Consider the following 72,089-nt stretch of genomic DNA (forward strand, 5'->3'; position numbering starts at 1 on the left):
TCACCAACTTTCCGGCCAGTGTACCCACTCGCCCAGAATGCTTCACAAGAATTCTGTCACATGACGTAATCAGCTCAAGAATTTTTTCGTACTGTTTCCTACCACACAGTATATCAGAGGCGACCGAAATCATGGCCATAAATGAATAATTCGAAGCGGCTACAACAAATACAGCAGTTATTGCCGGATAACTGTGTATGGAACGAGAATAGATGTATGGAACGGCGCAGCCAGAAATCAGCTGTGCCATACTAGCAAAGGCCACTACGATGGAGTCCCATCTCGATCTCTTCAGTGATGCGGCCGTCACGTCAACCGTGAATGGCATCAGACCAACTAATTTGCATATCACGTGGAACGGTCTGCTGACCAAAAGCAGTTGCTTAGTAACTGATGGAACTAGAGTGTTGGACTCATCTGCTGTGGCCATCTGTAAAAGGAAACACACAGCTCAGTACAGATCAAGCATGTAGATAAATAAAACTCTCTCGCCCCGTCTATAGCTAACATATATATGAAACCTCACCCACCATCGTATGTAGTTATAATTCTCGTTCCACCATCCACTTCAATTCTAAATTTTCATTATGAGTAAATATTTTTCTTAGATGAGCTATGTCCTAGTATAGTACGTATAAAATATGAAACATATCTGTAAAGCTTTCCTTCAGCTCAATGGTTTGAATCGCTTTGTGATGAACTGTACTCGTTTGTTTAAGAACAGGTTTAAGCTCGGATCCGAAAAAAGCACATGAATAGGTAGGTGGTGTATTGGAACTTCCACTTTTTCTGTACATTTGTTTTCCATTCATTCGCCGAAGTATTTTACGGCAAGGGTTAAAATCCGGTATGCCTGCTGCAATCAATCCTGTGGACCTAGCAAGAATAGCTGCAGAACATTAATTTCCTTTATGTTTGTAAAAACTACAACTGATGTTTCATCTATCTAATACTGTCTCTTTTTTCTCGCCCATGATAGAGAGAGGTTGTGGATTTCTGTTCAGTTCACTAACAATGTGAAATACATTAATTGTTATAGCACGAAGTCAACTTCTTTACTAGTCCCTTATCTAATTTGATCTACCCATCTGCATTACCGGTATATCTAAGCAAGAAATTTATCTAGAGCTAGCTGGACGCCGTAACATTGCCTTAACAGAAGAACAGGAGGTAAATAACTTCAAGAGTTGAAGAACTACGATCTCGTAATCCAGTATTATTGACAAGGGGATACGTCGGCCCCTCATAAAACGACCATCGTAGACTAAGTGGAGAGAAAACTTCATTCACCATTTATTGCACACAAAGTTTTATTAATGTAAACAATTAATAAAAGAAACAATTATAGTGAAAATAATTTGCCGAACGAATGGTTACCAGATATATAAACAAACACAAGTTTGCCCTAGAGACAATAATTCTGATACAGATTAAGTCGGTAAAAGCAACAAATTAGGATTAAATAACAACCCTCTCAACAGCTTGGCGTTACGGTGATTATTGTTCCACGAATAACAGTAGAATGATTGGGATCAATAGTTACAGGTCAAACGGCAGAAGCCAAATTACTTAACGCAAATTTTATAGGTTTATACTAATGCGATTACAGTAAAATGCATTCGATGCTAAGTATATAGAGGACTAGAATGAAGACAAACTGAACAGTGACAAAATTGACTGACAGTCAATAAATGATACGCTTCGCAAATGCATTCATAACTCAATAAATAGAATAAGCAACTTTAAATATAGATGTCCTTAATGTGAAATACAATTTAGCTAACGCCTGAAAAAATTCAGGCAGTATTTACATATATAGACATTATTTTTAAATTTGTGAACCTTGGACCAATAAATGACACTTATAAATATATCTGAAATCCAGATGCAAGCCAGGTATAGATACGAACGCCGAACATAGCAGGCAGTATGGACAACGGCCAGTTGTCCCGCTCGTTCACCAACTGTCGGCCCTATCAATAGTCCAAGGTACACAAGTCTCGGGCCCACTTCGTCTCACATACAGTGGGGTCCAAAAAAATGTATCCACCGTTTAAAAGTCCATAACTGGCAAACTTATTGACGGAGGTGTCTCATCTTTGGTAGTGTAATAGGTTGTAGTTACGGCAATCGCCACGCAAGCGTTGTGCTGCGTAGTTTTGTTTTGTCAGATGACAGTCGCCAGGTAGTCAGTATTTTGTTCTTAGCTGCACCTAGTTACTCGAGTAAACATGGCTGACGCAAGGTAGATTCGATGAAAGGAAGTCAGTTTTGAAGTGATATTTTAACTACGAAAACATTAATAAGGTTCAACGGCAATGGCGTAATGAGTATCAAACAGAGCCACTGACACGTTTAACGATTCGTCGCATTCGAGACAAATTTGAAGCCTAAGGCTGAGTTAAAGACGTACACAAACAACGATCTGGACGACCTGTAATAGTAGCAACTCCAGCTAACTCCCGTAGTGTGTTACAACAATTCACTCGCTCACCATAGAAGTCTGTGAGATAGTGTCCCCGTGAAACTGGAGTGAGTCGCTCAAATGTTCGGCTGGTTTTGAAGACAGCAAAGTGGAAGTGCTACATTCTACGATTGCTACACGCAATGAACGAGGACTACCAAGATCGTAGAATGGAGTACTACGAGTGGTTTACTAACATGGTGCGCAACGATGAAGAGTTTTCAGAGGCGATTGTGTGGTCTGATGAGGCACAGTTCGAACTCAATGATGCAGTAAATTGCCACAATTGCATCTACTGGGCCTCCGAATATCCGAACGTCCTTGTAGACAAAGCCGTGAATTTGCCAGGAGCAAATGTGTGGTATGGGTTGTCTTACCGGGGCTTGCTTGGGCCATTCTTCTTTGACGGCACAGTTACTGGTGAGGTGTACCTTCAGAAGCTTCAGACATCCGTTTTACCTGCCATCCGAAACTTGTATGGAGACGGAAGAGTTTACTTTCAAAGCGATGGTGCCCCAGCCCACCACCAAAATCGTGTTAGGGCGTATCTTGACGAAAATCTACCAGGCAGATGGATAGACCGTAAAGGTGTTGTAGAGTATCCACCACGTTCCCCGGACCTTACTCCTCTGGACATTTACCTGTGGGGAACACTAAAGGACGTCGTTTATCGACAAAGGCCACGCACACTGAATGAACTTCGAGAATCTATCGTACATTCATGTGCAAATATCCAAGTGAACACATTGCAGTCAGTAGTTCGTGCTGCAGTTCGGTGGTATCGCTTGTGTATCGATGTTAACGGTGACCACTTCGAACACCTACAGTGATATCTTTAAGTAGGACTTTAAGCTACACTTTCACCAAAAATAAGAAAACTCCGTCAATTAGTTTGCAAGTTATGGACTTTAAAACAGTGGATACATTTTTTAGGACTCTTATATATAATCCGTCAAAAAGAATCAACTTTAGAACTTGCAACATGGTATACATGGAGCATAAACAGAACATTGGATCTACTAAATAAGAATGGCACGCAAGGCCCGCGGCGTGGCCAAAACCACAGCACAGGCTCAGAGAAAATGCAAATCGTAAGAAATTATGGTCCAATAAGTCGCGCGTCCCAATACGATAACGAATACGCTACAACTTAAACTGCTTAAATAAATAATCCTACCCTTATGGACTCAAAGCAGTGCACTTAGAAAATTATTAGATAAAAGAATACCTAACTAGAACAAAAACACGTTAAAGAAAGTGTCACTGCCTCCAAGCAGTAACAATTTCACACTCAAACCCTAGGTATATAAAACAAGCAATTCAAATCCCACTACCTAAGATTACCTCAAGGAAAGGCATAATATGATAAATTAATCTTACAATAATTACACGTCCTTGATGGGTCCAAACGTTCAAGACTCCGCAGAAAGATCTTGCAAAATGACCATACACTGGTGCAAAGAGTTGTTCGATTACACGCAGTGCTTTCTGAAACAGACGGAACGCCAAGATTAAAAAATAATACACGGTAATCCCCAAGGTTTAAATGGTAAACTATAATATCGGTGCAATCAGACCCCAACATTTCTACAGTCAGAATGACACAACAAGTTTCATAGCGGCGAACCACAGGATAAATAGTACACAGAGTTCCTTGATTGAGAATCTGTCTCGGGTTCATCACACCTGCAACACGGAAGGCAGAAAATATATCTTCAACAAATGACGTAAATACAGTGGTATCACCTTATTGCGTCGGTAGAGTTCCGTGTCCAACAGCATCAGAAAGGTAGGTCACAAGCCATAACCCCCAACAACATGTATCGGCTAACGAACACCAAACTTCCTACGCAGTTGTATAACCATGTTTATGGCTGGACTGGGGGCAAATTTTGAGTCTGGTTTAAAGAGGATTATTGTTCTTTCTACTTTGAGACAACCAAAACGCGGCGATACAAGCAGCGCCGACCCGAATGGACTTTTTCATTGTGACAGTATTCGCCGCCAAGGTTACCCCTCGTATCCACTACCAACCACACTCTGTTACTAACTGTCTCTCACTCCGCACGTTCGTTCGGTCCATCATCTCTCCCCGTGCGCGCCACCGCACGACAGTATGAAGAACGCCGAAAGGGTACGGTCCCTATAGGAGAATCTATAGGACGAAAGCCGGCACTGCTCAATTATATGTTACAGATTTTTATTACACAATACGAATGATAAGCTGAAGTGAGCGTCGCTGTGTGTAAAATAGCTGAGACACACGCTTCCGAATAAACTCACTATCATTGCACCTCTTGCCAGAAAATTCACACGGTAATTATTATTATTGAAATTATTAATTAATCAGTCGATCTGGCGCCGTTCCCAGGACGGTGTGAGATAGACTAGACAGATGCAATAATTAAATGATGTAAAACATGTTGTGTAAGGTTCTATTGTACTGTTTTCTATTTGCTTTGTCATATGATTAGACATTGGCGAAAGAAAACCTAGGGCAAACATCACATGTTTAGCATAAATTACTGATGATTAATTGGAGGAATTGTAACAACAACTTCTAAGAAGATTGTGTTTAAGGTAGAAAAGAACTCCTACTTACAGGTCACATGATTGCCCTCGGTAATGCCTTGAATGAACGTTATGTCAATACATTACCCAATCAAGTCATAAATTTGAACCATTTCTTAAACAATAGAGATTCGCGCTGACATTGATGAATTTACACATCCACGTATTTAAAGTAAAAAGATATCTGTGTAAGAAGAAAAATGGTATGTTAGTTAACCATGGAACGACTACATTCTTTGTTTGTAACTTATTGTTAAATTTCTTTCCCAGGCAACAATGCAAGGACACGATCTGGTGGAGGCAGGAAGGAGAATTTAAGTAGCTGGCACAAAACAAAAACAGGCCACACCACAATATAGCTAATTATGTGTATATAGACATGTGTATCACTGTGACACTAGGAATGAGAGTATGTATATGAAAAGGTTACAGTACATACGACAGAATGTTGTTAAATGAAGTTTAGGGCTCATACTACCAATGCTAAAAGGGGTAACATATATTAAAAAGCACAAGTTACTTATGTGAGGGTAAAATATGAGTATTCATGATGCATTTACACGGGATCACAACTTACCTGAACGTCCTTCTACAATATTTTCTCGGCACAGCCTCCGTAGTGACATATTTAAGTATATATATCAGCAAAAGTATATATATCACAAAGATACAAATAAGTGTGCATAAAGATTCGATGGTGTGTAGTCGGTGGATTTCAGCAACAGATTAAAAAAATGTCTCTTTCCATTCCCTGTCACCATTCCGTATAGACTACTAGACGCATTCCTCGTAGACTTGAGAGGGGCGGGGCTAACCGTAGCTATCTTTGCTTCTGTTGTTTAATGTGTAATAAAGATTTCTTGTCTCTCGTTAGCAGTCTCGATTAAGAGGCGCGTGGTGCAAATGATGTGTGAGGATATTGGTTACGCATATCATCTAACTCTACATACAGTATGTGTAGTGTCCTGTCAACCCAAAAATTCAAATTACAATTTTAATTGTTATTCTGTGTACGGTATTACTACTCCATGAACTCAAAGATCAAAAGAGTTACCTGCTCGTGAAAAATCTGTAAGAAACTAGCAGCCTTTGAATGGTCAGAGAAAATTCAAGAATTTTGTATTTAAAATAACATAAGATGTTGTTATATGCTTCGTAATGGCGAAAATGTAGTCCTAAAGGACATACCGTGGTATTGAAATGTTGTTTTGTGCACAATTTGTAAATGTTTAAGGAGCCTAGATGTGAATATGTATAAATTCTACTATACATGTACCCGACGTGTTAACAACACGTAGGTTAAATCAAATGATGTCGAACCTCAATGTTTATTTTGTAGATGTTGAGTGAAACCATAAGTGTATTGACAAAGAAGACGTAAGGAGGAATTATCCAGTTATCAAGCGCTTGGTGTGTGCTGCAGAAAGGTTACATTTACTTGATTTTCAGTGAGTGACAGTGAGGGTACTTACAATGAGCCAAGAGTTTTCGGTTCGTCTGTAGTGACGAGGGGCGCTAGACTTTGCTTCAAGGGACGATATAAGGTGAAAACGTTTATGGACTTAACTGACATTTGGTGAGTTCTCGACGTGATGCTGAATGTATGGGATCGCCTTCGATACTGAAATATGTGACGCACAACTGGTTCCAGTACCAAAGATGGCAGGCTTTCCGTTGCAGCATCGGTAAATCACAGTGAAGCGCTTGTCTTTACTTATTATCCTAGGGAGCAGATCTACAGACGACATGAAATTCGACGTTACCTAAAAATTGTGAAAACTTGGGAGGTTCGCGCGCAACGAACATTGCTTAAAGTGTGTGAGCGTAGTCCTGCAAGAGGAGTGTGGCGGCTACTCCGCAATAATGGAACAGTGGACTCTAAATCTGAACGTGTCCTTTGCAGCGGCATGGACTTGGAAAATTTTACTTTCAGAGTTAATATTAAAACATGGGGTGAACATTAAAATAAATGTATTTTAAAACCCCGGTCTGGCCAAAGGTATAATGTAACTGAAAATAAATTTAAAATGTTATTATCGTACGTAGAAACGGCACCGCTATTGTATGGGATATAGCGGTGCCTGTATTATTCTGATTATGATGCGAAGTTCCTTTGAACATGCATGCATGTCCGAAAGAAGAGACATTGTGCCAAGCAAAACCGTTAAGAAACATGTCAAACGAATTCGCAATTACGAATAAGGACTACAGTCAGCTGTAGAATGGAATGACGACAGTGAAAATTTGTGCCGGAGCGGGGTTCGAACCCGGAGCGGTCGCCTTACCATTTTCTTTAACTTCATTTTGTTCGGTATTGTTCGTTGCGTTTGATCTGGGCGGACGTCACAAGACAAGTTGATCGTTGATCCTTTTACTCAGTCTTTTATTACAGAGAGCGAGCAGCCCTCTGACCGAACACGCTGAGCTACTTCGCCAGCTATCATTTGGCAATCTGTACACGACTCACAGCCGGCGACTTCCAAGTACAACGTCTGACCTGCACGGAAATACTCGTATACATGATGGACGTACGGGTTCAGGTCGTAGACGCATGGTTGACGTCATATGGACGTCATATGGAAGTTGGGTCTGCCCGTGAGTCATGCTCGAATAGCCAAATGGCGTTGTCGTCATTCCATTTTACAGCTGATGGCAGTCATTATTGGCAATTGCGTTTTCATTTGATGATTCACACCTTTAGCTCTTTTTCCCCTTGTGTAACAAGTGAGAGACCAAGGTTCAAGTCCTGGCGGTGGAACAAATTTAGCCGACCGTGGTGGTCTCACGGTTCTAGGCGCGCAGTCCGGAACCATGCGACTGCTATGGTCGCAGGTTCGAATCCTGCCTCGGGCATGGATGTGTGTGATGTCCTTAGGTTAGTTAGGTTTAAGTAGTTCTAAGTTCTAGGGGACTAATGACCACAGCAGTTGAGTCCCGTAGTGCTCAGAGCCATTTGAACCATTTGAACAAATTTTAATTTTCGTTTCTTCAGCTCCTGTCATTATTGATGATAAAGTTGAGACTGATATGTCTCAAGGAATATGTGATTACATCAGATCAGTACAACCCATTACGATGCCTCGATTACGAGTGTTCATCAGGGACAACAATGATGATTGAGAATTGATGACGAATGTTCCTTGTGGAATGACAACTTGGTTGTATCCTTTGGTTGTTACATCAATATTAAGAATGTTAAGTCTCAGAATGATCAAATGAATATGTTAGGCAAAATGTACTATCCTAAGAAAACGAGAGGTGACATTACTTGATTTTGGTGATTGTGAGTCAGAGCGATAGACCATTTAACTTGGAACTTCCTGTAGACCTCACCTCTAAACTGATACAGTGATGTTTCCAATAGGAATAGTAGTTACTTTAACTTGGGAACTTCACGTATCAATGAGTCAGAACGCAAAACTTTTTCTTATAATCATATACCTAATCCCGACGAGTAAATAGCAAGTCAGAACATTTTCTTCCGATGAGCGCAAAGTTCGTTGTGGACTTTCAGACTGGAAGTTACGTTAGTCTGTTCTCCGTAACATTCTGACCGCCCGCAAAAATAGTTTTCAGTCTCCTGTAGACGGTGAAGGCAGGTGGAAAGCAGACACAGAAAAAAGTAAGAATCTTTCATTAATGAAATAGCGAAATAACGACCATCTGTTTATTACCTGCCGCCCCACATATGGTGCATCGGTGAGGAAAAAATCAGCTGTGAAAGTGATCGGTACAAAACAGGGAATTCGGTAGGCACTAACAGGATACCAAAGTGAAATACGCCAAACTAGTGGGAGTACGGCATTAAGATTTGCTCTTGAGTGCCTATATAATCAGCGCTTCCTCGAGTTCTCTTGGCCGTTCGCCGCTTTACCTCCGAGGATGTCTCCCGCAGAGGGAGACGAAACGTTAGGAGAGAGTTTTATACTTCGACCACGGCCTATCAGCCCGGATGTTTTAAGTGAAGGCAATACCGGCCGTAAAAGCTTACATTGTATAAATTGTGAATGTTAGCCATAGTTGCCTTGAACGTGACGGAAGGAGATAAGAAGACGACACTACATCGCGGCTAGCAACGGCGTTGAGGTTGGAAGAAGACGGTGTATCACTGCAAGTTATCTGAAAGCAACTGAGCGCGCTCACCGGCGCCCAGGCCCCACTTGAGCTACTCCAGTAGGCGATACCCGTCGCCATCTTTACAGCCTCAGCCGCTGGTGCACCCTGCATTACTTTGCAAAGCGTAGCATCAGGTATGCTGGTAAACTGCGTGGGTATCGCTCGTCGAGGTCCAGCGATTAAGTCAATAATATTTTAAGTATTTGTTAAGTGCTTGTAACAGGCTATTATAAATGAAATCTACTTCTAAGTATGACGTGAAAGTTAAGATGAAACCAGTCTCTGACGTAGAATCCTCCGAATTAGAAATTGTAAATAACAACGATGGCTCCGTCGAAGCGATAAATCCTAAATCTGCAGGCTATTTGTCAAAATAAGAATCGGATGTGCTACTGCGAAGTTATAACCAATTACTAGTGATGGTGTAACTTAACCTGAAATGCAAACAGAAAAAGTAGAGTTGCTACAGTTATCAGATAATGGAACTGAGTTCGGTATTTGTGAGACTCAGCTAAGTCAGAGAATGCAAGATCTCCTTTAATACAGGTTGAAATGTCAAATAACGAGGTAGACGCATCAAATTGGGTGCAATTACTGTTTTCTAAACCTGAAACGCACAATGAAGAACTGAATAATAAGATGGAATCCAGTAATAAACAGTTAGATAGAAATAAAGAATTAAAAATGAGATGAATTCAAAATTGAAGAGCTGAAGTTATAAAACTTATTCTAATCACTTTGATCTGCAAGTCAAAGAACGGTAACTAAATTGCATTGTATTTTCGAAGGATGGATGGATGAAGAGGTTTGTACGGCCCCAGGACGGAAAGGTCTTCAGCGCCCGCGCAAGAACAGGTTCAGACGGGTGTCAAGAAAATACTCAAAACAGGAAGATAAAACAGAACGTAAAACAGGTAACAAAGGTTGGAAAACAATGTCCATACCCACACTGGGGCATGGGAATAAGCATTGCGTCAGTAGTAAAACATGAATACCACAGGAACAATGTGGTCGAAGGAGCTAAAACAGTATAGCAGATGGAAGTGTCTGATTGACCGCAAGGAAAAAGAGGGAGGAGCCGGTCACTCTTCAATACACTAAAGCCTGTTGCATAAAAGTTTAGGGTAAAGTCCAGACACATACCAAAATTCCAAAACCCTAGTTACACTCGACTCATCATCAGCTAAAGTAGAGGGCTGATCCCCACAAATATTTACTTCTGCCCTTGCATCACGGTATAAAATGCACTCAGTCATAATGTGGTGCAGAGAGATGTGCACAGCACAAGCACCACAAAACAGGGGATTCTCTAGCCGTAAGAGAGAGCTATGTGTGAGAGGACAGTGCCCAATCCGAAGACGCGTGAGGTTCATTTCATCCCGCCTGAGCAACCGGCAGGAGCAACGCCACGGCCGAGTTGTTGACCTTACCAACCGAAAGCTTACTGGCTTTCACCGCCATCCATTCGTCCTCCCACAACTGCATGCTCTTTCTGTGGAGTGCAGAAAGGACAGCTTGCAAGGGAATAGGACTCTGTGCCACATCAAAATCGAAATTGTTGACATTCGTTAAAATTTCAAAGACGCAGATGACTGTATGGAAGGGATGATGCCAGAAGGCACAGGCATTGAATCCAAACATTGCTTTCCTCGGTTTGAGGAAGTAGCTAATAAAACAAATCCTTGTCAGGAGGATACCAAGAAAGTAAAATCTGACTGTTTGAAATTATCTGAGGATGCTGATAACTGATTTTCTGACAGAGTACAAGCAGTAGAATTACAAGTAGAAGAACTGAATACTCTTATTACTAACACAAAAAATAGAGTAACCTCTGGCAGATTTGTAATCCTACGGCACAGCATCTTGCTTCAGTTGACGCATTGTTTTTCGGTTGTTGTGAATTCTTACGTTTTGATTCAGATGAACAAATTCACCCGTCAGAGTTCTGGAACGATTCTGAGGATGTTTTACCAAACGCATGGTTATACTGTGAGAAAATTTCTTTCATAACAAGTCATTCGTCAGGGATGCTTTACGATGGTCATCTGACGTAATGATTAGATGTAAAACTCTTCCTGTACTTAAGACACCGTTTCTCAATGAATACTGGTCAGACAACAAACAAACAAAAAATGTTTTTAGAGAATTTTGGAGTGATAAAAATTTTTGCGCTGGGTCGTAAATCAGTTAAACAGTTCTCTAGCAAGTTGGTTTCACTGCTGTCACGTATGTCACAAAGATAAAACCGAAAACGGTGATCATGGGACTAGACGGTGAGGTGCTTGTAATGGCATAAAAGAATAATTTCCGCACTTAGAAATAATGTGGATACGTTCATTGAGTGCCTGGAGTGAGTGCAAAAAGGATCTACTGTTAAGGAGCAGGTACAGAATAGTAATAGTCATACAAACAACCGAAATAATAACAGTGCACAGTGAATGTTACAACTATGTAAGTTCAGAAAACACGATACAATTATCATGGTGAATGCGTTGGTAGAGGGTGAGGCGGCAGACAGCCACCCCTCTTCCGCAGTAATTATTATAACTAAGGTAGAAATATAAATATCCAGATGGAAAGCAGAATGCTACAATACCTGATTCTGAATCGAAAGAATACAACTGACGGCGTGTAGGAAACTAATTCTATGAAGAAACTGGTGCTCACCAATCGGAAGCAGTGACACAGCCAGTAACAAAATGCAGACCTCAGGCACTCATAACACGCAAACCGATAAGAGGAATGATGAAATAGTAACAGATGGTATCAGTAATGTGCGAAACCACTCCCTTTATCTATCTGACGGGATTTTGAACACATTAGAAAAACTGGACAAGAAAGAAAAAGAAAACGCTACCGATAATGGGGAAGAATTTAACCGGTTTGAATCAAATAAGGAAGCAGATGAAGTGAAGACTTACATCTTCCAACATGATAGCACTCTGAAAGATAAAGATTCGGTATAGGGAGTAGAGTCACTTTTGGAACACTTTGAGCAGAAGGAGTTGTTAATGAAGAAGGTAGTAATAATATTGCAGTCACGGTATTTTTTAGCTGTAGTGACCTGCCGTAAACTGTAAAACCGGACGACAGTGTTATAGGCAGCAATGCTGGGGAGTGATGCAGTTGCGTTTAATTAAATGTTTAACGTTATTAATTCAGGAGTGATTACAGAGCCTTTCATCATAAATTCTGCGGGTAGTAATAATGAAGCATGGGAACTGCCTGTTAGTGCAATGAGAAATAAGGGACACGTACAGGAAGATACTGAATTCGGGAATAATGTGCAAGATGCAAATGCGGAAGAGAGCTATATCCTGGAAGAGACAACGACGTTTACTCACATCTATCAAGCCCAATTCAGGATAGCAGATAAGCCTCGTCCAAACACATGCCGACTGAAATACTGGAAAGTCAGAGAGACCTACGCCTACGAAACGTTGTAGATCTGAAGACTTTCAAAATTGACAGTAGTTAGATTCTGTTGGAGTCTGCCACTCTTCGGTGGATTCACAGTTTTGAGTACTGTGGGGCCCCAGATGGATGAAACTTTATTTTAAGTTTCATTCTCTGTCTATAGTAAACAAGGAATAAATGCCTTCACGCTGTGTCCTTGCAACTAGTTTATAATATCTTCCACAAAGTAAGAATGATTCCCGAAAATAACTGTACCTGAATGGTGACTTTAAGAGAATGTGAGAGGTAGGTAGTTTGCAAAAGTAAATTCTAAATGTTAAAACAACAATTAGTGACTTAGGAGCACCAGTAATAGAGTAATAATGGCTCAAGTAAACAATAATAAACAAAATCCACCGTGAGGATTTGTAAAACAAAATAGAGATACTCTGCTTTAACAGAAGTAATTGAAGCTGAAAATTCCTAAAATCTGAAAGAATAAACTTTGCATAAAATAATAATTTTCATGCCGGAAGTAAGATTGTGTATAGGTAAGAGAGAAATAATACAATGCCAACAAAGGCAAGCCAAAGCGTTTTTATATTAATTAAAGGAGATGCCCTGCCTTGCTGAATAGCCGCACTGTTACACGACGAACATTTGTTGCCACGGGACTGACTGCCTGAGCGGTGGATTTACATGCCATGACCACAGCCTTGCTATGACCGTGTCGCCCCTGCTGTCATTCTGAGAACGACTCTTTTGCATGACTTCGGGCGAAAATTCCGAATGCTGACGAACCAGAAACCTCTTAATGATGCAGTAATCACCCTTCCATACTAAATATTAATACAACTAACCGATTCTGGTTTCTTTTAGTGCTGGAGCTCAGAAACAGGAAACCACTATCCGTCCAGTTTCTCGTTTCAGCTCCTTAGGCCTTTTTTACTTACTCACAAGAGTTTCCCATAATAGAATTTATTTGTATTAATAAAGACAGTTGTTCTTACTGTTTCTAAGCAGATTCAACAAGAATTCTGGTAACTTGGCGACAGCGTGAGAGGTGCGAGTGCCATGCTCGTACGACAAAAGAGCCGGATGTTCTCTCCTCTCAATTTACTTTACAGATCTTGTCACCGACATCGCCACATTACGATACTGCACACCCCACGACGTACCTCCTCGGCGTCAGCGAACACGTAGCTTTTTAAAAACCGTACTGCCAGTACGAAAACATGGATGGTGCCCCTGTGTTTTAGCTTAGCTTCCACGCAATACACTGGACCCAAACTCTACGTGCTTATTCTCTTACCCTCCCAGTGGCGTTCTGTCTTCAATTCTGTCTTCAAATTGTGGCCTCGTAAGGGCACGACACTGGCTCACTCCTCTCGGTTTTGCTGGACTCTGCTCAACATACATTCAACAGGCTTCCCAGCTACGTAATTAAACAATACTACATAATAAGAATGTAATATGGACTTTTAGTAATTACCTTTTGTTACCACTGGCTTAAGCTGTAACCTTATTCGTAGTTTCATTTCAAGCTGGAAATTAATTTAAATTATATGGGCTTATCAGAATAATCGAGTTTGATTATGGTACGTGACTGTTATTTCAAAAACAGTTGCGTGATAGGCCTTTAAAGAAAGACTTTTTTTTTTATTTTAACCTCGCGCTGAGTAAGTAAGACGCGAGAGTAATGTGATACTGTAATTGTTTCAGAACGTAAATTCTCGTAATTTTGGGAGTAAGATCTGTACAATGCATGACGTCTGTGTGACAGAATTTCCTACTACAATTTGTTGTGAACGTCTATGACTTGCGCACTAGCTAATCAGATCACTGAATAATCTGACCACTGACAAATCACCCGGCTAATCAAACCACTGGCAAATCGCACAGCGCTTAATTACTAAACTGAATGAATATGTCTTATCGGCCGACAGTATTCAAGAGAACAAATACAGTTCACGCTTCACAATTTTTTGTGGATAAACTGCCTTTTAAAATATTATAACAACACTGTTGCTTGACGTATGTGTTGTCTGTATTTCAAAATCCTGAATTTGTATTCTTCGAATTATCAACCACAGGGAGAGCATCACCTACATTCTCGATAGTGTCAAGTGAAAGTTAATTTCATTAGCCGTGCCAACGCTCCCCTGGCATTCGGAATCTAGTTAATGTGCGTGTCTGGCTCTATGTGAAATGCACCAGCAGTATTCAGGTGTGTCCTGTGGTGGCGCGACATACAGAAGTCAGACAGTTCTGCTGTGACATATAGGCGACATTGGCTTGTGCCAGCTGGGCTTGCTCACTGTGCAATGGTTGACGAGTTGTGAGGCAACACTGGGGACGTGATCGTGTGCTGACGGCACGTGTTTGTGTCGGAATAGGTAGCGAAGGATTCGCCTTTAGACGCAAATGGTTCAAATGGCTTTAAGCACTATGGGACAACATCTGACGTCATCAGTTCCTTAGACTTAGAACTACTTCAGCCTAACTAACCTAATGACATCACACACATCCATGCCCGAGGCAGGATTCTAACCTGCGACCGCACTAGCAGCGCGGTTCCGGACTGAAGTGTCTAGAACCGCTCGGTCACAACTGCCCTCCCTTTGGGACGCAGGCAGCCGTAAGGAATGTGGAGCAGAGGTGGCGGACAACACTTGGTGCGGGTTTGGGGCCTGATGGTGTGTCATCCAGGCATGTGTTGCACAGGAAAGGCTGGTCTATGTGTTGGCCACATTTATTCACGGAATGTACTGCTGGTGTGGCGAACGAGCGAGGAGTTTCTTGACGCGCAGCAAGCGACCGACAAAGAGAGAGAGAGAGAGAGGCAGAGAGAGAGAGAGAGAGAGAGAGAGAGAAAGAGAGAGAGAGAGAGAGAATCTGGAATGTGAACGCCATGGAGCCGAGAATATTGTTTAAGGAGTCACTAAAGTCAACACAGGCCTTGCGAAGTTGTACGTAGACATCGTCTACTGGTGAGGAAACGATCTCTTCTTCCAGTGTCTAGAAAAATCCTGCAGCCCACAGCCAAAGATGAGGAACGGTGGTGAGCTTAGTTATTGAAAAACTATGAAGTTCACCAAATGTAATGCATTTATGACCCACAGCTATTTCTGGGCAGCTTATAACACTAGCCTGCCGGGAAAGAAACTAATGTTACCCTCTGAGAGAATTTTGAAGTTTTACCGCGCGTGTGTCTAATGGATATAGGTATCGGACTATAATTTTGAATATGGTGAACTTAACAAAAAAACTAAACAGACTTTAACTTTGGGAGCTAATGAAAGTGATAAAATTAATAAGTGAACGAATAAAAAATTAACGGTCGCCAGCCCAATCGGGCTCATTAAATTGGAAATTTTTGAGTAAATCGGATAATGATTGTTAAAGTTACTTTCATTAATATTTCTCTTTGAATAGCGCACAGGATACAAACTGACATAGGGTACTCTGAGCTATGTGTAGCAGCAGTTATCAATAACGCACACTCCAGTAATTATGAAAAGCTAATTTACTGTATGAAATGCCGAACTAAATTTGGACATGTTGAAACGTCCCCTTTGAACAATTATACATGACTGTGCTTAAACTGACACACAATATTTTTTAGCGCAACGCAATCTGACGTTCAATAATCCCTACAAAAGAATGGCCCTGACTAACATTAACCTATACGTTTCACAAATCTTTTACCTCACATAAATCTTCGTTACTCGAACTACTGCAATACAGAGAGCGCCAGTATTGCCAGGTAAATAAAAGATTCAAACTACTGAAGGCACTAACTACTGATAGGCACAGTTAGCAAAAGAAAGATTTTGTTAGAGGATAAACAATGTATTTACCTTAATAGTGTTCAAAAGTCTTAATATACATAGCAGTTCATGAAATCCATTCTTACAAATGTCATGTTTCTGGTGGACACACGTCCAGATCATCCGCTCTCACAGATCCGCCATCTCATTTCCCCACATCCACCACTGCTGGCGCCTCACCTCCAACTACGCAACGCTACGCGCTGTTAACGTCCAGCTGCCCAACACTACAATGGCAGACAACAATGCAGACTAGCCACAGACTGCACACAGTACAACCAGTGATTTTCATACAGAGCGCTACGTGGCGTTACCACTAAGAAAACCTAAGTAGCCTACTTACAATGTAAAACCACAAATAAAGATAATTTTTATCGTCATTACACCTTTATACCCCTATTTATACATGTATATCAAATTTCCTTAGCAGCAGTAATATTTCAATTACATCTCTAAAATGTGAAGAATATGATGGGGACCCAAAAACTAGTATAATGTCACTAGTCAAGCTCTACGATTATTTCAGTAGAAAAGACTAATTCAAACAAAAGACTAATTCAACTCCTTAACTTCACTTGGAATAGTTTATATTCTACTTTGGATGGCAAAACATTCAACACTGAGATCAATTACCTTTCCAAAATATTAATCATTCATGATAGGAATCAAGACTAATTTCAAAACAAGCTTAACTTATTTCTCATCTTTTTTTACCGCCTGTGAAGCAGGCAACAACATTTACACAATCTGGCATTGTATTCTTGCAAAACTATACTTTGCAATAAACTGAGAGTACTTTAGCCAAATTCTGACTTCACTCTTGTGGTTTTAGCTTTATTTTTTGCTACTCCTTTCACATTTCACAAAAAAAACAGAAACCACTTTAGAACAATTGAAAGCAATAATAGTTCATTTAAAACAGGATACTCGTTTAGTAGCACTTAGGAGAGGACCCTGAATAGGTTCGTGATCAGGATAGAAGATACGGTTCCGAAGACAGGCTTATAGCATTTGGATTATTATTAAAACCACTCACACAAATTAACAGATCCAATTCCATATACATATCTGGAAGTATGCAATTAGTGAAGCAGTAGCGAAATTTTGGTGACAAGCGGCATGGGGCGAACTGTTCTCACGACTCTAGAGGTTCGAAGGCTCTTGAAATGCCTCCTTGACGTCGGATTTTCAACATATTAGAGCCATTTCTGTTTGCCGAGAATACCACCCGTCGAGCTGTACCGTGCTACGGCTCGCCACTTACTGCGTACTGTTCACACCAAGGAGCCGCCCAATTCCACCGCCAAAACCATCTATTATATCAGGCCATGCCACGTCCGTTGCGGAGGGACTTTCCTACATTTATTACATTTTACAAACACAAGTGTCTTAAGCGTCATCGAGCTTTCAGTATCATTGTCTTTCTTATAAACATACACATATTATAATTATTTATTACTGTAACAAATCATTTTGCTTTTTCCATATATATTAAAAAACTCTAATTTTCTTGTCACAAATCAATGACTTTAAATAACAAACAATACAACTCCATAATTACAGATACACAATTAAATAATATAAACCTACTTCTAATCGAAATAAGTGTTATAAACTGATAGGTTTTCTCACAGTAAAACAGGTGCCAAACATGATTAAGTCAACTAGTGCCTCCATTGGTGTGTTCAATCGTGTTCAAACAGATAAATGTAGTGAAATCAAATTCCAGTCTTGTACGATGTGTTCTTGGTGTATCAGAGAACGATATTTTATGCATTGTGACTGTTGTTCTCAAGCAGAGGTCGTGATTAAATCATTATACATAGTTATAAATTTTCTGTGCTGCGCTGTTAGTATGTGGTGTGTGTAGCTATGTTGATCGCAACATTAGGTGCGAAGTCAGTGTAATTTCATATGGTAGACTCTTTGTCTTATGTGTGGCAGCTGTCCATTTTAGTTATACGATGTTATTCTTGAGTGCCTGATAGTAAACATATTATGGGCTATTATTGGGATACATGTCTCCTGACTGCTGCCATTTTCTTTGCCTTTCGGGGTGAATAAGACTACTATTCAGGAATATTTGACTTTTCTTAGAGTAAGTTAGTTCCTATTGTTATTATTACTATTATTATTATTTGGTGTGCTCATTTTAAGCGATAAAGAAATAGAGCAGAAATTTTTCTACGTTAATAACAGCTGTGAATCACATTTTTGTTAATGTCTTTTCAGCTTTTTTAAAATGTGTTTTTGTTGTGGCCTCAGTTTCAGGTTCATGCAGCTCCCCACCCTGCTCTGTCCTCTGCAAGCCTCTTAATTTCTGAATAACTGCCGCAACCTATATTCTTCTGTATGTGCTTACTGTACTCTACGATTTTTTTCCCAACACTTCCCTCCATTAGTAGATCCGTTAACCATTGATGTCCCACATTGCGTCCCATAAACCGATCCTATCTTTTAGTAAATTTGTGCCATTAATTTCTTGTATCCCCAATACTATTCACTACCTCCTCACTAGTGACGCTGACGCGAACTACCCATCTAATCTTCAGCGTTCTTCTGTGGCGTCAAACTAAGTTTGCCTTCCCTTAACCAATTTTCTAAGAAGTCGTAATGTCAGTACCTCCTCGTGTTTTCCTACTTTTCTCCGGTAATCAAACTGATCTTTCCCGAGATCGGCTACTACCAGCTTTTTTCATTATTTTGTAATGCATTCTTGTCACTATTTTTGAATCGTGTCGTATTAAACTAAGAGGTAGCTAATATTCCCACTTGTCAGCACCCGAATCATTGAAATTGGAATCATTACATTGATATAGAAGTCTGAGGATGTACCGCCCGTCTCATGTATCTTGCACACCAGATGAAATAGTTTTGTCAAAGCTTCAAAGTCTTGAAAGGCTATCTGACGGAAATTCTTGTACTCCAGGGGCCTTGTTTCGAATTATGTCTTTGAATGCTCTGTCAGATTCTTTTCACACTATCTTCACGTTTCCCATCTCATCTTCATCTGATCCCTTTCCATGGTAATGTCTCCATCTCACTTGTAAGGTTCCTCTATATACTCCTAGCAATTATCCAGCTTTTTCTTGCATAGTATGTGTTTTCTATCTGAGCTTCATACAGCTGCATCTGTTTTCTGCAAAGTCATTTTTTAATTTTAACGTAGGCAGTATCTCTCTTTCGCCTAGAGATATATGCTTCTAAAACATTACATTTCTCCTCTAAGTATTATTACTTAGTGATTTCCACTTCGTATCAATCTCATTTTTAAACGACTGTATTGCCTTTCACCTACTTCATTTACTGTACTTTTATATTTTCTATTTTCATCAGTTATACATTTTATGGTCTGTGAAATCCAAGGATTTTTACGAGGCCTTACCTTTTCATCTTTTTCATCCTCTGCTGCCTTCACTATTTCATCTGTCAATCTCATCATCTACTGCATCCATTTTTCATGTTCTGGTCATCCGTTGCCTAACGCTCCCTCTGAAACTCTCAGAAACCTCTGGTCGCTTCCATTTATTCAGGTCCCTTCTCACTAATATTCTACCTTTTCGCAAACTATTTCATATCCATTATAATGTTAATGGCCAATTAAGGGATCAAATATCTGAAATACGGCATTTACTAAAGTTATTTCGAAGCAAGCCAATGCTAGCACAGTCCACCAGCCAAAACACCTCACCACACAAAAACCAGATAGCAACAGGTTGTAGTAAACACGTCGAGTGGGTTTTTTCCAGCAGCTGGCATAAAATAAAGAGAGATTTGAAGGACAAGGCTAATATGTTGGAACCATGCTTGCTACATGAGAAATACGAATCTGAGTGATTTAATGAGCCTCATTAGCACACAACTGGATCAATGAGTAGGTGTGCTAATGTCATGAGGACGACAGCCATTGACAGCAAACAAAGCTTCAGCGTCAACCTTGGCTGTTGATGGAGATATAGCACAATTTCAGAGAAGAAACAGACCAATCGAACATCTACATAAATTAATGGTGAAAATTTGTGGAAGACCAGGACTCGAACGAGAATTTCCCACTTAATGCGAGAGGCTGCATTAACCGCCTCGGTCATCTGGACACGCTTCCCGTCCGACCGAAATTCCCAGCTCGTCACAAGCTAGTAGCGCCCTCTATCCATTCACCTACCTGAAACATCCTGGCAGATTAAAACTGTGTGGCGAACTCAGGACCTTTGCCTTAGGAGACGAGGTACTGCCTGAATTGAAGCTGTGAGGACGGTTCGTGATTCATGCTTGGGTTGCTCAGATAGTCGAGCACTTGGAGGTATTTACATAATAGATTACTTTTGTTGTAATTTATTATTTGTGGAAAAGTTGATTCTGATATTTTTCTGTTTAAATAAGTTTGCTATTTGGTACGAAAGTGGGCCTATGTGTGGGATAGTAGCATTTTTGGTTTTGGCTTCTGTGGTACGCTGATTTGGCTTGAAGTGACTGCTGTGAAGTGGATCTGTGGTTTTTGTCTGCATTTTTTGTGGAGTTTTTTCATTATTATGAGCAACTGTTTTAATTATATTGATTATCATTTTGTTGGTCTGTGTAACTCATTGGTACTTTTTTAATTCGGTGCAGCATCTTTCTGAAATATGGCATTTTTTGTTAGTGGGGGTGGCAAGATGAGTTGCCAATACTGACATCTGTGGTGGTAGGTTTTCTGTAAATACTAAATCGATGTTTATTGTTACTATCGCATATTTTCAGGTCAAGAAAGTTAATGGTTGTATTAGTTTCATGTTCAATGTGAATTTAATATTTTTGTGCGTTTTGCTTAGATCTGCTGCTAATGAATCTATTTCATTGCTTGCACCTTCAAAGAGCAAAATTGTATCATCAACATATCGTCTGTAGTAGATTATTTTGTTTGAGATGTGCTGGTTGGTTGAGAAGAATTTTTGTTCTATATGGCTGATGTAAATGTCAGCCAATATCCCAGCTAAGCTACTTGCAATTGCCAAACCATCATGTTGTTGGTACAGTTTGTTGTTAAAGCTTAAGTGATTATGCTCTAGAATAAGTGAAACTATTTCTGTGAGTTCATAGATCTCTGCAACACTGATTTTCTTATATTCAAGCAGATTGTTTCTTGTAAAGTAAATAGTCTCTTTGACAAGGATGTTTCTGTATAGGTTGACTATATCTAGTAATTCTAATTTAGCTGTTGGTGGAATGTGGATGTCTTTAATTAAGCCTTTGAGTTCATGTGTGTTATGTATGGTGTAGTTATTTTCAAATGTATATTATTTGTTAATACAGTCTTTTAGTTTATGGCTTACGAAGTATGCAGGACTGTTTCTTGAGTTAACAATCAGACTAATGGGACAATTTTCTTGATGAACCTTTGGCTGTGCACCCAGTTTTGGTGCTAGGGATTCATTGCTATGCAATTATGTATTTCATATTTGTTCAGTATAAAGTTATAGTTTTGTAGTAGCTTTCAGAGTTTAGTTTGGAATTTTATTGTAGGATCTGGCTTTATTTCAGTAATACTGTTGCTATGGAAAAATTGCAAGGTTTTCTCTACATACTATCTTTCATGCATTATGACTAAAGAGTTTCTTTTGTCAGATTTCACTATTAGATGAGATTAGACTGACTTTCATTCCAATTTATCCATATTGAGGAGGTCCTCCAGGATGCAGAACATGTCATAAAAACAGCAATACATGACAAATATTTACAATTAAAACAAATAAGCTAATGTACCACTCCACAGGTCCCAAGTGGAATGATCGTCATTTTTAATGAACACTATGTGAAAGAGTCATTTCACAAATAATAATGCTATGAGTTTAAAATAGAAAAGTTTTTTATTTATCTATAAGGTACTTACACACACGAGCACGCACGCACACACACACACACACACACACACACACACACACACACACATTTACAATGAACACATTACTGCACTGAAATTGTGCAGAAGTTATATTGTACTCTTACATACACAAATCAGTTGGTTTTACTGAGAAATTCCTCAATGGAGCAGAAGGAGTTGGCCGCCAATAAATCCTGTAGGTTTCTCTTAAACTGAATTTCATTGGTTGTTAAGCTTTTTATGGCTGCTGCCAAGTTATTGAAAATGCGTGTTCCTGAATAATGCACACCTTTTTGTACAAGACTAAGTGAAGATTATTCTTATTTCTAGTATTGATTCCATGAATTGAGCTGTTGGTCTGAAAAAGTGAAATATTTTTAATTGACAAATTTCATTAAGGAATAAATAGGTTGGGACGCAGTAGTTAGTATCCCTAGTTGCCTAAACAGGCTTCTGCAGGATGTTCTTGAGTTCACACCACATATAACTCTTACTGTTCGTTTTTGAGCCCGGAAAACGTTAGCTTGGTTTGATGAACTACCCCAAAAAATTATCCATATGACATTATGGAATGAAAGTATGCATATTATGCCAGCTTTTTCATTTTTATATCCCCTATGTCTGACACAATTCGAATTGCATATAGAGATTTGTTAAGACACTTCAGCAGTTCTGTGGTGTGGTCCTCCCAGCTGAATCCCAAGAATTTAACACTGTCCACTTCTTCTTTCTGCTTGTTATCATATGTTAGGCATATACTCTTGGGACACCCCTTACGAGTTATGAACTGTATGTAGTGTGTTTTTTCAAAGTTTAGTGACAAAGAATTGGCTAGGAACCAGTGATTAATATCCACAAATATTTTATTAGCTGATCTTTCTAAGACTACACTTGATTTGCTATTTATTGCAATGTTTGTATCATTGGCAAACAAAACGAACTTGGCATCTGCTAATGTTACTGATGAAAGGTTACACTATAATATTCTAATTTGCTTAAAAGGATATAGTGATTTACATAGTCATATGCTTTTGACAGATCACAAAATATACCAGTTGCCTGCAATTTTTTTGTCTAATGAATTAAGCACATTTTCACTGTAAGTGTAGATGGCCTTCTCAATGTCTGAACCTTTTAGAAATCCAAACTTTGAATTATTTGAGATAAGATGGTTATAAAGCTGATTGTACATTACTTTTTCTAAAATTTTTTAGAATGCTGGCAACAGTGAAATTGGACGGAAATTTGAAGCTCTTTCTTTATCCCCCTTCTTAAACACTGGCTTAACTTCAGCATATTTCAACCATTCAGGAAATATTCCACTGACAAACTTCTGGTTACACAGATAGCTTAGTATGTGACAGTTCACATTCTTTACTTAACTTTGTTGATATTTCATCATACCCAGTAGATGCTTTTTTATTTTAAAGATTTTATAATGGACATTATTTCTGCTGGGGTAGTGAGGGTCAAATCCATATTATTGAAGTTTCTTGAAATGCCTGGTCTGAGGTATTAAATAGCAGCATCTAATGAACCTGACCACCCTATGTTTTCAGTAACAGTTATAAAATGTTTGATAAAAAGTTCTGCAACATTATACACATCTGTCACCAATGTATCAATTACTTTTAATGCTATTTGTTCCTCTTCATGTCTGGTTCTACCTGTTTCATCCTTCACAATATCCCATATTGTCTTTATTTTGTTGTCTGATATGAGTATCTCTTCCTTGTAATATATTTGCTTTGATGTATGTATTACATCCTTTAATATGTTGCAGTATTTCTTCTAATGCGCTACAGCATCAACATTGGACCTGTTTCAGATTAACTGATAAAGTTTGCTTTTTTTGTTTTACAATATGCCCCTATTCCTTGAGTAATCCATGGCTTCTTTGTCGATTTTGCTCTATCCTAGGTAAGTTATGGGGGAAATCAGTATTCAAATAAGGTAAGCACTTTTTAGCAAATGTGTTATATTTTTCATTCATGCCATTAGCACTGTAAACATCAGTCCAGTGAATGTCTCTGAGGTGTGTCCTAAAATAATCAATTTTAGGCTTATTGATTATCCTCTTTAGCTCAGATTTAACAGATTTTATATTCTGTTCAGTATTAACATTTTTTTAAGATAAAACTGCATGTCATGGTCTGAGAGGCCATTGACTATTGGTTTTATAAAATAAATTCTATCAAGATATTATCAATGGCTGTTTGTGAGCAACTGACTACCCTAGTGGGGAACTTTACAACAGTCGGAATTAAGTTGAATGATAGTGTTACTAACTAAAATAAGTTCTTATTGGGAGAGTCTATTAGGAAATCTACATTGAAATCACCTGCAAACACTATTTCTTTGTTTTTGGTTGTTAAATGAGCCAGTACAGCTTCAAGGTGCTTTACAAACAGATTAAAGTTACTTGCAGGTGCTCGATATGCACTTAATATTATGAAGGATTTTTTGTGAAATTCTGCTTCTGTTGCACATGCTTCCATATGCCGTTCTAGGCAAAATTTATGAATGTCTAAATTTATGACAATTCCTGATAAGTGTGGCAACTCCTCCTCATTTCTGATCTACAAAAGTGAGATGCTAACCTACACCTTGTAACACTTAGAAGTTCTATACTAGTGGTAACATGAAGTTCAGAGGGGCAGATTATGTCAGCTGGGTTTGAAGACTCTAATAGATCTATGCAGATAGTTAATTCATTAAATTTATTTCTCAATCCTCGAATATTTTGATGCAATAAAGATAGCTGACATTTCACTTTGACTGAGTTAAAATTGGGCAGACTTAAAATATCCACTGACTATTGAAAATTCTTAACCAATAACTGTTTATGCTGATGTAATGAGCTAGAATTATGTTTTTTGGTTTCTTTGTCAAACTGAAGGTTTGTCTCAGTTCTAAGCTCTCTTAAAATTTGGATTCTTTCTGTCCTCCTTACCCTAAGAAAGGATCTTTTCTGAACAATATAACCACTGGTATTTTACCACTCATGACAGTGCCTCCCCCCTTGAACTTACCTGCTATTTTCCCTGCCAATTTACCCTTCCCCTTTCTGTTGAGGTGAAGGCCATGCCTCGTATAATCCCACCTATGGAGACAATCAACAGGAATCACACCCATGTGTGACTTTGCACCCGACATAAGCATCCATTCCAACTCGAAATTAACTCTCTTGACAGAAGAGTTCAAATGAGGTCGGTCATGGGGCTCAAGAAGAAATACAAACTCAATAATAATATGCTTCGATGCTGATGCTATCTTTGCCAGGTCACACGCTACCCAGGATCTTTATCAATACTGTTACCAGCCCAACCCACTATAACCACTGTGTCTTTCCTTAGTGAAATCTTTGCAAAGTGATACTAAATCCTCTGTTACCTACTCCACGCCAGCACTAGGCTTACAAAAATTGGTGACCTGGTATTCTGATCCTAGTTCATGCTTCAAAATTTGGCGAACACCTCTTCCATGGGAAATACCTAACAAAGTTCTAGGTCTGTTCCTCCTGTTGCCTGTGGTCTCTATTCTGTTATTCTGTGCAACGGATTAATCTTAGATGTACTCTTTACGATGTGGCTCCTGCAAGATGCAATTTCCACCCCCACACTACTACAGAAGTCAAACAGGCCCTCCTAACGTTCTAAAGAGAAATGTCTGGAAAAATTTGAGCAATAGATGTCTTCTGGAGTCATCTACTGTAAGGAAATGACTCAAAAATTCACAAAATTTCTTACGTAGCTAGTGGGATACGTGGGTACTAGAGTAGTGCTAGTTAGTGTAAGAAAAGCATGAAACTAACGAAAATTATTATTTACTTTGCAAAAATTCTGAGAAATCACAATGACACTTTTGGTTATGAATTGAACATGATATATCCCGGTTCTTTTCGGAATGTGAAGTTACCTCTCCAGGATAGGATTCGCTAATGAAATTCCTATACAAAGTTTAAGATTGTTATTGACATGGCAAAATGGCTGACAGGCGCGCCTACTCAACTTGAATAATTATCCTTTAGAATGTTGCTAGGTACGTTTGAGGCTGTCAAGTGTGAAATGCAGTGAAGTGTACTGTTGTGGGGGAAATATGGGGCTCACAATAACTGTAGCGCACAATACCGTAAGCTGCGATGACTGCTGTCTGTGACTATGATATAGTCCAACTGAAACCGTCCTGCATCTCCAGAACTTTTAAAGATATACATCTTCCTATTGGAATTTGTGTAATTGTATTGTCTATCGCTAGCTGAACTTAACTGCAGAACTCAAATGGCTTTTCTTCCTCCCATTCCTGCTACCAAGAGCATATTGTGTGATAACTGTGTCTTCTGTTCGTTCCCCGAATTCAACCTCCCAGTCTTCCATGGTTATGAAATTATTATTTGCTTTCACTTACTACGTTATCCGTTCAATATCCTTATACACCTCCTGTGCCCGTTCATCACCTGCATGAGTAGGAAGAGGACAGCTGATGCAGCTTTGTAAAGACAATAATTCAATTTTTCTCAAAATGACATTGTCTGACAACAATATGAGACAAAGAGGTTGTGATAGTTGTCATTATTGCACTTTGGACTGTATTACAAGTGAGAAATGCAATACATCAGAAAATTAATTTCAGGCACAAATTGAAGTCATTATATATGGTTGACAGCTGTTTCTACTTCACATAATTTTTAAAAAATGTGTATAACGCTTATATGTGGGGGTCTGACTGTAGTTCATTGTGAGTCACTGTGCGTAAAAAGAACTCTGGTAGAAAAGTCTAATGGAAAAGACTATTGTAAAGATTGTCAGAAAGTTATATTCTTCCTTGCCAATAGGCATTATGAGTGTAACTAACTCGTTCAACCCTACAATGAAAGAACTGTTTTGTAATCCATGGAACAAGCTAACAATCTATTGAAAATAGCCTGAGGGAATGCTGACCGACATCGTCAAAAACTAATGCACCTCGATAGATAATACACTCTGTCATTTTAAGGCATTTTACAGTTTGTGCCTTGGAAATTGCGTGGGTTACTTGTCATAATATCGGATTTTTGACGTATTTATACGGCCACATTCTCGCGAGTAATAAGAGCATGCAACACGCTGGGAAAAATCAACTTCTTGTTGTGCAATATGTTGAACATTAAAATCTGCATACCTCATAAGGTACAAATTCCTAATCAATAAAGGCTGGAAGTTCTCTCATACTATGTATTCAATTGATACGTTGACTAACAAACTTTTTAAACAATTGGTCTATAAAAACCTTGAAATATTATTGCTTTACTTATTTCCAAATTCTACATCGTAATACCATCGTCAGTGCTATCTGATACCATGTCCGAAACACCTGCTTGTATTTTTAGGATGATAGGTCCAGGTCTTATATCGGTCTGGAAAATACTTGCAAATATACATTCTGAAACTTTTCAGTGGGCCCACACGATTGTTTCACTCACAAGCGATTCAAAGTCTGTTATTTTCAAAGTTTAGTTTCTTTCTCCCAGATACCTTTTAATCTGTGCCCAAATGAGCTATATCGGTTTATACTGACATATTTCAGTAAACGTAAAACTCCATGACGACATTCACGGAAGTTAAATTTTTATGTTCTTTCACTTGACTTTTATTAATTAACAAACTGCAGAAGTTCGCCACTGGTCTGGCTTATACAATGCGGAATATTTTTATTCCTAAGCCAGAGCACAATATGCGCTTTCCTGGTATTTGTATTCGTGTTTTGTCTGTAACAGCTGAATGATAATTGCCATGGTAATTCAGTGACTGACTTCTAAAAAAGATATGGCAAGAATTGTTCACTGAACCTGTTCCGTTCTTCAAACTGATGGCGATCAAATCTGAATGAGAGTCACTCTTGTTGATCTTACACCCAAATACCAGTTTACTCTCAACAACAAACCTAGAAGAAGAGAATAATTATCTTAGAAACCTTTCCAACGGGAACTTTTAAACGACCAGTATCATGACTTATTGTCCAGCAGGTAATCATGAAATGATTCTGATTCACCGATGTTTCATCGAGGTAGTACACTTCTAAACAACCTCTTTCTCTTATACCGTGCACCTTTATAAAGCATTTGTTTCGTGCTGAACCTACGTCAGTTCTTTCAATCAAAAACTCTCTTCTTAACACATTTGGAACAAATGTCTCTTAAATTTCGTTTGCATTGACGAAGCGCTACCTTTGAAGCCAATTTTCTCATGTATAATTGATCAGGTTTTTGTGATGTCGGATATTCACTACTTGTATACATTTCGAATACTGATCGTTTTAAAAGATCGTTGTCAAATCCAACCATTTGTGCTACAGCTGTCTTGCGATTTTGATGTTTTTCAGGCAAAACAAAACGAAATTTTCCTGAGATTTTTGTAGCTTTGACACCATGATTTACTATTCTCTGAACATTTTTCTTGACGACACGTATTTGTGCAGTTCGTTTTTGTATCTTCAGAAAGTCCAAAATAGAAATACCAACTTAAAATACACGTTTGAAAATGATGTAGCTGCGATAAACAAACTTACACGTCTGCTTGTGAAGCCTTCACGCTTATTTTTTTCATCTGGCATATTTATTAGGAAGTCGCACTAAAATATTTACAAGGAGTCATTCACAGCTCTACTGCTAAAACAAATCAGCGTTGAAAACTGAATGTCAAATTCTTACGCTCCGTGAATGAAGTGCATTGTCGTCAAGTGCAACAGCGCGGAGTGCGGGAGAGAGATTCTCGTAGTCAAGTTGTAACACGCGGCTTGTCGCTGGGAGAATGAATTTTATTTTCTGCTTGCAGCCGATGGAAGGGGATTCGCAGAATAGTTGAAAATTGGGCCGCCGAATCATATGAAAGGGAGAAATACTCTAACAGCCATGTTGGTTGCAAAATGAAATCATAACATTAATACAATGAGAATTGTAGCATTAATTCACAAAGAAAAATCATATACGGCTGCCAACATTAACACATACGTGTCGCGTCGGGATCGTGGATGTGTTGAATCCCCGTCAATGGTTCAATGATTTTGGTGAAATCGACCAGCGATGAATCTGCAACTAGGAAATACGAGAGGCACTTCGTGAAAGAATCTTGTTATTCTATGCTCATAAGATACATGAGACTCAAGAGAATAATCAATGAACGAGGTAAAAGCTTTTAAGCTTAACGTTTGAGAAACAAGCATAATTATTAAGAAATATCGTCAGCTGGAAAGAAACTTGATTTTTAAGAGGATTCTCCTGTAAGTGAATTTGTGTGGATAATGGTACCAGGGGGTAATTTTGGAAGGAGATGTGTAATGTACATGTCACTGTTCAGCTTAAGTGGCTAATGAAGCTCGGAATTTTCTATTTCATTTACGCCAGCAAACTGAGCATAGAACATTAGCCAGAATTTTGTTACTTTTTTTCTGTTTGTAAGGCTTCCACCACAATTCAGCCTAATTCCAAAGACTCAAAGACATATATAGCCAGTAAAAAAAAGGATTTCTTGTGAATAAAATTTTCTCAGCGGATGCTTTCTCCTATCAGTGACATCAGTCATTAATAAGATAAATAATTTGTGACTGCTTTCTTTGCGGATCTTTTACATATAATGAGTATTCTGACAAGCCAGTATCAAACTCCTTGTTTAACCATAGCAATACCAACGTGTTTTCCATATCGCCCATTACGAGAGGGCTACTTCACCCCCACCTTAAAAAACTGAAAGAAAGAAAAATTCGTTAATTGTTGCAGACGAGTTAATGCACTGTTTAATGAGATACTGATGTGCAAGTAAGTTCGTGAACCTGAAAATACTGAACATGGAATTCACTGGAAAAGTGACATTTACTACTAAGATTTAAATTTTTGGGTTATCTTTAAGTGAAAAAACAATCTGGCAGAAGACTTAATTAAAAGTAATAAATATTTTTTCATAGCGATTGGTATTGCCGAGGTTAATGCGTTGACAATTGTAATTGTTTACTTTAAGCTGTAATCTTAATGGTCGAGATATTTGAAAAAAAAAATTATTTCGTTGCAACAAAATGTTGATTCAAGTGCGTTGTTTAAGCCATGTTGAATTAACTGGAATATGCCTTGTAAAAGATTGTGACCAATTTCTTTTGTGGAGGCCTCTAGGAAATAAAAATCATTTACTGTATTAAAACCTTGCTCTACTGCAACCCAATACCTACCACCCCTGCTTCATTCAGTTGCTACCATGGTAACAACCCTCATCAAATCAATTTAAGAACAAGCACATGGTAAACATTGGTTCATTGTTAGGACAGTAGGAAAATGTGATCATTCTATAAAGGACATTGCTTACGAAACACCCATAGGACGCATCACAGAATAATGTTCATGTACGTAAGACCTGTACAAAATACGACTAACTAAGGATAGTCAATATATAAAAAGTTTAGTGGGATAGTGTCATTGGGTTGCTGAAGAAACTGAACAGGCAACACCTGAATATACAGGATGTTACAAAAAGGTACGGCCAAACTTTCTGGAAACATTCCTCAAACACAAATAAAGAAAAGATGTTATGTGGACATGTGTCCGGAAACGCTTAATGTCCATGTTAGAGCTCATTTTCATTTCGTCAGTATGTACTGTACTTCCTCGATTCACAGCCAGTTGGCCCAATTGAAGCAAGGTAATGTTGACTTCGGTGCTTGTGTTGACATGCGACTCATTGCTCTACAGTACAAGCATCAAGCACATCAGTACGTAGCATCAACAGGTTAGTGTTCATCACGAACGTGGTTTTGCAGTCAGTACAAATGTGGGGTTGGCAGATGCTCGTTTGAAGTATGGATTAGCATGGGATAATAGCCCTGGCGCGGTACGTTTCTATCGGGACAGATTTCCAGAACGAAGGTGTCCCGACAGGAAGACGTTCGAAGCAATTGATCGGCGTCTTAGGGAGCACAGAACATTCCAGTCTATGACTCGCGACTGGCGAAGACCTAGAACGACGAGGACACCTGCAATGGACGAGGCAATTCTTCGAGCAGTTGACGATAACCCTAATGTCAGCGTCAGAGAAGTTGCTGCTGTACAAGGTAACGTTGACCACGTCACTGTATGGAGAGTGCTACGGGAGAACCAGTTGTTTCCGTACCATGTACAGCGAGTGCAGGCACTATCAGCAGCTGATTGGCCTCCACAGGCACACTCCTGCGAATGGTTCATCCAATAATGTGTCAATCCTCATTTCAGTGCATCGGTTCTCTTTACGGATGAGGCTTCATTCCAACGTGATCAAATTGTAAATTTTCACAATCAATATGTGTGGGCTGACGAGAATCCACACGCAATTGTTGCAATCACGTCATCAACGCAGATTTTCTGTGAACGTTTGGGCAGGCATTGTTGGTGACGTCTTGATTGGGCCCCATGTTCTTCCACTTACGCACAATGGAGCACGTTATCATGATTTCATACGGGATACTCTACCTGTGCTGCTAGAACATGTGCCTTTACAAGTAAGAAACAACATGTGGTTCATACACGATGGAGCTCCTGCACATTTCAGTCGAAGTGTTCGCACGCTTCTCCACAACAGATTCGGTGACCGATGGATTGGTAGAGGCGGACCAATTCTATGGCCTCCTCGCTCTCCTGACCTAAACCCTCTTGACTTTTATTTATGGGGGCATTTGAAAGCTCTTGTCTACGCAACCCCGGTACCAAATGTAGAGACTCTTCGTGCTCGTATTGTGGACGGCTGTGATACAATACGCCATTCTCCAGGGCTGCATCAGCGCATCAGGGATACCATGCGACGGAGGGTGGATGCATGTATCCTCGCTAACGGAGGACATTTTGAACGTTTCCTGTAACAAAGTGTTTGAAGTCACGCTGGTACGTTCTGTTGCTGTGTGTTTCCATTCCATGATTAATGTGATTTGAAGAGAAGTAATAAAATGAGCTCTAATATGGAAAGTAAGCGTTTCCGGACACATGTCCACATAACATATTTTCTTTCTTTGTGTGTGAGGAATGTTTCCTGAAAGTTTGGCCGCACCTCTTTGTAACACCTTGTAGACGCCGTGAAAGCTTGTTTACAAAAAGGATTTTTTGACCCGTGGGATAGTGTCACGGAAATGATGAAGTAACAACTGGCATCGCCTGAAGATAGACGCATACGATTCTGCGAAAGTCTGCTGGAAAAGTTTCAAAACTAGTTTTAAGTAACGAGTGTAAGAGTATATCAAAACCAAGGACCGTGAAGACGAAATTAGACTAGTTATACAGCGTATAGAGGCGATAAACCAGTATTTGTTCCCGTACTCTGTACATGAATGGAATAGGTAGAAGTCCTAATAAGTGGTACAGTGTGTGTAGTTCGTGGTTCGATGGCTAGTTTCGACATCCCAGGTCCTATTCCCGGCCAGATCGGAGAATTTCTCCCTTCGGAGAGGTGTTTCTGTAGACTTCATCATTCCATGTCTTCCTCACCGACGCGCAAGAGGCCAAAGTGGCTTCAAACTGCAAGGCTTGCACCAGGACACTGTGTAACCCCAGACGTGGTCTTCAGGCCTATAATACCATGGGGTCAATATGCCTCAGTAGTAAGATGGGAAGTACTCTCTTCCATGGACCTCACAGTGATTTGCAAGATAAGACTATGGATTACTTTAAGAAAACAAATGGGAGGGTGGCCCCACGTTTTCCGTCATTTATCATTACACAACAAATACTTTCAATTAATAACAAATCAATCATGAGTCAGCTGACAGTTACCAACATTCTTGCGGAATACAGGTATTTAAATGAAATTCAAAAAATGCAAGGACATTTGCATTATATACATAAAATTACAAATTGCACTTAAAGAATGTAAAACGTGAAACACAATGGTGGCCCGACTACAAACAGATAATTAATTAAATAATGTTGAGACGACGCGCTGTCCCGCAACTAGATCACAACTGCTGGCTAATCCCAAAACTGGACTTGAATGTAAGTTCCACAGAGATTAAACAAAAATCATTAAAATGCATACATCTCCACTGGCTATTCTCCTCTCATACAGCCAAGACTGAGACAAGCTGCCGAAAGAATACCCACATGCATGACCGAAGCAACAGTAGTACTTCCCTGTTTGACCACAAGCCTCTTCCACGTAAATCACGTTAATTACTTAAATAAACAGACGGGACCCAAAACTCAGTAAAAGTGATAATGGCAATTAAACCCATAATTTTTTATAAAGAAATCAAGAAACTCAGTACTGAGTTTTCCAGAAGACCTTTATCACACGCTCAGAAGGGCCTCACAAAAACAGGAATACTGAGTCTATTACTTCCTAATTCGGTGACATACCCACCGTGGCACAATACAAAAAGTAATAACAACGAACTACTCAATTTCCTGCTGGAACTGGAGGGCCGCAGGAGCCGACTTTTCCCTTTGTCCCGTCCAGCTCCACGTCCGACACACCACTCGACACCAGACAACCCCAGAGGGAACACATGACACAGCAGATATGATACGGCGAGGGCCATAGTCGATGGCTCCAGTAGGACCACGAGGTCGCACTCAAGGAAGCCGCCACGGCTCACAGAGTGTCGATGTCGATGGAGATGTAGGTATTCTCTGTTTCTTCTGTAGACCGGTGATTTGGTGAAAGCAGCTCACCTCAATCGTGTGGAATGTTTAGAGGTGTCGACGCGATACGTCATTCCAAAGACAGGTAGGGTTTTCGTATAGTGATACCGAGTACACGACCTACACCACAGATTTTCTAGGTTCTGTAATGAGCTCGGCAGCAGATTCTCCTGTCTTTGTTGTAAGCGAAAACATTCTGTTGGCACCCACCTACATAGGGAGAAATGATCATCACGATAAAATAAGAGAAATCAGGGCTCGCACAGAAAAATATAAGTGCTCGTTTTTCCCGCGCGGCGTTCGAGAGTGTAACGGTAGAGAGACTGTTTGAAGGTGAAACTTCCTGGCAGATTAAAACTGTGTGCTGGACCGAGACTCGAACACGGGACCTTTGCCTTCCGCGGACAAGTGCTCTATCATCAGAGCTACCCACGCATGGCTAACGCCCCGTCCTCACAGCTTTACTTCTTCCAGTACCTCGTCTTCTGTGGAGCTGTGAGGACGGGGCGTGAGTCGTGCTTGGGTAGCTCAGATGGTAGAGTCCGCGAAAGGCAAAGCTTCCGAGTTCGAGTCTCAGTCCGGCACACAGTTTTAATCTGCCAGGAAGTTTCAAATCGGCGCACATTATGCTGCAGAGTGAAAACGTCATTCAGCTTGAAGGTGGTTCACTGAACCCTCTGCCAGGCACTTTATTGTGAATAGCATACACGTAGATGTAGATGAAGGACCAATTTCCTGGAATATAAGAGTCGTGCTTTATTTACAAGAAATGTTATGAAAAGTGGCACAGAATGGAATAAATGCAGATTGATTTCCAATTACTAAATTACTAAGTCATTCTATACATTGCATGGAAGAACAATTAAACACACATCTATAACACTTCCTATTTACAATTGACAACACGATTTTGCTAGTTGAATGGAAAACGGTGAAAAACCTCTGATCACTAGTGCACCAAGAAATTTTTGTAGCAGATGTATTCTAAAAAAAACAAATATGTAGAATAAATTCGAAATTATTTCATTATGTACCATCACACAAACAAAGTAAGATACAATGTATCGGTTGAAGTTCACTGAAGTTGCTTTAAAAATAAAGGACGCGAAACTCGTTTGGCAACCAAACAGTCTTCTACACTGAGGTGGAAAAACTCGTGGGATACCGATATGCACACATTTAGATGGCGGTGGTATCGCGTCTCCAAGGTAGAAAACGGCAGTGCATCTGCGGAGCTCTCATTTGTACTCAGGTTATTCAAGTGAGAAGGTGTCCGACGTGATTGCGGGCGCACGACGGGAATTAACAAACTTTGAACGTTGAATGATTGTTGCAGCCAAACGCACGGGACATTCAGTTTTGGAAATCATTAGGAAATTCAATATTTCTAGATCCACATTGTCAAGAGCATACCGAGAATACAAAATTTCAGGCACTACCCGCCACTGCTGACAATGCACTATGTGACGGATTTCACTTAATGAGCGAGGGCAGCGTCATTTGCGTAGAGTGTCAATGCTAAATGACAATCTGAAATGTGGAACGTACGACGAACGTATCCATCAGGACAGTGCGGTGAAATTCGACATTAATGGGCTATGACAGCAGACGACCGACGCGAGTGACTTTGCTAACAGCACGATACCGCCTGCATCGCCTTTGCCGGGCTCTTGATCAAATCGGTTGGATCCCAGGCTACTGTAGAACCGGGGCCTCGTAAGATGAGTCCCAATTTCAGTAGATAAAAGCTAATGGTAGGGATCGAGTATGACGCAGACCCCATGTTTTCAACAAGTCACTGTGCAAGCTGATGGTGGCTCCATAAATGTATGGGCTGTGATATATGGAACTAACTGCGTCCTCTAGTCCAAACGAAGTAGTCGTAGACTGGAAATGTTCATGTTCGTCTACTTGGAGACCATTTGCAGCCATCAAGGACTCCATACCCCCAAACTCCGATAGAACACCGAGCCAGAATTGATCGCGAATGGTTTGAAGAACATTCTCCACAATTATAGCCAACGATATGGCCACCCAGATCGTCACCTGACATAAACTCCATCAAGTGTTTGTGGAAGATAGTCGAGAGATCAGTTCAAGCCCTAAAACTCGCACCGGCAACAGTTTCACAATTGTCGGCGGTTAGATATTTCTGCAGGCGACTTCAGGGATGTTGAATCCATGCCAAGTCGTCGCGCTGCATCACGCCGCCTAAAAGGAGGACTCACATGATACCGGGAGGTGTTCCATGACTTCTGTCACCTCAGTGTATTTAGTCATAGAGAGGAAATTTATATCCTAAAGAGACATCGATATTTCTCCTTCTATACAAAAGGTTCTGCTGCATTTCTGATGACATCATCGTCGAAAGCTCTTTAAACCCCATGTTGCTTACTTCCCTTCTGTGCTTGTAAAAACTCGTCACGACAGTTCACCCACATAATACAGGAAAGTGTATATTGCAACTATTGTATTAATCCAAATTTCATACAGTGTGTATAAAACGAAGGCACAAATATAAATAGACCTCATTATGCTATTTCACTTCCCTCGCACCTCTTTGCAATGTCTGTGTCCCTTAGTAAGGTTCCGTTTGAAATTTTCTGAGTCACAACTATGGCAGTGATCATTGCTCTGATGATTAAACGTGTCATGTCGCACATTAAGTATAGACTTGTACACTGCCCAGTCCACCTGCTTTTCCGTGAAAAAAGTCGGTCGTTCTCTAGGTCCATCTAGTATCGTTGAGGAATAGAGAGATCAATGAATCCCTGCGTCTGCTGAATCCAAAAGTATAAAGAAAACTAGATTAACCAGTAGAGACAGTATGGCATTAAAGAGGAGTGTTCGACTTATACAATAAATTTACTGTTACCAGCCATTATTTATTTTATTTGCACCAAGCGTTTCAGAAGTTTAATCCTCAACCATCAGATGGATAATGCTAATTAATACCACATGTATGCATTTTGTTCGGGACCTTGCGGTAACCTGTGGCACTTGTAATAGTAGAAGGCAAATACAAAACACTATTTTCGTACACAACTTATGGTACTTGGGCCAGGTAATAAACTAGTGTTCTGTTTTTGTATTCTGGCATGAAACACAAATTATAGGTTACGATATTTTTCTCTTGGTCCCTGTAGAACCAAAGATACTTTTCTGTGGCCATTTATCTCGAAATGGATGGAACGTTAACTTTTTAGTTTCCTTCCTTCAGTACAGTGTTTTCAATTCTCACAGTCAGAGACTCGTTTTCCTTTACATTCCGCTAGATTATGAACGCTGGCTGAAAGAAAATTTCAGAGAACACTTTATCCCCAGCCTCAGAATGAATCTTCCAATACGCAATGGAACAGTACGTAGTAATCTAAAATGCTGGGAGATATAAGGTAACTTAAATTTTGATAGATACAGTAATGACAAAATTACGGTACCAATTTATTTTACTGCATTGTAACGGAACTGAAAGAAGATACTTCCATGTATGTTATAAGAAACAGCAATGGCATAATATGTACTTTCTCACTTAATATGCTAATCCTTCTGACCTGCGTAGTTCTAACTAATGACGTACGACTTAGTATATTCTAGCACTCTGCTGGTACGTGAAGTAACTTGCTGTCAATATGTACACAAAATAATATCTCACTTGGATGTCGCGTTAGCGTTACAGTGATCTGGTATGTATCAAGAGCCTTGACAATTTTTTCCCTCCGCTCTTCAAATCGCTACCCTCACTCGCGTTTCGTCCACTATCTATCACCTAATGGACCGTGTTAATGTGTAGTCTTACCCAGATGCACGGATAACATGACAGCCCAGCATCTTGTGATCCACTTACTAGATAAGTAACATGTTGACGGAAGTGACAGTAGAACTTTTGGTTTGGTCACCACGTTTGTGCGGGCGTGGAGGGGCCCATTCTTTATAGGAACTGAAATGAAACACCTCCTCTACGAATTAGACTTTTAAACGCGCTCTTTAAAAATGTTCCTTAAACTAATAATTATTAGGTATATAATTTTAATTAAAAACTTACAGTCAAAGGACTGCGCATTAAGTCACGACGGCAAAATTGTAAGTATTCGTGGATAGCAGTTAGATAGCAGTTTTCTCAGGGCATGAGACATACCTGCGCGTTAGGACGTCAATAAATACTTTCGGATTATCCAATTACAACGATCGGGTTAAAACATTCCAATTACGTAATCAACACAATTGATGAACACTTCCCTCATCATATCAAGTAATTCATTTCGTCTAGTGTCTGGAAACCGTTTGGATTCATTTTTAAATATTAACTTAATATGCTTCACTAATTCGTCGATTATCCACCTCTGACATCCATTACCAGCAAAAATATAAACTTCAGAAGCTTCTGTTACCACGTAAAAAATAGTACCAATATTGTAAATGTGAAAGTAATTCTGGCTGATACGGTTTTCGGCTAAACCACTGATCCGATTTTGACGATAATGGGTATGGAGATAGTTTCGACCCTGAAAGAGAACTCAGAAGGCATGTAATTACTGTTTTGAAGAATAACCTGCCATCCGATACGTCCCTATCCGTTATTTTCCATTACATACAATGGGTCCCTGTCATCGTATGCTCATTGGGCATACAGAAGAGTAGAAGAACAGTAACTGCTACCCAAGTGGCTAGCGCACTTACTTCCGCAATTCTGTGGATGCCTTCTCCACTGCTAATCTCGCGAGGTGATGATCAGCGTCACCGACACTGGTCAGCGAGCATTCTACGACTTTCATACGTGTGGATTGATGAGCAGCGCCTCAAAGGAACCAGATGAAAAGGTCAATATCGAGGTTAAGTGGGCGCAGTAAAGCCAAGTAGCTACCCGAACGTCAAAGAAGAGCCCATGAATGAACAAACTACAAATGTTATTCGCCTTTCCACTATTGCTTCTACTTCCAAGCCTTCAGGAAAACTCAAATAAAGTTTTCTTCAGTGAGTACTGTCACTTTCCAATGTCTCATGTGACTCATCGCTGCTCCCAAGTTTCTGAGAACCTCACAGACTGTAGGTAGCGAGTGGAAAATGTTGGTCAATTAATGAGGAGATGATTGGAATTAAATTCTTAAACGTGAGTAATTGTTCCACAAAAACACGTAAGTATAGAAGGCTTCAAAGAGACTTTCTGGGGGAGGTGGAGAGCGCCCAAGTACTACTGTTTTAGTGAGCAGTGCAACGTTACAGTGTCCTTAGCAGCCGTGGAACCATAGCGCAGGCACTCCTATTGATAACCGTAATTAAGGGTTCTGCGACACTAGAGATAAACCTGGTAGTCAATGGAAGATAGGATTCGGTTACGATTGTTGGCAGGGCCGTAATCAGTTACTACTGTTTGCCTTTCACAGCTACACACATTTATTTTTAAAACAGTAATTCCACACTCAACAATAAATAAAAAATACCGCACGTTAATAATGAAGGAATAAATAAATGTGTAAATAATAGTATTTTCAGTGCGTTACAATCTAGCAAATCACCATAAAATGCAGTCACAGGTAAGGTTACTTTAAAAAAAAAAAAAAATAAAAAAACAGGCCACTGTGATCACGGGTGAAAGTCTTACACGCCAAGAATGGCAATAAATTAAGAATAAGGAACTCGTTGCAATTTACAACTTACAGGTATTGAAATAATAAAAGGTATGTGGTCACAAACACAGGAGAAGGTATCAGACGCCAGGAATGGCAGTAAATAAGGTTTTAAGGTTTACTGCTGAAATACAAATGCCAAACCTTTTTCAAAGCCAATGACTACAACCACAGCTGAAGGCCTTACACAACAGGAACTTCAGTTATATAAAAAGTTTAGAAATCTGCTGTGAAACAGCAAATATAAGCGAAGGTTAATTAAAAAAAAGCAACTGACCACCAAACAGATGATGGTAAACCTTGTAACACAACCCTTAACTGCTAGATTTATTCTAGAAGGCGACCCGACTATTCACTAGATATACATAAACTTTAATGTAGGCATTAAAAGGTATGGTCATAAATAATACAATAATAAAACACAAGGACCAGTCACAGACGGTGCTCCAGGACTCGATCTCTGAGAAGGTCCGGCAACAAACACTTTGACAAGCGATGAGATAGGCAGCCAACAGTTACATTCACTTCACAAGATAGTAACTCAGACTAGTGGCAGTCTAACGAATGACTCCTGATTATCTTGCTGAAGCTACCTGACGTGCAATAAACCAGACTTAAGAATGGAACAAAGCCAGGACCAGCGGACTGCACTATGCACACAGAATACTATGTTTAGAGAGCCCGGAACGAGAAGGGAGTCACTACCACCAGAGTAGAAGAATCACAAACGGCCTGTGAAAACTACACGCCTTACACGACAGCCGCCGGCCGGGTTGGTCGAGCGGTTCTAGGCGCTGGAACCGCGCGACGGCTACGGTTGCAGGTTCGAATCCTGCCTCGGGCATGGGTGTGTGTGATGTCCTTAGGTTAGTTCGGTTTAAGTAGTTCAAAGTTCAAGGGGACTGATGACCTCCGATGTTAAGTCCCATAGTGCTCAGAGCCATTTGAACCATTTTGATTTACAGGACAGCCGCGTCAAGCCGAGGAAACATACACTGCCATACCTCCCTCAGGGTAGGTAACTGGGGAGTTAGTGGCCACCAGGCAGGAATGGTACTGCTGCTTGAACTTAACAAATTGTGACAAGCTGAATGCAGCAAGTGTAACAAGCAGTCGAGGAAAGCTAATCATATCCGCTTTCCCCAAGCACTCCACTCGCTGCTCTTCACCTCAGCAACACTACAAGCAGCAATACGAACCCAAGTCACTGGAGAATCGAGAGATGTCACAATGGTGGAGGTTTCACTGCTTGGATTGAAATGTACTCATCCTAAAGCCTGCAGGATCTGGTTTACGACGTAACCAGAGCCCTTCCATACGGCAGTCCATGCACGCCGCCAGCAGTCCTGGCGTGTTCTCACACTGCGTGGACCTGGCTCCTCCTGAGTCCCTATCCGAACTGCCAAACTCATACGACACGGTAAGTAACGACATCGCCTCAAAGATAGGGCAACAGTTACTACATTTCTATAACCGCCTTTGCTGCTGTTAGTGGACAGGAAACGCTTGCGAAACGAGTGGCAACAGTCAAGACGACAAGAAGAAAAACAACCGCAACCATGCCAACTAAACGATACGGTCCGGCCTTCAACAGAAGGCGGAAACCAACAAACAACACCAACGCGAGCGACAGCACGGCTCAAAGAGGTATTTCGTTTCAGCTGGTATGAATGATGAATATACAGCTATGGTGACGGGGGGGGGGGGGGGTGGAGTATGCAGTTTGTGACAACACCTTATCGCAACAAAATGAATAATAGTCTTAGAACAAATAAGCCCTCGGTCACAAATATTAAGTCAAAATTGACGAGGTTTCGACGCTACCAGGAGCGTCGTCTTCAGAATTAAACTAACTGTTCTAAAACTTAATAGGTATATAAGACATTAATAAACTATAGTGTGTACTGACTGGAAAGAGAGGCAATACTTACAGGTCACATTCTAAAAGAATCGAAGCCGGAAGGGCGACGTCATGAAAAGTTGTAAATAAGATAAGATGGCGAGCCGCTAAGGGCTGCTCGTACCTGAGTGAGCACGGGTTGCAACAAAATACATAATAAGATGCAACCGCTGTTCAAATGGGAAGCTAAGTTAATCCACTTCAACAGTTTGAAATACAATAAAGAGACAACTTACGGCTGCATTGTGTTTCAACGTACTGTCGTAAAACTACATTTTAGTATATTAGTGAACAGTAATATGACAAATACCTATTTCCTTAAAGTAGTGCTCGTGCTGTTGCAGTAATGTAATCTCTAAATTGACAGATAATGTATCAGCTGTCAGACAAAGGGACATGACAGAGTTCAATAGACTTTCACAACTGTGACACACCGTGTTATGAAATTTCATCTCAAAGATCATACTGATGTCACACACGATGATCCACGAGCCCAACATCGGTCGATTGATATGAGAACAACTCGTAGTAGCCTGAGTCATATTTTTGCTGGAACTTCTAATAATTTTGGTTAACACTTATGACCTTGTCGTGTTTATACGAATATAATACTGCTTTGTGACAGACAGAAGGCCACTGTAGCCGAGCGGTTCTAGGCGCTTCAGTCCGGAACCACGCGGCTGCTACGGCCGCAGGTTCGAATTCTGCCTCAGGCATGGATGCGTATGATGTCCTTACGGTAGTTAGTTTTACGTAGTTCTAAGTCTAGGAGACTGATGACCTCATATGTTAAGTCTCATAGTGCTTAGAGTCATTTTAACCATAAATAGGCAAAGAAGTTGGAGGGAAAGGGAGAGTGATGTAGACAAAGTGTGAGAGAGAGAAATCAGACATCAATTTTGAATTATAGAAGACGTAATCAGCATACAGCTTGAGTAGTTGTTGAAATGCTCTTGGAAGAAAGATAACAACACAAGGCAACTAGCCTTGACATTAATTTGAATAAAAGCGAAATAATGGTCTGCGCATATTCTGTTTTCCACGACCTTGCTCCGCCTCTTCTCCATCGTCCCCTCACAGTTCCCCAGACTCCTTCACCCAGAACCCGAGCGCTTAGAAAGCCGACTCTCTGCAGACATCTCACTTGTTTTACCACGTTTTGAGTTCTGTTTGAGTTCAATAGGGGGATGAGAGCAGCGGAGGCTGCCAGAAGCATTTGCGCAGTGTATGGAGATAATGCCGTAGGACGGAGAACGGCAGGAAAAAGGTTTTCTGATTTTAAGGTGGATGGTTTTGAAATTAATAAGTGTCTACTTTCAGGAAGATTTCGGAGTGTTACGAAGATCCTTTAAATGCATTAATCTACAGTCATCCACGTCCACAGATGTGAAAAACTGTGACCATTGCGAAATAGTGCGACATTTACATACAATAGCGAAAGTTCAGATACGGTGTGTAATCGGTACTGTATGTTCTAGCCAAAATCACAAATATCAGCGGGTGGATATATATATATATATATATATATATATATATATATATATATATATATATATTCTTGCTCGTCGTCAATTGGTTAATGAACAAATGAACAATATCGTCGACTCCTATTTTATGTCGTGACGAGAATGGAGTTTTTATGCTGATATTAACAAAGGAAAAGAACGATTGGGCCCAAATGAGGCAACAATTCGCCGTACAAAGACTTAAGTGCATCCACAAAAGACAGTGTTAGGCACCCGACAAAACAGCGACGGTGTGGCGAACCACGAACTGCTTCCGTGAGACTCCCTATACAGTAGTTGGGTGGGAAGTCATTCCGATCACACATCATTCGTCTGATCTTACACCCTCACATTTTCACCATTCCCGTTCTCTATCGCACAACCTTCGAGGAACTTCCATTCTGGATTAAAATGCCCTCCGAACATGGCTCGGCGAACTCTTCGCCTCAAAGCCAGAAATCTAAAAGTTACACCAGCGTGGCAGACTGTTATAAATAATGAAGCAGAATTTATTTCTGATGACTGCAGCATCTGTTGTGTCTATCTGTAGTGTTCATTAAACTTATGGAAAAAAGCTACGAAGTTATGCACCAACACAATACATACCTGTTCAAAAGAAGAAGTTGAAACTTTGGCTAAATATACAATAGGTCCTAGTGATTCCTCTGTTGACACACACAGTCCTTCTCCACATTGTAGTTACTAACAGTAAACCTTTCTGCTTAGACTACTTTAAAATAAGTAAAATGGTTTGAAAGTCTTTATAAAACAAAGGAATTGATTGTAGCATATATAAGTCTTCCTACAGATGTGAAAACATTTCTAAATAAGTTAACAGATGTTCAAGATGATGTGTCAAAAACATAATTTTGTGTGGTGATTCAAATATAAACACAAATGTTACAGATGAAACTACTAGTTCTCTCATAAACATCCTTCACAGATCTGACATGTCCCTGTTTGTCATCAGTGACACATGGTAGTTGTAACTACGGCATTAGTCTTCGAGCATGCGGCGACAAATATGGACAGGGAAAAATGTAATGCAGTCGTGTATATTTTTTCGACGGTCAAACGATTTCTGAAAGACTTTAGATAAATTGTGGGAAACATCGTAAAACGCAGATGTACCAGAGGCATATCAGTAGACAAAATACAAAATGTTTCAAGAGAACTACAAAAAAAAAGACATGCAATACATTCCAGATTTTCTGAGTTCACATCAGTATTTAAACTGCACTATGAAAAGGCATTTTCAAAAATACCCACATCGCTAGCAATGCTTCACAACAGCAAATGGATTAGGTTAGGTATTAAGAAGTCCTAAAGACCATTAAGTACTACAGATTCAAGAAAAAGACTCATAATACGCCTTAGTCCTTAAATTTCTACAGTTTGTACAAACTGGTTTACATGATGGTGCTGACTGCTACAAAAATGCTATACAAAGGCAATTTAATATGCTGTGTAGAGAATGAAAGATAAGGCATTTCATTAAAGAGTAAACAGCGAGAATCCAACACAACCATAACTGCATACAGCTACCTAACTACGAGAACGATAATTTTTCAAGTATTATACTGAAACTGCAACTTAAATTACAAAAAAGTTAACAACTGTAAATAGTAAAGTGCTAATTCAATAATGCTGTCAACGACCACAGAGCATGAAGTCAGCAAAACTGAACAAAATGTAAGGAATAAGAAGTCAACAGACACAGATGATGTATCAGTCTGGGTGGTAAAATAATACATACTAATCATACAAGCTCCCTTACGAAACAAAATAAATGAGTCGCTCACATAGGTGAACTTTTCAGTGTAGTTCACACACACAAGACTTGTGCCTCTGTTAATGAAAGGTAACTGAAAGACAGAGAAAACCACAGGCTCATTACTCTGCAATAACGTTCTCAGTAAAATCAATTACAAAATACAGTTTAATGAATAACTTGAATCAATACAATCTCTTAACTGAATAATATTTAGGGGTCTGTAAATGCAGAAACGCAGTGTTCGCCATAGTCATGTTTACAAAAGAGGTACAATATGATCTTCACATGGATGAGTACGTGACACACAAATCAGTACATTTTCCTGAGACTTTTGACGTTAACCATAGGCTTCTAATACATAAGACAGAATCATGAGGAAAAATAGATGTAGATAATAGCTATTTCGAATCACACAACGTAGGTTACAGAAGCAACGATAACAGTAGCCTCAAGTAATGCTAATATTTTAGAGAAACACTTATAACGAAATGAAATTAGTATAGGTCTTTGTAAATGAAGGATTTTGGGAAAATAATGTTGCTGATATACAACAAAGACATTCCTTGTAGAGTTAGTAGAATGGAGATATGAGTCACATACCTGAAGCCGAGGTCCACCATCCTAAATAGCTGAGAACGTTAGGTTTACCTCATTTAGTCTCTCCATTGTCCAAAGCGGTGATACTTCCTCGCTATGTCTCTGTGACGTACCAGTGCCCAGTTTGGGAATAACTGTACACTATTTGGTCATATCCCAAATAGCATCTGGTGTTTTGGTTGTGTGGAGACGTAATTATTTCATCAAAAATGCCAGCTCACGTCGTTTACAGGTGTACTAATCGATCCGATCGCAATCTAAAATTTAAAAGTCTCGTCATTTCATTTATAAGTGGAGCCATTCAGGCAATATTTTCTTTCGTATCCTCCCCCCATGAACCATGGACCTGGCCGTTGGTGGGGAGGCTTGCGTGCCTGAGCGATACAGATAGCCGTACCGTAGGTGCAACCACAACAGAGGGGTATCTGTTGACAGGCCAGACAAACGTGTGGCTCCTGAAGAGGGGCAGCAGCCTTTTCAGTAGTTGCAGGGGCAACAGTCTGGATGATTGACTGATCTGGCCTTGTAACAATAACCAAAACGGCCTTACTGTGCTGGTACTGCGAACGGCTGAAAGCAAGGGGAAATTACGGCCGTAAATTTTTCCCGAGGGCATGCAGCTTTACTGTATGATTAAATGATCATGGCGTCCTCTCGGGTAAAATATTCCGGAGGTAAAATAGTCCCCCATTCGTATCTCCGGGCGGGGACTACTCAAGAGGATGCCATTATCAGGAGAAAGAGAACTGGTGTTCCACGGATCGGAGCGTGGAATATCAGATCCCTTAATCGGGCAGGTAGGTTAGAAAATTTAAAAAGGGAAATGGATAGGTGAAAGTTAGATATAGTGGGAGTTAGTGAAGTTCGGTTGCAGAAGGAACAAGACTTCTGGTCAGGTGACTACAGGGTTATAAACACAAAATCAAATAGGGGTAATGCAGGAATAGGGTTAATAATGAATAGGAAAATAGAAATGCGGGTAAGCTACTACAAACAGCATAGAGAACGCATTATTGTGGCCAAGATAGATACGAAGCCCACACCTACTACAATAGTACAAGTTTATATGCCAACTAGATCTGCAGATAACGAAGAAATTAAAGAAATGTATGATCAAATAAAAGAAATTATTCAGATAGTGAAAGGAGATGAAAATTTATAGTCATGGGTGACTGGAATTCGGTAGTAGGAAAAGGGAGAGAAGGAAACGTAGTAGGTGAATAGGGACTGGGGCACAGAAATGAAAGAGGAAGCCGCCTGGTAGAATTTTGCACAGAGCACAAATTAATCATAGGTAACACTTGGTTCAAGAATCATAAAAGAAGCCTGGAGATACTGAAAGGTATCAGATTATATAATGGTAAGACAGAGATTTATGAATCAGGTTTTAAATTGTAAGACATTTACAGGGGCAGATGTGGACTCTGACCACAATCTATTGGTTATGACCTGTAGATTAAAACTGAAGAAACTGCAAAAAGATGGGAATTTAAGGAGATGGGACATGGATAAACTAAAAGAACCAGAGGTTGTACAGAGTTTCAGGGAGAGCATAAGGGAGCAATTGACAAGAATGGGGGAAAGAAATACAGTAGAAGAAGAATGGGTAGCTTTGAGGGATGAAGTAGTGAAGGCAGCAGAGTATCAATGTAGGTAAAAAGACGAGGGCTAGTAGAAATCCTTGCGTAACAGAAGAAATATTGAATTTAACTGATGAAAGGAGAAAATATAAAAATGCAGTTAATGAAGCAGGCAAAAAGGAATACAGACGTCTCAAAAATGAGATCGACAGGAAGTGCAAAATGGCTAAGCAGGGATGGCTAGAGGAGAAATGTAAGAATGTAGAGGCTTATCTCACCAGTGGTAAGATAGATGCTGCCTACAGGAAAATTAAAGAGACCTTTGGAGATAAGAGAAAAACTTGTATGAACATCAAGAGCTCAGATGGAAACCCATTTCTAAGCAAAGAAGGGAAAGCAGAAAGGTGGATGGAGTATATAGAGGGTCTGTACAAGGGTGATGTACTTGAGGACAATATTATGGAAATGGAAGAGGACGTAGATGAAGACGAAATGGGAGATACGATACTGGGTTTAGAGTTTGACAGAGCACTGAAAGACCTGAGTAGAAACAAGGCTCCCAGAGTAGACAAGATTCCATTGGAACTACTGACGGCCTTGGGAGAGCCAGTCCTGACAAAACTCTACCATCTGGTGAACAAGATGTATGAGACAGGCGAAATACCCTCAGATTTCTAGAAGAATATAATAATTCCAATCCCAAGGAAAGCAGGTGTTGACATATGTGAAAATTACCAAACTATCAGTTTAATAAGTCACAGCTGCAAAATGCTAACGCGAATTATTTACAGACGAATGGAAAAACTAGGAGAAGCCGACCTCAGGGAAGATCAGTTTGGATTCCGTAGAAATACAGGAACACGTGAGCCAATACTGACCTTACGACTTACCTTAGAAGTAAGATTAAGTAAAGGCAAACCTACGTTTCTAGCATTTGTAGACTTAGAGAAAGCTTTTGACAGTGTTGACTGGAATGCTCTGTTTCAAATTCTAAAGGTGGCAGGGGTAAAATACAGGGAGCGAAGGGCTGTTTGCAATTTGTACAGAAGCCAGATGGCAGTTATAAGAGTCGAGGGACATGAAAGGGAAGCAGTGGTTGGGAAGGAAGTAAGACAGGGTTGTAGCCTCACCCCGATGTTATTCAGTCTGTATATTGAGCAAGCAGTAAAGGAAACAGAAGAAAAATTTGGAGTAGGTATTAAAATCCATGGAGAAGAAATAAAAACTTTGAGGAAGTATTGAATAGGATTGGGGAGAAGGGAAGTTTGTGGCACAACTTGACCAGAAGAAGGGATCGGTTGGTAGGACATGTTCTGAGGCATCAAGGGATCACCAATTTAGTATTGGAAGGCAGCGTGAAGGGTAAAAATCATAGAGGGAGACCAAGAGACCAATACACTAAGCAGATTCAGAAAGATGTGGGTTGCAGTGGGTTCTGGGAGATGAAGAAGCTTGCACAGGATAGAGTAGCATGGAGAGCTGCATCAAACCAGTCTCCGGACTGAAGACCACAACAACAACAACCATGAATTATGTTTGCGTTGTTTACTTTTATTCTTTCCTGTGTTTTCCATTGCCTTCCAAAACGCAAACGCTCCGTCGTCTGAGCTACATTGTATCAACTGTGTCTTCGGCCACATTGTCATTAGGAGGATACCGACAGCGTGGAAACCTGCATAGTCAGTGTGGCTAACAATCTCATGATAGCAACTGTAAGAGCCTGCAGCTTCTCGATGTCAGACTGGAGCACTGCCTCTATGGATAGAAGAACTGAAAGAACAACCAAATAGACTGAGCACAAGGAACTGAACACTGCACTCATTGCTGTTTGTGTCATACTGTTGACACAACCAACAGCAGTGACCCATCTCAGATCTATTCCATATTCCGAGATTTCCATAAGGCTTTTGATACCGTTCCTCACAAGTGACTATTAATAAAATTGCGTGCATATGGAGTATCGTCTCAGGTGTGGCTGGATTCCTGATTTACTGTCAGAGAGGTCACAGTCCATAGTGATATACGGTAAAGCATTGAGTAGAACAGAAGTGATATCTGGTATTCCGTAAGGTAGTGTCAAAGACCTCTTTGTGTTCCAGGTTCACATAAATGATCTAGGTGATAAGCTGTGCAGCCCCCTTAGATTCTTTGCAGATGATGCTGTAATTTACAGTCTAGTAAAATCAGCAAACGATCAATTCCATTTACAAAATGATATAGAGAGAATTTCTGTATGGTGCGAAAAGTGGCAATTGGCACTAAACAAAGACAAGTGCGAGGTCATCCACATGGCTGCTAAAGAAATCTGATAAATTCTGGGTATACGATAAATCGCACAAATCTAAGGGCTGTCAATTCGACTAAATACCTAGGAATTACAATTACGAGAAACTTGCAACTTAAATCAGAAAGCCGAAACAATGACTGCGCTGTATTGGTAGAACACTTAGAAGATGCGACAAACCCACTAAAGAGACAGCCTACAGTACACTTGTCTGTCCTCTCATGGAGTACTGCTGGATGGTGTGGGATCCTTAACATGTAAGATTGACGGAGGACATCAAAAAAGTGCAAAGAAAGGCAGCCCGTTTCGTGTTATCGCGCAGTAGGGGTGAGAGTGTGACTGATATGAAACAGTCACTGAAACAAAGGCGGTTTTATTTGTGGCGAGATCTATTAACAAAATTTCAATCACTAACTTTCTCTTCCGAATGCGAAAATATTTTGTCGACACCTGCCTATGTAGGCAGAAATGATCATCATAATGAAATAAGAGAAATCGGATCTCGAACGGTAAGATTTAAGTGTTCCTTTTTCCCATGCGCCATTCGAGAGTAGAAAAATTGAGAAGTAGTATGAAAATGGTTCCATGGAACCTCTGCCAGGCACTTAAGTGTGAATTGCACGGTAACTATGTAGATGTAGATGTAGATCCACACACAGTACACGTCTACATCACCACACTGATTGTTCTTGCAGCATTTCATGCCTTAAGTTACTCTGGTCGATAATTATTCATTGTCCGCATTTCGTCAAACTTTAGGAAGGATTCTGTCTAAAACAGCTGGAGACAGGGGCCATGTGTACGATTATATTAATTTGGGTATGTGTGCGCTTGGCTTCTTTTCTGATGAAGGTTTTGAGTCAAAACTTCTGTGTGAGTAGCAACCTATCCGCTTCATAGTACAGTTATCCCCTCATCAAGTTCGTCATAAATAATCCAATTTCTTCAAGAGGAAAAATGATGAGCATAATTACAATACAAGAAGAAATAATGATATTCATTATGCTACTTGAAAATTGTCTGTAGAACAAATGAGAGTTGATAATGAAACCAAAATTTTGATCACTTACCTAGTGATCTAATATGCCTGACAGACAGTAAAGTAAAATTTAAAACTAAACTGAAAACGATTCTCTTTGAGAAGTCCTTAAATTCTGCATATAACTGGCTGTTATTATAATGTGTAAATGGTGATTGGCAGGAATTACTAACTTTTGTCTGTATTTCATTAAAAAGCAAAAAACTAACAAATGATCAGCATAGAGATTAATTTCTAAGAAAAGCTCTTCTTAGTATAAAACAACTCATTCCATATCATTATGATTTACCATGGATGTGATACATGGATCTTGAAACTAACCATGGGTATATCAAAACGCGCGCTACAAGCTTATATGCTATTAAAACATCAATATAAATTCAAAAGGAAAACGACTTACATTCCAGTTACGACAGATAGTGGCAAGAAATATTCCAGAGAAAGAATTGAACAGGCTGGTATTGGAAATATAAGCCCATGCTATGTGTTACACATGTTAGGGAGGACTATAGTTAAAAAAAATAAAAAGCCTTAAAAGACTCACATACATGTTAGAGTAAAATATTCAATTTACAGGGTCTAAGGCTGTCACGATTACACAACTGTACAACGCTGGAATGTGTTTATTATTGGTCACACACTGTATAACGATTTATAGGTAAGATTTCAAAGTGAGAAGGTGTTTAGACTATTGTGAGACTAATGCACTGACAATCTAATAAAACGAAAGCTCTATTCTGCGTGAGGGTGTACCTCTATGCAATTCTGTTCGAATTTCAATACTCATTCACTTTGTTGACAGGCACAAGATGTGATAAATTACCTTGCTTCTTTCCTGCTTGCATTCATTTATGGGTAACCAGAAACACACAGATACATTTTCTTTCTTTTTTTGCAAACGTGAACATAAAAAAATTTTATGCCTAAGACTTGAAATCAGGAAATGTAACTAACAAGACGCAGTACCAGTAAGAAATCAAGCACTGGTTTCGAAGCTCAAGCTTCATTTTCTGTCGATACAAATAGACCAAAAATGGAACTAAATCAATTACGAAAGCATCTTTTACACATTGCATCATTTTCCTCTTGGTTATGCGAAGTACGTAATCTTCAAAAAACAAGTTCCATTAACAAGGCCAAATGCGTGGTCCTACTAGAGCAAATACAAATTCAAGAATAGGAAAACGGTACAAATTGTCTTCGTGACACTATCTTATTTATGTAAGGACTACAATAAAACAGCTGTTGCGAGAACTCGACAGATGTAATGAACAAGAAGCGTTCGTTAACAGGTGTTTGTTAATGTTTTGGGCTGTTTAAGATGAAGGGAGGTGCTACCCTCTCTGGCTCAAAACCAAGCCTAAGTTTGTTACACCATCTCTCTTCTTTTTTACCTTAATGGTTAGCTACACGAAAAAAAAATCTTTTCTGCTAATTGAAATATTAAAGTCGCTGAGAAAACGAGGCCACTTTTTGCAGAGAAACGAAAGGAAACCGTTAAAAAAGTTTGCAATTCGTTGGCGCAGAAGAAAGCTGTACTGAACATCGAGAAAATTATTACTAAGAATTTCAGTTTGAAAAGGGAAAATTAAAATATTAAATTAAATGCATAGAATTCATTCCAGAAATGAAATTTGATTTATAAACCCACAAAAATAATTTCAAACGATATGTTATCAGCTTATTATGTCCTTAGAGCTCCGTCTTCAGTATGGAACAGCCACTGTCGTTTATTTCCATGCTAGTCACTGTACATCCAATTATTAGCTATGAAATTCTTTTCTGGGGAATAAACGCAAAACCTGTCAGCATTCTTTTCACAGAAAATGAAAAGAGGCACAAATATAAATGGTAATCAGTCTCAAAATATATATCTGTTCAAAACATTGTGATTTTCACCTGACATCTATCAGTCACCTATGCTCATTAACATTAATTATAATGATCGCTGCATAAATACCTCTGTCCATGACTATGGAACATGGATGTAAAAAGAAGAATGGAGGTGTCTTTACTTCACAAACTTTAAGCCGACGTCCGCCATTTCATGTTGTCCAAAACATTAGGTAGACCGCATCTATATATCCTGAGTACACCGCAGTTGTACTTTTCTTTAATGTCGCTCTAACTTTCCTGTGCCCAGATTCGAACGCTGGGAATATCTATCGACTTTCATGGTCGTATTTCCCAAATAGCATCTGTTGTTTTAGTTGTGTGGAAACATTATCGTTTCATCAAAAATTCAAGCTTGTTTCGTTTGTGGGTGTACTAAACGATCTGACAGTAATCTAAAGTATTTCATTTACTGGTAAGTGAAGCCATCAAAGCAACGTTTTCCTTTGTATATATGAATTACAGTTGTGTTGTTTACTTTCATTGTAGTGCTTTTATTCCCACCACTCGACTTTAGAGTTACTATCAATTCTCTGGGTGAACGCTGTGGGAAACAAAGTCTGGAAAACAGTCAGATTTAGAAAAACATCATCAGATTATTTTAGGAAAGACAACATAGGTCGAACATCAGTTTTGACAGTGCATATTACCGGACACAATGTGCTGTTGCCTTTTCCGGCATCTCTTCGTGACTTACAAAAAGCATGTCAGAGTGCATACATACGTATGTACCTACATTAATGCTTGTTCCATAGATCATGAATACGGAATTTCGTAATGCTGTGGATCATGTAACTTTATCTGAAGTTTCCTGTACATAAAATAAATAGTTAATAATTTATTTAAAGTTACTACTTCACATCTAAGAATTCATCTATTGAATAAAAAGAGTTGTCATTTAGAAATTCTTTTAATTTGCTTTTAAATGTTGGTAGGCTATCTGTCAGACTTTTAATACTATTTGTCAAATGACCAAAGATATTTGTGGCAGCATAATTCACCCTTTTCTGTGCCAAAGTGAGATGTAATCCAGAGTAGTGAAGATCATCCTTTCTACTGGTGTTGTAGCAATGCACTTTACTGTTATTTTTGAATTGGGACTGGATATTAATGACAAATATATGTACTGCGAAAGTACTTAGAATATCCTGACTTCCTCAAATAAATATTTGCAAGGTAATCTTGGGTGGGCTCCAGCTATTATTCTGATTACACACTTTTGTGCAATGAACACTTCCTCTCTTAATGATGAATTGCCCCGTAACATGATTCCATAAGACAGTAGTGGATGAAAACAGTCATAGTAAGCTAATTTACTTATGGGTTTATATCTTAAACTTGCAAAAACCTTAGTATCATAAGTAGCTGAACCTAACCGTTTCAGCAGATCATCGATGTGTTTCTTCCAATTAAATTTCTCATCAATGCACACACCCAGCAATTCTGAGTCTTCTGCTTTAGCAACAGACTACTGTTCATAGTCTATATCAATAGTGTTATGCCATTTACTGTACAGAATTTCGTAAGCACTGTTTGCTGAAAGTTTAGAGAGAGTCCATTTGCAGATAATCACTTAATATTTTTCTGAAAGACATTATTTGCAATTTCCTCAGCTGATTATTGCTTGTTGGGTGTTATTACTATACTTGTATCGTCAGCAAAAAGAACCAGCTTCGTATCTTCACAATTACTGAGTGGGAAGTCGTTATGTACATATTAGGAACAGTAAGGGACACAAGACTGAATCCTGTGGGATACTATTCTTGATCCCTCCCCAGTTAGATGAGCGCTGGTTTTTGCAGACTATCTGTACTGTTAATTTCAAATTTGTGCATTATTCCAGTTAAGTTTGAATTAAACCATTTGTGTATGGTCCCACTCATACCACAATACTTCAGCTGATCTAGAAGAATTTCATGATCCAAATAATCAAAAACCTATGAGAGGTCACAAAATATCCCCATGGGTGCTGTTACATGATTCAGTGCATTTAATATCTGATCAGTGAAAGCATTTATAGCATTTTCTATTGAAAAGCTTTTGTGAAAACCAAACCGAAATTTTGTTAGTACTTCATTGTTTACAAATACGTGATGATACTCTTGAATAGATTACATTTTCTAGACTTTTGGATAAAACTTTCAGGAGTGATATTGGGCAGTAGTTGTTAGTGTCAGATCTATACCCTTTTTATGCAATGGTTTCACAATAGTGTATTTCAGTGTATCTGGAAAAATGCCCTGGTTCATTGAGCTACTATATATGTGGCGAGGAATCCTAATTATTTCTTGGGAACAATGTTATAGAACTCTGTTTCAAACGCCATTGATTCCATGTCACCTTTTACTTTTGAGTGAATTTGTTAATTTCCTAATTTCAGTAGGAGAGGTGGGTTTAATTTCAATTTTATCAAATTGCATAGGTACTGCCTCTTCCATATACTGCCTTGGATTTTCTAATGAATAGCTTAATCCTATTTTCTCTACAACACTGAAAAATGATTATTAAAATGTTTTCTACTTCTGACTTCTAGTTACCAAACTTTTCATTGTGTTTGATGGAAATACAGCCTTTCTGTGATCTTGGTTGCCCTGTTTCCCATTTAACAATATTCCAAACTGTTTTAATTTTATTATCAGATGTGCTAATCTTAGACATACTTTTAATAACTTTTCTTTTTTGTAATGTTTCACTGTTCCAGGATCATTACTTCTCCTAGCTATAAGACGCATTCCTCTTTGCTGTTTACAAGATATTTTTACCCCTTTAGTAAGCTATGGCTTTATACATGATTCCTTACAATTATATTTCACTGTTTTCTTAGGGAAACTATTTTCGGATATACCCACAAAGGTATCAAGAAATAGGTTAAATTATTAATTAATGTCATGTTCCCTATACACCTCATCCCAATCTAACTGTCGCAAACTTTCCGTAGAATTTTGAATTGTTAAATCGTTAATTGAATGTACTATTTTAGAGGACTGTGTTGCATTACTGTGTGGAGCTATATCATATACTGTAACTAGCAGTGCATCATGATCAGATAGACCATTCTTAACAGGAAAAGTTTGTATTTGATTAAATTTATCTTGGCCTTTCCTGTACCACCCAAGTAGAAAAATCAATAACTGATGTCAAATTGACAGAACCAATTAATACTTCAAGGTTAAGCTTTCTATCGAATTCTTTCAGATAATCTACATTGCAATCTTCACAAATATTAATTTTCTTTCCCCTGTCTGACAGACAGCACGACAAAGAATCCAAGTTTATCAAAATAGTTGAAAATTTTCCAATGGGGACCCATACATGGCTACAATTATAAAAGTGCCATTATTTAATTTAAGCTCAATTACACATGCTTCTATATGTTACTGCAAGCAAAATTTTTTAGTTTCCAAACTTCTCAAGCTATGGCAACTCCTCGTCTCTCCTTACTGTCTCTACTTACATTTACTGAAAGCTTGTGTCCCCCTACATTTACCATTTCTATACCTGTGACTACATGATGTTCAGACAGGCATAGTACATCTATTCCACCCTCAGTTTCTGAATCTTCTAAACAAACAAGCAGCTCTCTTATTTGTTTTCTAACTTTCTGATATTCTGATGCATTGTATTAACATCATTCTTCACTGTGCTTTTATGTGCATCTTGTGACATACTAACATTATTTTTCACTGTACTGTTATGAGAATCGTGATATTTTCACATCTGTAATACCTGCCTGTCTGAACTTCCAATTTTAGCTTAATTTTAATCAATGTAGGATGATTGATTACTGATCTTATCCTAAAAAACTACTCTCAAGAGTTTCAGTGCCCCTCCTCAAAGAGTTTGTTGTCATCCCAGCCAGTTTACCCTTCCCTTTCCTATGGAGGCCATGTCTTGGGAAGTCCCACCTAACAATACCATCAACATGAACCAAACCTAGGTCTGACAAAGTAGCGACCCGAAGCAGCTCATATAGATCCAAATTGACCCTCCTGAGGGAGATATTCAATTGGGTCCGATCATACTGCATCAAAGCAGGAACCAAACCAGCTTCTGTATCTCTGGTACCAGTAATATATTATTATTAATATTTCCGTTGGTTTCCGCGGTCTGAGACAGTTAACATAATTTTTTTCGGTATGTTGCTGCGTTGTGTTTTAACTATCAATGGATGAAACTGATGTTAGGGCCACAGTTACTACACAGATGTAAAAAAAATCGCAGCACCAAGAAAGAGTTGTGCGACATAAACGTACCGTGATAGGCATCCTTCTACATCTGAGAGATAATGTCTACTCATATTTCACACCAGTTACACAAGACTGGCATAAGTGACGCCACTGTTGTTGTTGTGGTCTTCAGTCCAAAGACTGGTCTGATACAGCTCTCATGCTACTCTATCCTGTGCAAGCTTCTTCATCTCCGAGCAACTGCTGCAACTTCTGAATCTGCTTAGTGTATTCATCTCTGGGTCTTCCTCTACGTTTTTACCATTCACGCTGCCCTCCAATACTAAACTGGTGATCTCTTCATGGCTCAGAACGTGTCCTACCAACCGATCCCTTCTTTTAGTCAGGTTGTGCCAGAAATTCCTCTTCTCCCCAATTCTGTTCACCACCTCCTTAATAGTTACGTGCTCTACGCATTCATTCATTTTGAAAGCTTCTGTTCTCTTCTTGTCTTAACTATTTATCGTTCATGTTTCGCTTCCATACATGGCTACATTCCATACAAATACTTTCAGAAAAGACTTCCTCACACTTACAGCTACATTTCATGTTAACAAATTTCTCTTCTTCAGAAATGGTTTCCTACCCAGAGCCAGTCTACATTTTAAAGTACATCCTCTCTACTTTGACCATCATCAGTTATTTTGCTCCCCAGATAGAAAACCCATCTACTTCTTTACGTGTCTCATTTCCTCAGCATCACATGATTTATTTCGACTACATTCCATTATCCTCGTTTTGCTTGTATTTATATTCGTCTTGTATACTCCTTTGAAGACCCTGGTTCTTCCAGGTCATTTGCTGTCTCTGACACAATTAAAATGTCATCTACAGACTACAAAGTTTTTGTTTCTTCTCCATGGATTTTAATTCGTACTCCAAATTTTTGTCGTTTCCTTCACTGCTTGCTCAATTACAGTTTGAATAGCGATCGCGGATAGGCTACAACGATGTCTCAGTCCATTTTCAATAGCTGCTTCCCTCTCGTGAACCTCAACTCTTATAACTGCCATCTGGGTCCTGTACAAACTGTAAATAGCCTTACCCCTGGCACCTTCAGAATTTGAAAGGGAGTATTCCAGTCAACAATGTCAAAAGCTTTCTCTAAGTCTAAGATAAGTCGTAGGGTCAGTATTGTCTCCCGTGTTCCAACATTCCTATGGAATCTAAACTGAGTCTCTAACACGACTATTAGGATGCAAATCAGGTTCACTTTAAATTCTCGCTGTAATGGTAGGCGAGCATCGGTTTTTTGTTTATTTTTTTTATTTTTTAGATTGGACGTGTTGAGTTGATGCTAGTCAAGAATGCCTTTAAGGTAACACCTCACTGAGTTTGAACGCGGTGGTGTAATAGGGCTGAGAATCTGGATGTACCTTCTGCAGAGAAAATTGGCAGAAATGTAGCCACAGTAGTTAATTGCTGGCAGCGGTGGACATAAGAATGTACGGTCGAAAGAAGCCCTGGTTCTGGACGTCCGCGGGCCATTACCGAGAGGGGTGACCATCGTGTTCGGCGTGGGGCCGTGGCGCATCGTACTGCATTTGCAGCACAGTCGATTACTTCAAGGATGGCTCTTAGGCAGACGTCCGGTAGCGTGCATTCCACTCACCCCAAACCACAGCCATTTGCGACTTCAGTGGTGTCAAGCGAGAGCTCATTGAAGGACAGAGTGGTTTGTTGTCTTTTCTGAGAAAAGCTGGTTCTGCCTCGGTGGCAAGGATGGCCAAGTGTTGGTTGGAAGGAAGCCATTTGGGGACCTACAGCCGACTTGTCTGTGTCCTATAAACAGGGAATATACACCTAGAATTATGGTGTGGAGTGAGAATCTGCAGAAGGACTTTCGTCGTTATCGCACACATCCCGACTGTAAATCAATGAACAGGCCGATCGGGCAGCAAGGAAGCCTGCAGAGAGCAGGATGTGGTCCAGTGTCCTATTCCCTTGCAGTCTGTCACTTCTGCACTCCACAAGAAGTGCATGGAGTTGTGGAAGGAAAAATGGCTAGTGGTGACGGCCAGTAAACTGCGGTTGGTGAAGTCATCAACTCGGCCGTGGCGTTCCTCCTGCCGGTTGCGCAGGCGGGAAGAAGTGACCCTCACGTGTCTTCGGATGGTGCACTGTCCTCTTACATATAGCTTTCCATTACGGTGGAAGGATCCCCCGTTTTGTGATGCTTGTGGTGTGCACATCTGTCCGCCATATTTTATCAGACTGCATTTTATACCGTGACACAACGGCAGAAGCACAAGTTGATGGGGATCTGCCCTGTGTTTCAGCTAATGATGATACGTGTGTGTCTAGGGTTTTAAAGTTTTGTGATGTCTGGACTCTGGCATAAAGTTTTAGGCTGGAGGTTTTAGTGTATTGCACAGTGGCTGGCTCCTCTCTTTGTCCTTGCGGTCAGCCAGCCACTTCCATCTGCTATATTGTTTTAGCCCCCTCTACCACTTTCTTCTTGTGTTGTCCATGTTTTAATGCTGACGGCATGCTTCGTCCCACGTTTCGGTGTGGGCAGGCACATATTTTTCCAACCTTGTTACCTGTGTTTTACGTTCTGTTTTAACTTACTGTTCTTAGTATTTTCTTGATACCCGTCTCAATCTGTTACTGAGTGGGCGCTGAAGACCCTGCCGTAGTGCGCCCATAGAACCCTCTCCACATTCATCATCATGTAAATTTGTACAGCAATCAGTTCATTCGATATATTGTGCTAATATTCAAGAACAGCATCCCAGGGGGTGTTTTCCAATAGGATAACGCTCGCCCACATACCACTGTTGTCACTCAATATGCTATGCAGGGTGTTTACATGTTGCCCTGGCGTGCTTTATCACCAGATCTGTCTCCAGGCGAGCACGTATGGGCATCTACAAACTGCATTTACCATCCCCTTATCGAGCGACCAAGAGCAACAAGCATGGAACACCATCTCACAAACTGACATATGGCATCAGTACAACGTAACGCATGCACGTTTGTATGCTTGCAATCCACATTCAGGTAACTACACCAGTTATTAATGTATTAGCATTTCAAATGTACCAACATTTGCAATGGCTTATCTCTCTCTTACATTACTCTGTAAATTATAATGTTACGAATTTAAATATGCTATCTCGACAAGTGTATTCCCGAAATTGTATTACTCTACATTACTTGCTTTGCTGTACATACTCCAGAAGCAGATAGCAAACTTTTTGGATTGAAGTAAGGCTTCCGGCTTGGCGTCTTTCTTTAAGTGCTAACACTTTGATGTTCATGGAGTGAAATGTCAAGTGTTTCATCCACATTCAAAATATATTGAGCAGAGTGAAACTGCTTGTCTTCCACTGTTTTAGGGGTATGAAAATTTCTCTGCGTTTACTTGGCTATAAGCTTGGATAGCCATTGGTATAGGCTTCGTAAGACTGTTATTAGGATGTTGTCATTGCCTGTCATTTCCGACAGTCTGTTAAAACGATGAGTATTTTTTCTTTCACTCTCTGTAGATCGTTCAATGTAAGTCCATAAAATCACTTTTTCTCTTCAAAAACATAATCAATGGTTTCTTGTTTTCTTATTGAAAACGCTTCGTAAAATTACCACAATCTTTTCACCACCTACTGTATCTCTGTGTTTTCCTAAGCTCTTGTTTCCTGTGTGTTAAGTGGAACAGGAGATTGCTTTACTGCTGTAGAAGAATGCATCTTATCACTCTTTACCGGCGCAGTCTTCTTTTCCATCGCCAAGGGGTCCCACATTTTTTTCTCTGTTTTATGGATATATTTCATAGGCATCTCGGTGCCCTAGTATCTGAAAGAAAACCAAGGTGTTGTAGCAGACCGTTTAATGCACCAGAACAGAGGTAATTCTAAATAACATTGTTTAATTAATTAAAAACTTCTTGAAACAGATAACGTCATAACGTGCAATTTACTAAACTGAATTCCAATTGTACGGACTTTTATTTGTCATTAGGTAACCCACTATGAATGTTTTAAGTTCTGCGTCCGCAGCAAGCAGGAAGGGCGGCATTAACATCTGGTACGGCGATACTGTATTTTTCGTAACTGATGACCAATATTGATATTGTGAACAGTCAGAATGGTGTAGGATTTCGCTATTTAATTCAGCGTAGAGGGGAAGGTTGATGTTATCGATTTTCTTCGGAAAATTACGTTGGGATCATTACACAGTCCATACTGTGTTTTTAATCTTCGTTGATCCATTACGGATCGTGGGGCGACGGCTGCAATGAACTTCTTGATGCAATAATTTACCAACAGCCGTATGTATTGCAGAAATTTATTTTATTTTATGAACTTCTATTTGCTACCAGCTTCGGCATTACACTGGTGCCATCTTCAGGCCCCACTTGTCATAGTCGTAAGATCGCTATACACGGAAGGAGCCATATAACTGGATCCGTGAATCAATCGTCCTGCAACAATTCTTGCTGGCCAGGCGACACAGACTCACAGAGTGAGAAGATACTGTGTTTTGTCCGCCGTTATGTGGGCATATGGAGCGGCCATTTCAAACTGTACAAAAAATCAGACGTTAATTCGTTCGATTGGTATTACAATATTTGAACTCCGAGGACAAGAACCCAAAGGAATTTATATTTTTTCTATTCTAACAGTGAAAATAACATTCAGCAGAACAGTCTTAGACCTTGTGTAAATGAAATCATTTTTGTGGCTGGTGTGTAAGATTAATTTTTCTCAGGCACCAGTGTTGTTATTTCAAGAGTTTGTAGTGTGATATATTAATTATTTGGTGCATACATTTAATGTCACTTACTGAATTAATGAAATAGCATTTCAATATTTAATTGTAGTGATAAGGTACGACAAAATAATTCATTGTAGTCGTCCTCAGCAGCACATAAATAAGAATTATCACAGATTATCTCTTTTAAATAATAATGTTATTCTTGCTGCCACATTTTCATACGTTTTACAATAACATGTACACACCACCACAACAACTTTAAACAAACAAAACGAAACCAATCACATAGCAATATTCATTATGCAGCGTGAATATTTGTAGTTTCACCAAGTATCATAGTCCACATCATTACAAATCAAACTACATTAGAAACAAGGCAAGAAATTGATAATGATCTATAGCTGCACGCGAACACGTTGACGAAAGCGACTAATAACATTGAATGAATGATTTGTGTCTCAGTTTTCCCGATAAAAGCAAGCACGAGAACGAATCGGCCTCCCAACTGATATAATCACACTCTGTTATAGCAATTAACTTACGTGGAAGGACACCTGGCCAACTACTCGATACTCAGGTCGTCATGAAGCGGTTGCTTCTTCGGAACACAAGTAAGTGCATCAAAAACAAATATTCCCTTTTCCTTATAAGGTAGTGGTAAAATATTTGTCGTCTACTCTTCATAAATGAAGATATTTCGCATAATTTTAAACATATTCTCTACTTTTAGTCCTTTCATTAGAGCGAAACGAGTTATGTGTCTTTTTGAAGGTGCCTTGGCCTTTCAGTAGGCCCCAACAAAGCATCATAAACGTAACGTACAAAAGGCAGTAGGTAAAAGCGTCGACCCTTTTATCTGCTGAACGTAAGAGAAACAAATTATCTTTAACGAGGAACACAGGTGAAACGGCATAAGTACTAACTTAAGTGGTTAACCTAATTTTAATGCGTCCTTAAATTAATAATTGTTTTTCTAAGGAGACGACTGACTACTAACTCAGTCATCGTATATGCACTGAAGGACATAGTTCGACGAAAAAATTGTTCTTGTTACGTTCAGCTAAGAAACAGCATAGCTCTATTATCTTATGGGCACAGATTTGCTATCTAACTTTTTTCTGTATCTTGTGCAGCTTAATTACCATGCATCTTCATTACCAGCAAAAAATGTAATGTAAAAAAAGGTATAAATTTTTCAGTATGAATTAAGGTTTTGTTGAAGTGTAAACGCGAAAACCTTTATCCATTACTCTGAAACTTTTTTAGTCGTCAGATTTCTGACTGGCCTGACGCAGACCGCCACGGATTCCTCCCCTACAGTGACCTCTTCACCCTAGAGCAGTACTTCCACCCTGCACCCTCAATTATTAGTTAGATGTACTCCAAACTTATTGTTTCCCTACCCTCTTCAGCCCCCTGTTCAAAAATGTTCAAATGTGGGTGTGAAATCTTATGGGACATAACTGCTAAGGTCTTCAGTCACTAAGCTACACATTACATAACCTGTATTATCCTAAAGACAAACACACACACCCATGCCCGAGGGAGGACTCGAACCTCCACCGGGACCAGCTGCACAGTGCACAGCTCCCTGTAGTGCAATGTAGCTTATTCGCTGACGTCATCAGTCTACCTAATGTTCCACATTCTTCTGAAGCCCTACATCTCCTACAGTTCGATTCTTTTGTTTCGGTTTTCTACTGTCCATGATCCACTATCACACAATGCAGCGCTCCAAATGTTCATTCACAGAATTTTCTTACTCAAATTAAGGCCAATGTTTGGTAACAGTTGCCTTGGCCAGGAATGCCTTCTATGCCTATGTTAGTCACCATTTATATCCTTATTGCTAGATACGTCACTGATTATTTTACTTTCAAGGCACCAAAGTACCTCGAACATCTTTTACCATTTTACACTGTGGAGTGCTTTTTGAAGGCATGTAAATCCTATGTGTATTGATTTGTCTTCAGTCTCCATTCCATTATCAAGAGCAACGTGACAACTGCCTCTATGGTGCTTTACCATTCCTAAAGCCAAACTGAGTCCCTCTGATAAATCCTCAATATCCTTTTCCATTCCTCTGTGTACTTTTGTCAGCATCTTGGCTGCGTGAACTCTTAAGGCTGCGTTTGCTATATTCTGAACTGCGCGGACGTTATTTTCCCAAATGTATAATGGTGCGCCACCAATGTCTTTGATTCTACAAAACGCTTGAATAGTTGTTTGGTTGCCACTTCCTCAAATAACTGTAGAATTATGAGGAATGTTATACATTACTTCTATATTATTTTAAATCAAGTCTTCCAGAGCTCTTTTAGATCATGTTCTAATACATTATCACCAATGTCTTCCATACAGTCTCCTATTTCTTTTTCTCCCTCGTCATCTTACATGTCCTCCACGTCATGGAGACCTTCAAAACACTCTTTCCACTTACCCACGCTCTGTGCCTTTCACTGAGGAATTTCCATTGCTCTCTTTATGTTGCTATATTTGCTTTTAATTTCAACTAATGTTTTTTTTATTTTTAGTTTTCTATATACTGAGTTACTCCCGCAGACGATCATTTCCTTTTCGCTCTCTTCACATCTTTCCTGCAGCCATTTGCCTAGATTCAATTTATTTCAGTCCCGTGGGATTTATACTGCTGGATTCTTGTTCTTTCTTGAAAATTTTTGTACTTCCTTCTTTCGCTTATCAAGTTGTCTGCAGCTAGCTTTCGTGTATTAATGTTTGCCTATTCTGCATCTGCGATTAGTATTTTTAGAGAAGTTCGCCCCTCTTCAACTGAGCTGCTTACTCTGGTATTTTTCATTGAAGTATCCACGCTCTCAGCGAACTTCATTAGTGTCTCATCATTCCTCAGTATTTCTGAATCCCACTTCCTTCCACAATAATTCCAAACGGACAGTTCTGTTGAACTTCATTCTAATCTCCACGATTACTGAAGTGTGATCAAAGTCTGTATCTTCACCTGGGTGCGCCATACAATCCAATATTTGATTTCGTAATCTACATCTGGTCATGATGTAACTGAACTAGATTCTTTCCGAGTCTCCGGATCTTTCCTAAGTATACCACTTCCTCTTGTGATTCTCGAATGGAGTATAGGTTGCTACCGTTTGAAATAAATTGCAGAACTCAATTAGTTTTTCTCGTCTTCCATTCCCGCCGTCAAGCTCACAGCCCACATTCTCTTCTAACCTTACCTTTATTCCTTGAGCTACAACGGTGTTCCAACCCCGCATGATTGTTATATTTTCATCCGCCGTTACACACTGAAGTACATGTTTAACATCCTCATACAGTTTATCTACCCCACCATTTTCTGGTTCTGAGGTTGGTATACGTACCTGAACTATACCACTGTACTGGGCACTACACATTAATGTTTGATTAGTTTGGCTCGAGCCGCCATGTGCTACGGCACGAAAATATATATACTTGTTGTACACGGTTTTATTGAGCCCCACAAAAATGACTGGTCACAATGTTTTCCTACGTTTCTCGTCATAGAGTGCCAGCTCACACCTGACGTAAACTCAGTTTTTAAGTTGAAATAAAGTATAACAAAACAATTTAAATATTGAGTCACTCGCATTGATTGATAATTTGAACAAGTAGTTTATTTTTCTTCAATATATTCACTAAACACTTAAAATGGAGTCTGAGGCCTCTTACAAAAAGGCGGCCGTTATAATTGATGATACAACAATTCACTATAAAATTCATATGTCGTGATCACGGCACTCGACAGTCTACTCGCAATTCACAAAATACACTCTTGTATGCTGCCCTGAACCACTATATTGAGCTCCACTTGATCGCTCTCGAACGTCGCTACATACAAACTTTTCATCGAACGTGGCAAACAACCAACTACTACCCCCAGATGCGCGGCAAGTCCGACTCTTAGCATCGCTCAGAACCACCTATCCTGTCATCAAAGATGGCCGCCCCAACCACCCGCGAAAGGACTGTCTGACTCAAAACAATGTTCGACGAAAAGTGTGAATATTCTAAAGCTAAATACGAAAACATATATGACATATTGAAAATATCTAAAATTTCAAGGCAATAACAATTTAAAGTCCAGTTTCTTATAACTGCCACCAATTTTTCACAATTAATGTTCTTGTGGCATGATTTTGCTTTTCCCAGACTTTTGTAACTAAGCATAAATAAAGAAATAAAAATACATACTTAATTACTCATCTACATCTTTTAACTTTATAATGCTGCGGCTAGTTTCGTTTCTTTAAATTTATTTATTACCAAAAACACGGTTTCTCTCAGTCGAATCCCATATTCCGACCTCTCATTCAAAAATGGCACACATTAAGCTAAATCGGCCATGATTGCTCGATGCAGCTCTACTAGCCACATCCGTTAACACTTTGTTCGTATTTATCGGCCAAAGCATTGCCGAGATATTAGCTTTTGAACTTTCATAAATTTACAATTTTTAAGACAACACTAACCCTTAAAGTATTATATAATTTTGTGGCGCGTCTAGATAATTTACCTTCACACATTTTTCTGTTCATGGGCGCCAACTCGCAGCTCGTTTTGTTTTTATCAACTTTTTACTTGCTGTTATCCCTCCAAGATTCAATTTGAATTCTATCTCTGATTTCTCTTCAGTTACCATTCTAATTTCCTTCCCTGCCTGAATTATAGTGGTTGTTACCCTAACTCACTTATTTCTTGTCTCTAAATTATTCCTCTGATTAGTCTCTGAATTATTACCCCCTGAGTTTTGTTTATAGGACATTGCCTGGTCTACCCTCTCAATACAATCCAAGAAATTTCCTATAGAATTGGTTGGACACTGTATCAGCTCCCACTGTACATTTTTGGGTAACCGTCTTCTTAGAGCAGAATTGGCAGTTAAAAATCACAATGGCTTATCCAAATGTACCAACTTCCTAAACTTCTCCTGACAAAATTCTCTCATAGTTTGCCCACTTTCTCTGTAAACTGGCCCGTTCAAAAAATCATTCTGTAATCTGCATTGTTTTGCTTCACTCTAATACCTATTTAGAAACGTCTGTTCAGATATGATATATGATTTATTTTGTTCACTACTTTCATTTGCCCACCGCTCAGCAGAGCCATCCCACAATCTTTTTACCAGTTTAATTTTGCTGTTGTCACTCATACCATCAATAAAACAATCCCTGCATGCTGCCAGAAAATCTACAGCATGCTACTGGCTTTCCCCTGAAAAAGGCCATCCCACACTTCCGTTTGCCCCACATAATTCCACATTACTTAATCTACTGTTAACTCCGTCAATTTCAACATTACTCCTTACAGCAACAGTAGCCACATATTCAGTTCCCTTTCTTAGGTCGCTAAATGTCTCTGCCAGTTGACCTAACAATAAAGTTCCGATTTTATCACAACAAGCAACAATTTTCGGATCCACATCAGTCAGGGCTTGCCTTGTCTCATCATTCCTTGTATCATACAACTGCCTGCCTGAATCAGTTCTACCCCTTAAATTCGCCAGCAACTGCATCAATCTTAGCTTTCAAATTTCTTTCTACCTCCTCAAATTTTTCTGATAAATCAGCCAATTGATCATTTAATTCTCTGATTTTTGCCACCAAAGAACTTTCCATATCCGCCATATCAGTTTTAATTCAGTCTTGAAATCTCCCATAGCAGTTTTTAATTCAGTTCTGAATTCCACCATTTGGCTCATTAATGATCTAAGCGTAGCCACTACACTAGCTTCCGCTTCTTCTCCCTTTCCGTGTGGACTCTGCGGTTCACTCCCACTCCGTGTAGACTCAAAATCATTATCTGACTTCCTTATCACCATCTTGTTAAATTCGGGCTCCGTAGCTAAAGTGGCTGTAAGAGAACTGAGAAATTAATGCGCCTGGTGCCAATACAGCTTTATTGAGACTGCTGCTGCATGATGACTGCAGTTTCATGCTGTCGGTTGCAGTGCGGTGAGGTGCGGTGCTGTGTGGCGTGGAATGGCTTGCAGGCCGGCAGCGTAAGTGGGCCCAGCTCCGGAGAGCGGGGACGTATGTTACGCGACCAGCGGCGCTTCCACTAACGCTTTCGCGGTTGATGTCGGACTCAGCGTACTGCCCGGCGACCGGCAACATGTTTCACCCACTGTTCTTCACTACCGAGCCTGTTCAGTTAAGACAATACCGGACGAGAAATCCAATAATACCACGGGACTGGGCACTACACATTGAAGCCTGACTATTTGGCTCTAGCCCCCATGTGCTACGGCACGAAAATATATATATTTATTACACTCAGCTTAATTGAACACCCCAGAGATGTGGATGGTCTCAATTTTTGGCTTCGTTTTGTCGTAATAGGGTGCCAGCTCACACATGTCATAAACTCAAATTTTAAGCTGATACACAATTTAACAAAACAATACAGGCTAGTATTAGGGTTGAATTTAAAATATTGAGTCACTTCCGTTGATTTATAATTTGAACAAGCAGTTTATTTTTTTCAATATATTCACTAAACTCTTAAAATGCTGTCTGAGGGACGCTTAGGTAAGGGCGGCCGTTAATATGCTACAACACTACACAATAAAAACCGTATCTCACGCTCAAGGCAGTCGACAGTCTATTCACTAGTCATAAAATACACTCTTGTCTGCTGTCCTAAACCACTATTGCGCTCCACTTGCTCGTCGGCCGGAGTGGTCGTGCGGTTCCTGGGCGCTACAGTCTGGAACCGAGCGGCCACTACGGTCGCAGGTTCGAATCCTGCCTCAGCCATGGATGTGTCTGATGTCCTTAGGTTAGTTAGTTTTAGGTAGTTCTGTTCTAGGCGACTGATGACCTAAGAAGTTAAGTTGCATAGTGCTCGGAACCATTTGAACAATTTTTTTTTCCACCTGATCGCTCTCGAACGTCGCTACATACATACTTATCCTCGAACGTGGCAGCCATCCCAGTACTACCCCCAGATGTACGTAACGTCCGGTTCTTAGCGTCGCTCAGAACCAACTGTCCAGTCACCAAATACGGCCGCCCTATCCACCCTCGCAACGACTGACTGACGCAAAGCAATGTTTGACAAAAACTACGAATATTCTAAAACTAAACACAAAAACATATATGGCATATTAAAAACATGGAAGATTCCATGTTTCTTGTAACTGACACCGATTTTTTGACAATAATGTTCTTGTGGCGTAATTTTGCTTTTCCCAGATTTTTGACACTAAACATAGATAAACAAGTAAAAATACATACTTAATTACTCATGTAGCTCTTTCAGCTTTAGATGGTACCCCTAGTTTCGTCTCTTTAAATTTATTTATTATCAAAAACACAGATTCTCTCAGTCGAATCTTGTATTCTGACCTCGCATTCAAAATTGGTACATATTAAGCTACATCGGCTATGATTGATCGATGCAGATCTACTACCCGTATTCGTAAACACTTTTTTCGTACTGATCGGCCAATGCATTGCCTAGATATTAGCTTTTGAACTTTCATGAATTTACAATTTTTAAGAGAACAATAATTTTTAAACTATTATGTACTTTTGTGGTGCGTATAGATAATTTAGCTTTACATACACTCCTGGAAATTGAAATAAGAACACCGTGAATTCATTGTCCCAGGAAGGGGAAACTTTATTGACACAGGCAACAGAGCATGCACAATGTCGGCACTAGTACAGTGTATATCCACCTTTCGCAACAATGCCGGCTGATATTCTCCCATGGAGACGATCGTAGAGATGCTGGATGTAGTCCTGTGAAACGGCTTGCCATGCCATTTCCACCTGGCGCCTCAGTTGGACCAGCGTTCGTTCTGGACGTGCAGACCACGTGAGACGACGCTTCATCCAGTCCCAAACATGCTCAATGGGGGACAGATCCGGAGATCTTGCTGGCCAGGATAGTTGACTTACACCTTCTAGAGCACGTTGGGTGGCACGGGATACATGCGGACGTGCATTGTCCTGTTGGAACAGCAAGTTCCCTTGCCGGTCTAGGAATGGTAGAACGATGGGTTCGATGACGGTTTGGATGTACCGTGCACTATTCAGTGTCCCCTCGACGATCACCAGAGGTGTACAGCCAGTGTAGGAGATCGCTCCCCACACCATGATGCCGGGTGTTGGCCCTGTGTGCCTCGGTCGTATGCAGTCCTGATTGTGGCGCTCACCTGCACGGCGCCAAACACGCATACGACCATCATTGGCACCAAGGCAGAAGCGACTCTCATCGCTGAAGACGACACGTCTCCATTCGTCCCTCCATTCACGCCTGTCGCAACACCATTGGAGGCGGGCTGCACGATGTTGGGGTGTGAGCGGAAGACGGCCTAACGGTGTGCGGGACCGTAGCTCAGCTTCATGGAGACGGTTGCGAATGGTCCTCGCCGATACCCCAGGACCAACAGCGTCGCTAATTTGTTGGGAAGTGGCGGTGCGGTCCGCTACGGCACTGCGTAGGATCCTACGGTCTTGGCGTGCATCCGTGCGTCGCTGCGGTCCGGTCCCAGGTCGACGGGCACGTGCACCTTCCGCCGACCACTGGCGACAACATCGATGTACTGTGGAGACCTCACGCCCCACGTGTTGAGCAATTCGGCGGTACGTCCACCAGGCCTCCCGCATGCTCACTATATGCCCTCGCTCAAAGTCCGTCAACTGCACATACGGTTCACGTCCACGCTGTCGCGGTTTGCTACCAGTGTTAAAGACTCCGAAGGAGCTCCGTATGCCACGGCAAACTGGCTGACACTGACGGCGGCGGTGCACAAATGCTGCGCAGCTAGCGCCATTCGACGGCCAACAGCGCGGTTTCTTGTGTGTCCGCTGTGCCGTGCGTGTGATCATTGCTTGTACAGCCCTCTCGCAGTGTCCGGAGCAAGTATGGTGGGTCTGACACACCGGTGTCAATGTGTTCTTTTTTCCATTTCCAGGAGTGTATTTTTCTATCCATGAGCGCCAACTCGCAGCTCCGTGTCACACTTAGTTTTATTTTTATCAACTTTTCTCTGGCATATAAATTTCTCCAAGCGCACTGACACGGCCATATGCGCCTCTGCCAAACAACCGCTTGGGTTTTTCCAATGCCGCGTAACTCTAACCGCTCGCCACGGCCCCTAGCAACCGCCAGCCACGTGCTCAGCGGCGGGGAACTGCCGCCCTAATCTCCCACCACACCTTGTGCGCTCACAACTATCACTGTCAACCCCTTGGTTTGCTGTCAAATCCGACAACGTAAGTTGCATCCTCTCTGTCATATTTGTTTCCAAGACGCCATCGGTTTCGAATCTCAATGAGCAAAATCACCTTATCTCAGTTTCATTTCTGATTGATGAGAAAAATTCTCATGGAAATACTTTAATCATCTTTCCAGAGTCAACTAGTCCTCACATGATATGCAGCAGGGCAAGTTGATTACTTTCGGGTCCATAAGCTACTTACACACAAAAAAGAGCAAACAACCGAAGATTTTGTCAGTTATAAAAAATAGTGTTTTTAAAACTGACAAAATCTTCGGTTGGTTTCTCTTTTTTGTGTGCAAGTAGGTGATGTATCCGAAAGCAATCAACTTGCCCTTACATATACAGGGTGAGTCACCTAACGTTACCGCTGGATATATTTCGTATACCACATCGAATACTGACGAACCGATTCCACAGACCGAACGTGAGGAGAGGGGCTAGAGTAATTGTTTAATACAAACCATACAAAAATGCTCGGAAGTATGTTTTTTAACACAAAGTTACGTTTTTTTATGGAACCACGTTAGTTTTCTTAGCACATCTGAACATATAAACAAATACGTAATCAGTGCCGTTTGTTGCATTGTAAAATGTTAATTATATCCGGAGACATTGTAACCTAAAGTTGACGCTTGAAACCTCCCACGTTTAGTTGCAATGTTGTAACAAACACGGGCTGCGGTCGGCGAGCAGAATCTGCAGGGACATGTTTACGATGAGGAAAGTGTTTACGAGTGTGGCTGTAGTGCATTGTTGTGGTTTGGTCTAGCTGTCGCATTGTCCGCATGTAGCGCTTGCTGCTATCGTTATTCTGCATTCGTCTCCGCACGCAGACCAACTGTATTACACCGTGTTACCATACGTCTGTGATTGTGTAGTGTTGTAGGCACTGTGACCATGGTGTATTTTAACTCTGAAAAGGCGAAGATGATACTCGTCTATGGCGAGTGTCGACGAAATGCAGCTGAAGCCTGCAGGGTGTATGCAGAACGGTACCCGGACAGAGAACATCCAACGTGCCGGACAATGCAAAACATCTACCGCCAACTGTACGCAACAGGTATGGTCGTAGAACGCAAACTGGCTCGTAACAGGCCCGTAACAGGAGAAGCGGGTGCAGTTGGTGTGTTAGCTGCTGTTGCCATGAACCCACACATGAGTACACGGGACATTGCGAGAGCCGGTGGACTGAGTCAAAGTAGTGTCTGTCATGCGCTTACTGCTTCGTCACCACTTTCACCCGTTTCATGTGTCGCTACATCAGCAATTACATGGTGATGACTTTAATCATCAAGTGCAATTCTGTCAATGGGCTTTAACAGAGAATGCGTTGCAGTTCTACCTGTATACCGATGAAGCAGATTTCACAAAGCACGGGGCAGTGAATCTACGGAACATGCATTACTGGTCCGTGGACAATCCTCGCTGGCTCAGACAGGTAGAGCGACAGCGACCGTGGACTGTAAATGTATGGTGCGGAATCATTGGCGACCACCTCCTTGGTCCTCACTTCATTGCAGGGGCCCAAACAGCTGCAACATACATCGCCTTTCTACAGAATGATCTGCCAACGTTGCTCGAAAATGTCCCACTGTTCTCGTGATCTTACATTTCTGGACTTCTTTCTGTGGGGTACGTTAAAGGAGAATGTGTACCGTGATGTGCCTACAACCCCAGAGGATATGTAACAACATATTGTGGCAGCCTGCGGCGACGTTACAGCAGATGTACTGCGGCGTACACGACTTTCATTACGCCAGAGATTGCAATTGTTTGCAGCAAATGATGGCCACCGCATTGAACATCTATTGGCCTGACATGTCGGGACACACTCCGTAACTGAAAAC

This window comes from Schistocerca gregaria, chromosome 4 (genome assembly GCF_023897955.1).
Source record: "Schistocerca gregaria isolate iqSchGreg1 chromosome 4, iqSchGreg1.2, whole genome shotgun sequence".
Classification (NCBI taxonomy): domain Eukaryota; kingdom Metazoa; phylum Arthropoda; class Insecta; order Orthoptera; family Acrididae; genus Schistocerca; species Schistocerca gregaria.